Source organism: Phyllostomus discolor, chromosome 9, assembly GCF_004126475.2.
Source record: "Phyllostomus discolor isolate MPI-MPIP mPhyDis1 chromosome 9, mPhyDis1.pri.v3, whole genome shotgun sequence".
In the NCBI taxonomy this organism is placed as follows: Eukaryota; Metazoa; Chordata; class Mammalia; order Chiroptera; family Phyllostomidae; genus Phyllostomus; species Phyllostomus discolor.
This window is the reverse complement of record NC_040911.2, coordinates 30700064-30764127: the sequence shown is the minus strand read 5'-3', so window position 1 is coordinate 30764127 and position 64064 is coordinate 30700064. Positions and strand designations below refer to the sequence as shown.

Below are 64064 nucleotides of genomic sequence, written 5' to 3'. Positions count from 1 at the left end.
GACACTTGTTAAAAATGTAATCTCCTGGGCCCTGCCCCAGATTCTAATACAGTGGGTCTGAGAAGTCAATTAAATTCTCTTTTCTGAAGCTTCTGGGATTAGACTCAAGTAAAATGAAATGACACACCCCTTGAGAAACACACATGCACACAAAGACAAAATTTAGAAAAAAGAAAACCAAAGACGATTCTGGCTATTATGTATCAATGACACAAGGACTGCTTGTGTGAGAAAAAGGTCTGTTCTTCTCCTTAAGTTTTTCATCTGTAAGCAGATTTTCTTAAGTGAGTTTAACACATATGAAGAATAATGCCTGCACAGAATATAGGTTGAGTAAATGCAAACTATTCTCATGATTTCTGAAGGCCATATCAAAGAACAGTTCTTATATAGATGAACCAACTCTATAAATGAGACAGGGAGGGGTGGGTTGTAGCAACTCATGTTATGAGAAATATTTTTTTATAAGTTAGGGTTCTGGGTCTGAGAATGCTAGTTTTCCAGACAAGGAGCCAAGTAAATGCTTGAGAGGCTGTACTGTATCCAAACAATGTTTGAAATTAACGATACAGTCCTGTTCAAGCACTTGTGAAGAAAATGTCTAGTTGGTTTCGAACTTGTATCTAAATCGTCAACAATGCACATTACAAGCAACAACAATATTAAAGTACATCTTCACAAATGTGTGAATGTACCTATGACTCTTTTCCTTACTTCATCTCAACAGTGTTTTCAATTTTATTTTGTTTTTGTTTGCAAAGTTGATGAATACCCAGGCACTGATCCCAGTTTGGGTTTAAACTTTGTTCTAAATGCTTGAATAACATCCCAGTTTTTCTTTTTTAAAGCAACAGTGTTGCAGCCCAAAATGAATCACTCTTCAAACAGATGTGAGTTTTCCAAGTTGGCAAAGTCTGGGGACCCAATCCACAATCCTAGTGTTAACACCTCCTTGAGAGCTTGCAAACCTGGCTAATCACATGCAAAACATCAGTGTTTTATCAAGTTCCTTCCAGTCCCAAGGGAAAGAGTTTCATTCAATGAATATTACATACTAGGTATTTTATTTTTCACACTCAGTAGTTTAGAAGACGGCAAAAAAAAAAAGGGAGGTCTTCAAAGGATTCGGTTGGATTCAAACTGGCCAAGCATCATCCTTCCTGGAGTATAGGCCACAGATGCCTTGTAAGAAACATATAGGTGTCCTCATCTTTATAGCACCCTTTTAGAGAGGTTGGCTAGCTTCAGGCTTGTTTAAAGCTGGTAAGAAGAATTCACTACCTGCCAAGGCAGCCCATTCTATTTGTAGGAAACAGTGATTAGAAGTCTCTTGCTTATGTTCCTTCTAAATGTGCCCATGGGTGCTTGCCCAGACTCATGTGCCCTTTGGAGAAAAGCAGAGTGAGTGTTTCTGTCATGCAGGGGGCAGCTTTTCAGCTTTCTGAAGACAGCTGTGATACTCTATACTACTATCTTCATCTTTTCTCTGGCTTCTAAAAGAGGTAGGAGGGAATTACACCATGGGATTTACTAAAATGTAAACCTAGTTGCACTTAAGTTACTTTATACAGAGACTCAACCCCCAAAAATCTCTAGAAGACATAGAGAATTAGAATGCACTTGCAATCTACTGAGAAATGTTCCTTGAAAGAGGCATGTATAATTTATTCTTTTTCGGTATGTATACTGGGGTGGTAGATCATTTTTAGTGTGATTCTTTTGTTTTTCTAATTGTGTGTGTGTGTAATTTTTAAGTGAAATAAAAACAACTTGTGGGGGCTGAAATTTTGACTGAGTGGGGTCAGATAACAAGTTCTGTGGAATACATAATTCTTTCTTGAGGAGCCCACCAAATCCAGGATTACCTCTTATTCTTCTTGGTATCACTGGTGACTAGTACAGCACATGCACAAAGTTGGCCTCAATAAATGCTTGTCAAATTGAATTTACCTGAATGTCCAGAAGTGGAGAGAGCTACAGATGAAATTACACTGATAGCCCTTTGGCAAGTGATGTCTAGTGACCCCCACCTTAAAAATGTTGGCTTTTGAAGTATCACTATTGTGATGACCCAAACATAATATGTTCTACGTGTCATAACTGGCATTCTTTCCCTTCAAGTCAATATGCATTTTTAACATGGCATTCTACAGAAAGTGCTTTGAACTAAAGGAAAAATTATAACAATAGGCAGAAATGCCTTGGGACATATTTTGGTGCTAAATGGTGCCTCAGACTAGGAATTGGAGAAACCACAGTCAGTGACCTGGCAGAGAGATTGTGAGAGACCCCCCAGGAGATAAACTGGGGAGGGAGGAAAGCTGCTTCGGAGTCACAGCCAAGGCAACAATGTGGTTTGCTGGAACTCAGAAAAGCATTCTGACCCAATGACCCACTTTGTGCAGGGCTGGGAGTGCTGCAGATTACAACACAAGTGAAATTGGCAAAGGCCTGGGAGTGCAAAGTACCCTGTATTTATGTTCCCTTATTTGAGGTCTGCTTGTACTTTAACCAGATAATTGGATTAACAGCAGCATTTGCCCTGTGGCAGGAAGGAGGGCTGTTTTCTTAAAGTAAAATAGGCACTAATTTTGGGACTTGGCCAAACTCACTCCTCTCAGAAGGGGTGGGAGTCTGACTCAACTGACAAGAGAAGTCCAGCCAGGAAGGCACAGTACAGTACCCTTAGGTAAAGCGGTCAGTGTCTGGGAGACCTGGTATTTGGTGGCAACCTCCACTCACCAACAGCTGGGTTTCACAGGCCCTTGCTCCTGCATGAGAACACAGACAAATCAAGACAAAGCTCCAGTACCAGGAAAAGTATTGATAGGTAGCCTGGGACAGTACTGTGTGGTGCTTGTGGTCTTGATACAAGCATAAATAGCATCCTCTTCCATGCTCAAGAGGGTCCTGATCAGAATGATAAATTATGCCATTCTTCATGTGAAATGCTTGGAATACCAGGAAACCCTAGAATACCAGGAAGACAACTTTTGCAACAGAAACAAAAGCCAAAATCACCTTTATAAACTGGGGTAAAAGGACCTTTAAAATGGGAACAGTGGTCCAGGACCACCTGGGGAGTGGGTACTAAGCAAGATGCTCTTGCATTCACTGGGAATCTCAGAATCAGTACTAGCCACATCCATGTCAGAATAGCGTTAAGGATTTGTGTCCTTATTCACAATGCCCCCTACAATCCTTCAGAATGTAGGGGTATGTAGTTTTCCTATGTGTTTCTGTTGTGAGCCTCGTAGTTGAGAATGGTTGCTATTTACTTAGCATATTAATGTAGTGTTAACTATCCCGAAAGAGGAGAAAGTTCTGCACTCGGTATTCTTTTTAAATATATGGGCAAGACATAGCTACATAATGCAGATTGCAAATTGCTTATAACCTAATTGGAAAGTTAAATATTTAAGTGTTTTAAATAGTCTAAGCCATCAACAGAAGAGTTATCACAACATAGTACTTGGCTAATAATCAAACTAATTCTGTTAGCTGTGATTTTAATGACAGTTTAGAGAAAGAATAACAACTTTAGTTTAGGAAGATAAAAGAAAACTTATGAAGGAAGTGGAACTTGAAGGACTTCTCACTTATTAAGTACTTATTACTTGTCAGGCATTGTCACATATGGATGCTGATTTCTCAGAATAATCCTGTGAAATAGGTATTAGTATCCATAGTCTACAAACAAGGAAACTGAGGTTCAGAGGTTTTAAGCAACTTGTCCTAAGTCACTCAGCCAGGAAACAGCAGAAAGGACTTAAACCCTTCTTTGTAAAGAAAAAAGCCATACTCCTGTGTGCCTCTCCTACTCTCAATACTCCTTAAGAATACTGTCTCACCTCTAATACCAGATTTCTGCATACCAAGCACTTCTGGGACAGAAGTGCTACAGTTTTACTCAATTCTGACACATCTACCTGGAGATAGCATCAGATTCCCAAAGGCTAAGGGCTGTCAAATAACAAAAATAAAACAACTCGGTAACCAGGTAACCAGTTTGATGGGCAACAATCTGTGGATGGGAAAATGCAGAGCCTCACAAACAGTGAAGCACTCTTCCCAAGGGATATTTGGGCAATAAGTGAGTTTTATAGAATGTCAGAACAGGCAACACAGAAACTGAGCATGACTGGCTTGGAGGTCGAGCTTTCTTTACGAGGCTAGCAGGTCAATCTGGAAATAAGGAAAAAATATTTGACTTAAGCTGATTGGCTGAGGTTGCATATCAACCTCATTTAGAACAAGAAAATCATTAGAGTCTTGGCAGGTGGAGATTGCCTGGTGGGTGTTCTGTTCAAGTGCAGCATTTACAGGGACTTGAAAGTGTTAAGTTTTGGTTTTGCTAGTGTGACACCCAGGCAGGAGTGGCTCCATCTCGGGCCTAGATATTTATTTCAACAGTACTCAGTCTCACAAGACTTCACTCCCACTCTCACACAGACACACACTCGCACATGCACACACACACACAGTTCATATGCCAATCACAAGTCCAGGTTGTCACCTGTGCTTCTGATTGACCAGCTATAAATTGGAGGTTCCCATGACCACCTCCTCAGGTTTGATTAATTTACCAGAGCAGCCCACAAAACTCAGGAAAAGAGTACTGGCTAGATTATTGGTTTATTATAAGTGGATATAACTCAAAAAGAGTCAGATGAAAGAGATATATAGAACAAGGTGTGTTGGAAGGGGTTCAAAGCTTCCACGCTCTCTCTGGGCCAGCTCCTCTCCCAGCACCTCCACAAAATGACCAACCCAGAAGCTCTCCCAAACCCCCTTTTGGGTTTTTTTTTTTAATTTTTTTTTTATTTTTAGAGAGGGAAGGGAGGGAGGGAGAGAGGGAGAGAGGAAGAGAGAGAGAGAGAGAGAGACATCAATGTGCAGTTGCTGGGGGTTATGGCCTGCAACCCAGGAATGTACCCTGGCTGGGAATCGAACCTGGGACACTTTGGTTCCCAGCCCACGCTCAATCCACTGAGCTATGCCAGCCAGGGATCCCTTTTGGGGTTTTATGGGGACTTACCTACATTGGCAAGATTAGTTAAATCATTGGCCATTGGTAATTGACTCAACCTTTAGCCCTTCTCTCCTTTCTAGAGGTTTAGGATTGGGATCTTGAAAGTTCCATCCTTCTAATCATGGTTGGTTGCCCTGGCAACCAGTTCTCATTCTTTAGAAGCTTTCCAAAAGTCACCTCAGTAACATCAACTCATGGGTGGTTTAAAGGGGCTTGTTATGAAATAAGACATTCCTTTCACTTTTATGGCTCTGGAGCTATTTCAGGAACCCAGGATAAAAAAACCAAAAATGCTCCCAGTGCTCTTATGGCTTAAGAAATTCCAAGAGTTTTAGGGGTTCTGCGAGACAGAAACAGGGATAAAGATCAAATATGTATTTCTTATAATAAATCACAATATGTCAGCCTCTTATTTAAGTTTCTCTCTTTTTTTTTTATTAGGAGGGTCACAAAATCCAGTCAGAGACCTCTAGGAGGCTGAACAGTGCAAACAAGTACAGGGAGATCTAACGATGGAAGGAATGTTTGGAGTTCTGCAAGCAGCTGGATTTGACACAAGTGGAGATTTCAGGAAAGTGGAAGGGTGATATTCTACCAATGAAGCTAAGCGAGAAGAACTTAAAACACCTTTAAAAAGTAAGAACTTTGTTTCAAAAGGCCTTAAATAGTAGTCCAAAGAGCAGTGGGGAACTATTTATGTTTAGGCCTAGCTTTCCATGCCTGGAGCCCAAGATGGGGCATGGAGCTCAGAATCCTGGGTTGTCCACTCAGGGTACAAGGGCCAGGGCAGTGTATCTGTTATCACAAGAGAAACTAGCCTAAACTAGAACAGATAGATAAACTGCAAAGTGAAAAAGCAAAGAAGAGACATTAGTGTCCTGTAGCTCAAAGAACAAGGGCTTTAGAATCAGCTGAGCCCTGGCTAGTGTGGCTCAGTGGATTGAATGCCGGCGCATGAACCGAAAGGCCACTGGTTTGATTCCTAGTCAGGGCACATGCCTGGGTTGTGGGTCAGGTCCCCAGTTGAGGGTGTGCAACAGGCAGTGGATCGATATTTCCCTCCCTCCTTTTCTCTCTCCCTTCTCCTCTCTCTAAAAATAAATAAATAAAATATTTAAAAAATTAGTTGTGTTTACATGTGGGCTTTCCCACTCATTATAATTATGACCTTGGCTGGTTACTTAACATGTTGAAGATTGTTTCCTCATTTTCAAAATGTACCTACTTTACTGTAGACTTTGTGGTTGATTCCCTCAAATTCTTTTCACTTCAGCTGGTCCATCTAAGCCAATGACCAGATTCAAATTCTCCTCACAAATCATTGGCCTAGGGATGGCTAAGAAGATATGAAGAAGGATACTATGGACTGACTTGTGTCTCCAGAAAATTCATATATCGAAGCACTAACCCCCAATGTTATGGTATTTGTATTTCCAGATGGGGCCTTTGGAAGGTAATTAGGGTTATATGAAGTCATGAGGGGTGGGGCCCTCATAATGGGATTAGTATTCTTACCAAAAGAAACACCAGAGAGCTTGTAAACTCTCCCTCTCCCAATCCACCTCTCTAACCATTCTTCTCTCTCCCGACCCCCCCCCCCCCCACCACTGTGAGGAAACAAAGACAAGTTAGCCAGCTACCCGCCAGGAAGAGAGTATTCACCAGAACCCCATCATGTTGGCATTCTGATCTTGGACTTCCATCCTCTAGCCTGTGAGAAAATAATTTCTTTTGTTTAAACCACCTAGACTGGTTTTCAGGTATGGCAGCCCCAGCTAAATAATACAAAGGATTTAAAGGAGGCTTCTGGGAAATGTTTTCCATGCTCTGCTAGACAAACCACAGGAAGTTTCTTTCTTATTCCACATGTTAAAAAGCACATAAGTAGCCCCAATTGCCTCCAGCACCCATTCCACACCACCAGGGAAATCAGCTTTAGAACACAGCTGACTAGAACTGAACAGCAGCATTGCAGGGAAATGGAGCCAGAATCCTGATCAAATTATGCCTGAAGCCAATACTACTTTTGAACTTCCTGCTATATGAGTCAGTACAATTTCTTATTATTGAAACAGGTTTGAGCCAGGTTTCTGTTACTTGCAGATTACAGCAACCTAGGGCCATTGTGAGGATAATGAAAATAAATCAAATAATGAAAGTAAGAACCTTACTCCAGTGCATGGTATATACCAATGATAATTATAATATATTATTTTAGGCAGGAAACTAATTTGTATGCCACTCAATTTAGTGGTCATGACAGAGAGATCTTATCTGGATTTAGAGACATTTCCTATCAGTAAGTAAAGGTTATGGTGAGCAGAACCAGTCTCTGAAAAAAAAAAATGAAGGGCCCTGGATGGGTAGCTCAGTTGGTTAGAGCATTGACCCTATATACCAAGGTTTCAGGTTCAATCCCTGGTCAGGGCACATACAGGAATCAACCAATGAATGCATAAATAAGTGGAACAACAAATTGATATTTCTCTCTCTCTCCTCCCCTTCTTTCTCTCTCTCTCTAAAATTGATAACTTAAAAAAAAAGAAAGAAAGAAAGAAGAGAAAAGGAGAAGAAAAACAATGAAGACTGGAATAAACCGTGCAGAGACTTGACCTGAGATTTGCCCCTGGCAACCAGATTTAGTTATGGCAGTTACAGTTGACAGAGAAGAAACCAGCAGAAGAAATAAAGCAGAACTGACATGAATGTTCAGAACCGCAGCCTCCTTCCTAATTTTCATTTTTCAGCTGATAATTTTCCTACAGCCCTGCAAGCCAAACAGCCAGCTCTGCTCTAGAAACTTCCTTGTCTTTTCTTTGCTCTTTTTAGAGCTCCCATTTATTAGTTTCTCTGGAATGTGCTCTTATATAAACTCTACTTCTCCTGTTTAAATGTTTATACTACTTAAGAGTTAAAAAACAGTACAATTAAAGAAAGTTCATCTAGTTCTTCATTAGTTGTACTTTTCTTTAGAGTCAAGTGAATTAATTACACACTTACAGCAAAGCAATAAAACATCTGAAAATTATTCCAAAACTACATTGTTTACTCAATGGTGAGCAGTTTCTAAACAAAACCAACATAGTCAGGAAGATAGTCTCTCTAGGCCACTGAGCAGCTCTTCCTTGAATTGTTGTAGCTGGTAATTAAGCTGGTATATGTGGTATGATTGTTAGTGTTTTCTATTTTTATCAGTTGCTCTTCTACATTCCAAAGAACTATTCAGTCCTTGAACTACTTGTAAAATAATTTCCTTGTTTTTAAGAAACATGTAAGCCACTACATTAACTCTTATGATTCTACAGCAAAAATGAAGGAATGTTCAATGTTTGACTGCAAGGATGTTCACTGCAGTATTATTTATTGTAGCAAAAAATAAAATACCCAAATGTTCAATAGTGGAAAATTGGTTGAATCAATTATGTACAACATACAAAATGCCATTAAAATATATAATAAAATTATACAAATATGTGTACAAATAACAATATGAACCAAGAAAATTATTTTATATAATTATATTTATTAATATAGAAAGATACTCCTGTCAGTGGTAACAGCCAGCAGAGACAGTGGTGCCCATTGACACTGTAGACATACTAGGCAAGCAGCCCTGTGTTGGGCAGAGAATCAGAGCAGTGATGCCCGAGTGTGCAGCAGCCTCCAGCGAAGTGTGATGGCAGCTGGCGAAGGAGTTCCTGTGAGTCAGTGATAGTGCCCAGTGGGAGCAGCCTCTTTTGTAGGCTTGTGTGGGTTACCTCTGATAGCCCCAGAAACACCTATGGTCAGACTGGAAGAGGGTAGAAAAAGCCCTGCATCAGTGATTGTGGGGCTGAGAGTCCATGAAATTTAAATGATGATTAATAGGTTTTTATCTTCCATAAACAGATAAAGCCGTGGAAAACTGGCTCATTTTTACATTTCCCATAAACAGTGTTTATCACTACATCACAAAGATGGCATATTTATACATCTTAAGCAAATAGTTTTTAACTACTTTCAAATGATTTAGATTTTCTTTGCTTATAAAATTATGTTGGCATTACTTATAATTTAATTTCCCAAGAACAGTCTATATTTCCTCATTTTATGTTAGTTATGTAGATAGATGAGAGAAGTAAAAGTTTCTTTCCAAGCAGAAGTCATTTTAAAATTATGAGGAAATGTGAAGTAACTTTGAGTGGCTAGTTACAAGGAACTTGCACTTGCCATTCCATAAACTCTCATCATGTTTCTACCATGTTTAAGACCATATGCCAGATGTCACGTCTGTAAGGTTGGATGAGACCAGGCCCCTAACTGGGGATACAGACAAGACCATCAATGACTATATTTTTAGTTAACCCTTGACATTAATAATTCTGAAACCAGACCATCCAACTTAAAATGAACAATAAGCCAAGTAAGGGCAAACAAATTAATTTGCTTACTGTTCTCTGCTGTGGACATAATCCCCTGTTAAGCCTTTACCTCAACTATTTTCTAAAACAGATTATCTTCTTCAAGCAATTCTTAGGGCTGAAAGTACATTTCGGGATTCTTGAGTGTAATTGGGGAAAAATCAGCCTGCAAAATTTTCAAAATTCACTAGTGCTTTACTTATCTTGCTCATTCAACCAGTTCATCCAGTTGAATTACTGAAAGGGCAGTGTTTGGATCACTGCCCAACACCAAGTACTTGCTTCCTCATTATAGAGCAGCCAGACTGTTGAGAAACTGATGATAGCTATAGGGGTATGCCCCAACCTGATAAACCCATCTCCTGCCCCAATTATTACTTCGGGATCCCAGGCCTAAATTGTTTAGACCATTTTTGTTTTGAAAATGGATATGACTTAGCTCAGGCAAATAAGGGAAGTTTGTTGAGGATTTTTGGCAGTGTCCTCACTTTCAACATCTCACAACCATTCAATCCCCAATTAATCCCGTGACCTGGAAAGCCTACCATCAAGAGATAGGTTGCTGGATAGATGGAGCCCTTAGTAGAGGATTTTGCACTAATGCTCACCCCTGATATGACCGAAGAGGACTTTGGATACAGGAGATAAATCACCCCAGAGGGTAGTAGTAGGGCTCAATTTAGGCAACAAAAAAAGCAGTCCTCTCAGAGGTATAGCCCCTGATTAGTTAACCAAGTCTTTCTGCATGGCAGAGAGCTCTTGCTGTTACTGTCCAACAGGATATGATGTGTTTTGAACTGTATATTGTTGCCCTGCCTCCCATTTCCCAATGTTTTAATCAGTTCTTTGTATATCAGGGTGTTGAGAGTGCTTTATCATTCAGTCATAGGTCTCCTAAAGAACTACAGCTAGAATTAATAAAGATAACATAATGTGCAGATTGCTGAACTTGGCATTGATACCACAATTGGATGTCTTTGGGCTGACCTGGGTGAATGTATTTCATACTAGAGGGGTCATGCATGAAGATATATGTAGTGGAAGCTGCAGTGCACCACTCAGCTCTACAGCCCATGGCCAAGGCACTCACTCCTGCCAGCTGCCAGGAGTGATGTCTGCTAGTGGTTCGGGGCCACTAGAAATTGTCCTACCTCTGGATTACACTTGTCCTCAGGAAAAGCCTGCATCCAAAATTACAGGAAGGCAGGGATGTGAAATTTTACCCAATAACTTTCCGGTACCTATATTCCTATCTCAGAGTCTATTTCCTAGGAATTCAACCTAGGATAATAAATGATAATAATAATAATGTCAGGAAATGCTTAGAGAGGGCTTATTATGTTCCAGCCACTCTCCAAAGTGCTTCACATACATTAACTCATTTAGTTCCCCCAAACACTATGCGGTAGATCCATCACTAACTCTGTTTTACAGATGAAGCAAATGAAGCACAGAGAGGTTAAGTAAGCTATTCAAATTCACACAGCTGGTGAGTGCCAAAGCTGGGATCTGAGCCTAGGCATTCTGTTTCCAGAGTTCTATGTTCTTAACTGTGCTGCCTCTTGGCCACTTGCATAGTACTTACTATGTACCAACCATCTTCAAATTCAGTGCCACTGCTGAGAAATAAAAGGCCAAGAAAAATATCAAGTTGCTACAGAAGCAGACGCATCCCAGATTAACATTTGGCTCAGCTGCCTATGGCTAAGAGGATCACCTCCTGCAAGAACTCTGTGGCTTATTCCTGGCCTTCCTGGCTGTCCCAGAAGGGGCGGTCATCAGTATGGAGGTGCAGACAAAGACTCCAGTGCCTTCTTTAAACAAAGCATGTGACAGGGGTAGCTGCTGCTGAGGACAAGAAGACTCACAGGAAAATCAAGAATCTGAAAAATCTCAGGCAGTCTGGCTCCACAGCAGCACTGTTCATCCTGTAGCCACTGCTTCTCAGCCGGGAGGAGGAGGAGGCATGTGTAAAGATGCTAGCAAGCTCAAAGGGAAGGACAAGAGCAGGCTCCAGGAGCTGCCCCACCCCTCACCCTGAGTAAGCAGTTGTGTTCTTCAGGAATGTGACCCTGATGAATCTCCATCCTGATTTCTAGATATTAGTTCAAGAACTCAGGCCTCACCTCAATACCTGACATGGTCCTGGCCACAGGAATTGTTGCAAGAATTAAGGACTACGAAAATGCATTGGGGATACTAGGAAAGTTAACCTTGAACTCATAGGTGGCAGTTATCTTACCTCTTCCCTAAGAAGGCGGTGGCCATGGAGAAAGCAAGATAGTGGGAAATGCTGTGGGCGCCCCTGGATGAAGTCAGCCCAGAAGCCTGCACTTCCTCTGGAATTGTAGCTGCGTGAGCCAGTGAGTCTCCTGACAGTTAGGTTAAACAGTGTGATTGTCTGGGAGCAGCTGACGGCAGGGGCATCTCCAGTCTTGAGTCACTCCACCTCCCCTCTAGACCTGTCAATGTTCTTGTGAGACAGTTGAAAAAATGCTTGCAGCATTTATAAATTTTTTATAAATTATTAGTTCAGATTCTTCTGGTTACAAGTGACAAGAGCCAACTTTAGCTATCTTACGCAAAAGAGAGAGAACTCTTTAGAAAATTGGGACTTTTCACAGAATCCAAGGACAAAGTCCCAGCTAGGGCTCAGGGATAAACCAGAGGCTGAAGCACTGTAGAGAACCCAAGGGCCCTCGTTCTCCGCATCACTCTGGTGCTTTTTCCTTTTTCTCACTGCCAAAAGGCTGTCTCTACTCAGCAGTGCACTATAAAGAACACAGCTACAGACAGGTTCTGAATTTTGCATGCTACAGCTAATGTCGAGAGAAACTGATTCATTTTCTCTTCCTCCCTCCCTTTCTCTCCTCTATCTTTTGAAAACTCTCTGTCTGGATTTCCAAAATCCCAGCCCAGCTTGGGTCAGGTAGCCACCCTTGAACAAATAAACAGTGGCTGGTAGGTGGGGGAGGTGTACTCGGTAAAAGGTCACATCCAGGAGAGTGGTTACTCTTGCAGAACTGAAAAGACAGAGTGGGTGGGGAGAACAATAAACAGAAAAGAACTTTCCAGCAATATTGCTATGAACAACAACAATGAAGGGGAATACACAAAAATAAAAGCAGTTTTACCAGGGTTAGGTGGCTATTTGTAAAGATTTTCTTTTCAATTTTGTAATTTTAGAACAGAATACAGGGTGCAGCCGGTAGAAACTGAAACTGGTGTCATACAGCTCCACCACCTAGATGCTGCACGGCCTAGTGCCAATTGTTTAACTTCAAAGTGGGATGATAATGCCAGTCCCAGAGTTTAGGACGAATATGAGTTGATAACATGTAATGCACTTTACACTTTATTGGCACCTAGTAAGTGCCTTGTCAGTGGAAGCTAATGTTATTTATGAATTTTCTTAAACTGGCAAAAATACCATTTCAACACAAATAACAAGTGGAACAGGAGGGAAAATGTCCACTGCTTTGTGTAAATCAAGTCATAAATCATTGGTACCGTGAGAAATGCTCGTTGCTGGGCCTGTGGGTGAGACTGAGCTAGGCGGCTTCCTCCAACCGTGGAGGTCAATGGTTCATGAGCTATAAAGGCTCTACAGCCCTTGCATCGCAGTATTGATTAACTGTGAAGAAATTTTTTTCTACAGGGGATTTGACAATAGCAGAACCATTAGCAGCATCTCTTGGAGAGCCATCTGGCATTGATTTTTCCACTGTTTCCTGAAGGAGAACTCTCAGGAGCCTGAAAGTGCAAGAAACAATTCTTCTCTTTACCTTTGCAACTGCTGACTTAGATTCACCTGATTTTTCTATATTCACTTGAACACAGAGACAAGCTAGAAAGAGAGCACCACTATGCCATAGAAAAGTCATCACTTCTATGTTAGGCCTTGTACGTGCCAGGAGCACTGTGATTTGCTTTAAAATTTTTGTTCAGTTTTTATTCCCGCAAGTTTTATGTTTGGAGTAGAGTTAACCCACAGTTAATGTTAATTTTGTTTTACTGTAACATAAAAATTGTTTGATTTAAAGACTGCTTGTCCTTTGTATTCCTGCTATCTACAAGTCATTATTAATAATTTCATCCTTTGACCAATCTTTTGAGTATTCATTCTCATTTGGCAATTCCCTGAAACAAATTTAATAAAGTAGTGTTGTTGTTAAGTCTTTTTTGAGTTTGTTAGTTTATATATTATGCCTAGCAATTATAAATATAAATAGTTATAATTATAAATACAAAGAATACTTACAAGTATTAATAAATATAATTCAATATTTAATTGCAAATATAAGGAAATAAAAATAGCAATTATAAATATAAACAATGGTTAAATCTAAGTAAATTTAGAGCTGCTTAGTTTTCAAGTACAAACATCTTTGATTAGGCTCATGTTTAAAAAAATTAATACCTTCAAATTTGACAGACTATATTTATGTGTATCTGATCATGGAGTTGTTCACCTCACCCACATTTGGCATTTTAATAGAACCAGTTTAATATATTGGAAGGGAAGTTAGTTTTATAATGGAATCAAAAGAAAAAGAAAATAGGCCAATACAAGTTATTAGTGCTATATACATACACTAAAAAACAACTGTGGTGCCCTGACCAGTGTGTGGCTCAGTTGGTTGGGTGTTGTTCCACAAAGCAAAGGGCCACCGGTTCAATTCCCAGACAGGGTATATGCCTGGGTTCAGTCCTCCAGGCACACTCAATCATTCTCTCACATTGATATGTCTCTTTCTCCCTCCCTTCCCCTCTTTCTAAAAATAAATAAATAAAATCTTATGGGACAACCCCCGCCCCTGACCCCGCATTGTGACATGTTCTTAACAGGCTAGAGAAAATTGTCCCGTGCCTTGAAGAACAATTTGTGGATTGAAATTAATTCTCTTTTTATGATTTTTATATATATTGAATGGTGTGCTTTTAATACATTTTTATCGCCAGTGATGACATATTGTTTTGGTATACTACACTAAAGTTGGAGAAATGCTATACTTTTAATAATCCCAGTTGAAGTCTTAAAATTAATAAACTTAATTCCAGTGTCCGTTGATCCATAACATCTCTCCCTTTAACATCTGTTGCCAATTACAAAGGATCAGAGAGTGACCCCATCCAGCCATCACACCACCTAACCTGGCTGGGCAGCAGTTGTGAGGGGACTTTGTACACCTAGCGCGGCATCTGCCGAGCGGCCGCACAGCGTGTCATCATCCCCTCTGACCCAGGAGTGTGTACCTTCTTCTGTTGGTGGCTCCTAATTCCTACGTGGACCATGACTCCATGCCCTGTCCCACTTTTCTTGTTTGTTTATACAAAGGACCAAAAGAGCAAATATAAATAGGGAGGAGAGTGGGGGCAAGGAAGAGGAACAAAAACAACACACAAGATGTTTGTTCTCAAGCACTTTCTTAAAGACAGTTGCTGATTTCACCATCTGAAATCACCGCAGCTCTTTCACCTGGTTCTGCTGATATGGATTTTGATATGCTTTCGAAAAATGACACCCGCAACCCTTACTGCTATGCTATTTTTTAGGAGGAGAAATTACTCTCTTAGTCTGAGGCACAGAAGAATAACTCTCAGCACTGATCTTCCCAGAAATTTATGCATAGAATCCATATACTAGTTGTTGGCATTCCAAATCATTGGAATTTAACCTCTACCATAATTTCTTTATGTCTATTTTTCAACTGACCTACATTTCAAACTGTGAGGGCATAGGCTAGAAATTAATGGTGTGTGAGGCCTATTTTTATGCTTGAGTTTCCCATTTGTAAAATGGAAATAATGAAGTTTACATCTGCCTTAATCCAAGGATATATTATTATTTGTAATATTATCTATATTATTTGCTTATAAAGTAGCACAGAAAATAATTACATTCTTGTAATTAAAGCCTAAAGCACTAACATTCTTCTGTAATTAAAAGAATTCAGTTGTGTAGGTCATAAAATAATGTCCAATGGAAAACTATATAATTGTTGTGCAAAATTACAAAAAGATCTTATATTTGTATGCTGTTAATCTTGGATTACTTTGTTATATTACTCTAATTTTGTTTTAAACTACTATATAAATCATTTATTGTTACTTACCTTTTCATCATTTATGATTTTACCTCCTCAAATAGATATCTCTTATAGATAGACCAGTGCTTTCCAAGTACTAAATGACTTAATTTTTCTTCCAAATGTGTCCATTTGAAATTTTGAGGGAGGCAATATGAATGCTCTCAACTCATTGGGAAGCAGTTTATTTGTCTGCAAAGTGAGAGAACTGGGTCAGATGCCTCTGTGATCCTTTCCCATTCTGAGCATGCCAAGGTTTCATGTTAACTGAAATAGAACATCTCAAATGTGGATTTGGTTCAAAGATTACCCAGCTGTGCTGCCCACTGAGTTATCCTCGAGCGAGACAGCATGCTTTGAGGACATACTATAATGTGACTGTCCGTAGTTGCAGTAAACTGCAATGATTGCAATGGCATGGGGATAGCTGCCCCTGACATGCTATCTGGGAATCTAGCAACAAACAGCAGTGAGACTGGCTAACAGGAAAACTGAGGACACTACTCAAGTTTGAAAACCCAGTTATGCTGAAACCAGAGCAGAAGATCCAGGTCCTCGACTGGCTGACCCAGATGAACTCACTCCTAAGTTTCGCTTTCATCAGAACAGTGATGACGTCCCTCATTTGTGATGGTGTCCTTCTCCCTTTAAGAAGAGAATAGTGCCTCATTTTTTCATCAAATAACAGTTGAGATTGTGAAGGAGTGCTAAAGACTATTCAAGATCACACCTAGGAGGTTTATGTTTCTTTAGAATACTATGAATATTACTCTCAAGAGGTTTATAGATGAGTATTTTAAAAATTGTCTTTGTAAATTCAGAAATATTTATGTTTTGCTACTAGGGCATTCACCAGTGTAGTGTCATGCGGTATGAGAAGGCATAGCCCTGACCAGTGTGGCTCAATCACTTAGAGTCATCACACAGAGTGAAAGGTAGCAGGTTCAATTCGTGGTCAGGTTACATGCCTGGGTTGCAGGTTCAGTCCAGTCACAACTTGTATGAGAGGCAACTGATCCATGTTTCTCTCTCACATTGATGTTTTTCTCCCTCTTTTTCTCCCTTCCTTCCCCTCTCTGTAAAAATAAATAAGTAATTTTTTTAAGAGAAAGCATGCTCAAGGTTGAGGACAGATTACATTAGAAATGAATGTTAAGTAACTCTCCTGGCACCTGACGTCTCTGCTGTTGTCAAAGGAACCTGGAGGATCTGCTGTTGGCTTGCCTACCAGGTGGAACCGTATTTCTCAAAGAATTGTCCATTGACCCCTGCCTGCATCAGAACAAGCTAGGGGACTGTTAAAAATTCAGCCTCCATAGCTCACTCCTGGCTCACATAATTCAAATACTTTAAAATTAGGCCATTCTGATGCAACCCAGATATGTGCCCTGACCGGGAATTGAACCAGTGACCTTTCTCTTTATGGGATGATGCCCAACCCACTAAGCCTTGCTGGTCAGGGTTAATCTTTATTTCTGATGTCCTTCTGGGCCCACAGTCTGGATTGTAAATGTATTCTCTGGGTGACACCACAATCATCATCTTCTTCATTATTGCCACCTTTATAAGTTTATGAAGAGCCCTATAAATAATATCAGATGCTTAATTGTTATCTACTCCCCCAAGTCCCATTTTCCTGCATTATTTTATTTAATTTTGTCTTATTTTTTCTAAGATTCTTAGTACTTCTCAGCTCTTTACAGGTGTCTTTGTGAAAAGCACATGGATTTCAAAATAAAAGATTTAGAATTAAAACACAGTTTTGCCATTTATTGGCTATGTGACCTTTTCCTAGGTTAAATTTACTGAGACTATGAAACGAGAACAATGTCTACCTTATGAGATTAGTATTGAGTTACATACATAAATATATATATCACCTCCTACATGCCAGGTACTTTACTTGCATTATCTCTAACTTTTGGAGTAGCCACAAGCAGGATTAATTGAAGGGCAAATAGAGCAGACTCTGAAAGAATCAAGGAGATAGTATGAGATGAATGTCACCAACTAAGATCTGAAGGAAGTTGAGAGTGGTGGATGTTGATGGAAGTATTCAGGCAAAGCAAAGCAAAATGAAACAAAACAAGTATAAAGACCCTGAAAATAGCAAGGACTCAGTATACTCAAAGAACTGAAAGTAGCGGAGAAATTTGGAACCATGCAGGGTAAGGGGGACAGTGATAGCAGATGGAGCCCAAAATGGTCATTTGGGGAGACCCTATTGTTCACCTATCAAATTGCCTTATCCTCTTCTTTCTTGGTAAAAGAACCCCAAATTATATTGTTCAGATAACCGAAGGGCCAAGACCTATGGGATAAATTATGAGTTTACGCCAGTCAGAGCACCCTCCCTGTCTTTAGCTAATTACTGTTTAAGAATGGTCATGGAGCCCAATTTCGACTAACGAAATGTGAGGGAAAGTTGGCGGAAGGAGGCCCCTAGGAAACATTTTCACTTTACTTAAAGGGAGAGAGAGCTAGGGAGAGGAACCTTATCTTTCCTTTCTGCTTTTGGATATTTTTGTGTGGAAATGTGATTATTGCAGTAGTTCCTGCCATCTTTTGCCTGGAGGAAGACATTACTGTGGGATGCACTCTGGGGATGGCAAGGGGCTGGGGCCTGGAGGGCATCATGAGCTGCTGAGCTACCTCTGGAACCGCTTGCTTCCAGACTAATTTACTATATTTGATAATAAATATCCTTATCAACGAAGGCACTTTCAGTTGAGTTTTTACTCCCCGCTGTCAAAGGTGTCCTAACTGATTAAAGTTATTAAAGAGTAAAGTCTGCAGGGCTTTGTAAATCGTGTTAAGGATTCGGGATTTAATCCTAAGGGTTATGGAGAACCATTAACTGGTTTTGAGCATGGGGTGACATAAGATATTTGCTTTTCAAAAGGTCACTATAGTTGCAATGTGGATAACAGCTTGGACAGTGGCAACAGTGGATATGGGTGGAATGAACAGGAACTGTTGCAACAGGTCACACGAGAATGCAATGATTTAAAGTAAGTGCTAGTTGGCCATGGGAGTAGAGAAAAACGAAACAATTCAAGAACTATTGAGGTGTATATTGGAAGCAGAATTCTGACTGTGACTGTGGCTCATTCTATGTGAATGAGAAAGAGGAAGAAATCCAGGATGGCTCCTAGGTGTCTGGCCTGAGCTACCAGGTAGATTGTAGTACCATTTACTAAGAGAGAGGTAAATAACGAAGTGGGAGGTTAGTGTAATGAGTTTATTATCGGACGTGTTGAGTTAAAGGTACCTAGAGCAACTAGATGGTTATGTCAAGTAAGCAGCTGGGCATTTGAGTGGCCTAGAGACAGTCTTTGAAGCATACATGGTTAACAAAATCTATGTGGTTTTTGAGATTCTTAGGGAAGGAATGAGAAGGGAAGACAGAGTCTTTAGATCTCCAGCACATAGCTTTTCCTTGGAGAAAGAGAGGCCAGTGAAGGAGACTGAGGAACAACAGCCAGAAAAAAACAGCCTTAGAGTGTTTCTGCAAGGAGGGAGTGATCAACACTGATAAATATAATTGACAAGTCAAGCAAGAAAAGGACTAAAAAGAGTCTATTGGATTTAGCCACATTCAGGCCACCTACCAATGACCTTGGTGATGAAGTGGTTTTTAGATAGATGGAGGTACAGTGGTTGGTTCAAACCCAGGTTGGACTGGATAAAGAAAGGATAATTAAGAAATAAAGACATAAAAGGTAGAGAATCAGGTTAACAAATTGAGCCTTAAAGAGGACATAGGGTAGGATCAGAAGGACATGTGGCGGAAAGAAACAGTTTGTTTTTTTTTAAGATTTTTATTTATTTATTTTTAGGGAGGGAAGAGAGGGAGAGAAAGAGAGAAACATCAATGTGTGGTTGCTGGGGGCCATGGCCTGCAACCCAGGAATGTACCCTGGCTGGGAATCGAACCTGGGACACTTTGGTTCCCAGCCCGCGCTCCATCCACTGAGCTACGCCAGCCAGTGGATTGTCTAGTTTTTGTTTTAAAGATATCCAAATCATGAGCAAGCACCTTAGGTCTTTTCCCTAAATATATCTCAGACCTGTCCATTTCTCTCACCTTTTACCCAGTCAACTCCCTGGTTCCAGCCTTTATCATTCTCACTTGGACTAATTCAGTGGCCTCTTAATTTGACTTTCATATTTTGTTCCTGTCTTTTTGAAACCACCCAGCAGTCAGACTAAATCAAATCATGGCACCCAGAATAAAATCCAAACTCTTGGTCCAGGCCTGTAAGATTGTGTATGAGCAGGTCTGTCTCATCCCATCTGCACCCCTGGTCCTACAAGTTCCAGCTCTGCACTGCTTTTTTCTGGTTTTTGTTCTCATCTCACTCACTGTACCCAGTGCTTCACAAGCTTCTTTTCCTAAATCTCTGAATGGCTGACTCCTTTTTATTATTCATGACTCTGCTCAAATGTCACCTCATCCAAAAAGTCTTCTTTGACCTTCTTATCCACCTCCACCTCTGTTTTATCTTCTTCATAGCTCTTATTATCGGAAATGATTTTGTTCATTTATTTATTTGTTGACTACTTATATCTTTTCATTGAAATTCAAGTCTGGGGAAACTAGGTGAAGTTTATGGGATTATTTTGTATTATATATATTACTATGTAGTATTGTAGGTATTACTTCTTAGTAAGCATATGAAACTCTCAAAATAATTTTTTAAATTTTTATTGATTTTTTTTGAGAGAGAGAGAGAAACATTGATTTGTTGCTCCACCCATTTATGCAGTCATTGGTTGATTCCTTCATGTGTCCTGACTAGGCATCTGACTGCATCCTTGGAGAACTGGAAGTTCCAACGGAGTATCCCCACCAGGGCTGGGGTTTTGGGGTTTGTTTTTTGTTTGTTTCCAGTTCTGTAGAGAGCTGGATTTTGCTTGTTGGAAAGTGGGTCCCATTACCAGAGTGGAGTCTGGCATGCAGTGGGCACTAAATAAGTCTTATTAAATGCATGCATTAATATATGACATATTTGGTTCTGTTTAAAAGAGGACGGGACAGAGCATACAAGCAATAGCAATAGATCCTGAGTCGAAGAAAGGGGGATCGAAGAAATTAGCTCAAGAATTCCTGTCTTGCATTGGCATTCGATGTGTCGATATTCGAATGGGGTCTTCAGAACTCACTCCACTACTCCATGCTACTGCTCCATTAATGGAGTATTGATTAGATGACTAAGCTAGTGATTAGACCTGTCTTAGGAGATGTTCAGTCATCGATCATCTTTGTAGCCTATTATGATTACAACAGTGCAGGATTAATGGGACCACCACCTTGCAAGTGGGTGTTCTCTGATTCCCATAAAGCATGACTAGGCCTGCTTTTTCCTTAACTTTCGACCCTGGGGAAGGTGGATGTGCACAAACGCTTGGAAGCTTCACTGCTGAACCAGGTCCTCTGCTCTGCAGTTGCGGTTTCAGGTTTCAATCCTCGCAGGACCACGAGAAGTTGCAGCTTGCAACGCGCGGCTGCCGCCTCCGCCCCCGCCCCCGCGCCTCAACCAAGCAAGGCAGCACTCAAAGGCAATGTCAGACTCCAGCCGCGCACTTCGACTGCCCTAGACCGAGGCTGGGCGCTGCGACTGAGACTGCTTGTAGGCTGCGATTGCTGGACGCGCTGGGAGGCGGCGATCGCAGCTGGGCCGGGACTTCCTTCCTCCACCGCAGGACAACAAAACAACCCGGCAGCAGGCACTGAGCTCTTGGCAGCTGTCCGGGTGAGACGCGCAGCGATGGGCTCCGTGCTGAGCAGCGATAGCGGCAAATCCCCGCCCGCCTCTGCCACCCCACGGGCCCTGGAGCGCAGAGGAGCCCCAGAGCTGCCCCTCACGTCCTTCGACTGCTCTGTGTGCCTCGAGGTGTTGCACCAGCCTGTCCGGACCCGCTGTGGCCACATGTAAGTGCCAGGGGAGCGCGCTTTGCTCGCCCACCCCCGTGGGGCGGGCGATGTTGAAGGAGCCGAGAATATGGGGAAGGGGATATTAATAAGCCTGCAGAAAGAAACCTGGACCTGTCAAGTGCGGGCCACAGGAAAAAAATGCCCAATCGGAAGGTGACACAGGATTTCAGTAGGCAAAAACAGCAAAAAAGCGGGTCCTTGCAGTCTTCTTAGAAATGCTTCCCGAAGCCCAGGTGCGGAGCCTCAAGGATGGGAATCCCGGGAGGCGCGGGACCCGCCAAGAGCCAGGATTCGCCAGCTGGCAGGGGAGGATGATCTTGGCAGGAGAACCAGCACCCGCCTTGGCACAAGGCAGTAAGCTCGCCTCAGAGCACAGTTATCCCGCTGAACTCCGTTAATCCGGCCGTGTCTCCCTCCCCTCCCCTCCCCCACCCCGGTCAGTTTTGTTTTTCTGGCGGTGTGCACGTGTTCCAGAACGCTGCTGAGGCTTGACTCTCTTGAGCAAACAAGGACCTGTGCAAATCGTCCTTCCACTCCAACCCCTATGTCCCTTTCCCAATACTGACACCTACACCCTTTCGAGATCGTCTAGTGAAACCGGAACGTCCAAGTGGTTAACTGTAGTTTTAAGAGTTTACCAACCTGTCCTGGTAGGATCTGGAGCTTGAACGTTAGCACAAAGCCGGTCGGTGGATGTAGGCATTTAAAACCCAGGAGACTGTGACTACCTGCAGTACGCACGGCTTCCGCACATCGGTAGAAAGTGTGGGTAAAAATAACTGTCTTAAAAATCATGTGCTATGTAACTACAACTCGGTGTTGGCGGTCAGCTGTGGTAGTTTCTAAGAGTTTAAATAAAAACAAAATATCTATATAAATTGGCACGTTCTTAAATGTGTGCTTAAGTAACTAGCAGTGGGAGTTGCGCCTGTGAAGTTGTGTTTGTTTACTTAGAAGCTTTATTTTCAGGGGTGCAGAGGTAGGCGACTGTGTGTGGGAGCGGGGATTGCATAGAGCAAGAGCGGAAGCCCACTTAATGTGTTTTTTTGGACCGCCCACAAACTATAGTTAGATGAAGCTCCCGAGCAATAACTGCAGAGACTAGTAAGTGCTTTTGCCTTCCCCGTAAAAAAGGAGTACCAAATTCTAAGGGCCCAAAATATTTTATAAACGATTCCCGTGGTCCTTGACACCTGTAGCCTAGTATGTGAGAAGTGGTTTCACCACCGAAAAGCACAGCAGTGAGCCATGGTGATGAAAATCTTTAGCCTACAAAATGTTGAAATAAGGAGTGTCTTGGTCATAATATTCCATGGCTGTATTCAGGGCCTGTTGTTTCAGCTTTGTACTTTAAACTCTAGACAGATTCACCTCCTGTCTGATAACTGATGTTTCCCAGCTGTCCAGATGTAGTTCATTGATTTACTGTCCTAAGGCCAATATGGAAACCAAGGTGATGTTGCCTAACAGAATAAAACACATTGATTTGTTCAGGGTAGTAACAGCTTTATTTAAATTTAGCATTAAAACTTTATAGTTGCACCAAAAATGTACAGTGGTTATCAAGTCTTGAAGATTTCTTTTGTAGACCTGAAATGAGCAGCTTTGCTGTTGGATACTGGAGATTGTTACCTGATTGGAGATTGTTTTTCCTGCTTTGGATTTTGAATGCTGTAACTTACTGTATTCAGTGCTTTTGCTTCTGCTAAAGGATAATATACATTTGCAAAACGTTAAGTCTTGTATAATCTTTTTCCTTGTTCGAGTGAATAGGAAACCAGGCACTGGAAAAGCAGTCATGAAGTGTAACAACAAGGGCTGGATGAATGGCTTTCCCTCACTTCACTGTTCTTTGTTTTGACAAATCTATGTCCATTGTTCTGGCTGTGGGCAGAATTTCCATATTCCTCTTTTTGGCAAATATACTTGGGCCCCTTCCACTTTGTAAATGTTAGAGTTCCTTCTGCACTGGAGATGGTGAGTATTATTAATACTATTTTGTACTTCCTAGATCAGTTTCTCTCTTCCATTGAACTTAATTGGAAGATGAAGAAATGGAGATGAAACCTCTCTATATTATCCTATACTGAAGCTAATTTTCAAACTTGTTGAAATAGGTCATTTATGCTAATTTATATTTATAAACCTTTTCAAGCCAAACAAATACAATGATGGCAACAATATTATCTTGAGTGAATATGTGTATAGCACTTTATAAGTTTAATTGTGATGTAGTAAAAACAGAGGGCTTGATAGGGAAGCAGGATTTGAAATTTATCTCTGCTACTGATCAGCTATGTGAGCTCTTTGAATCTGTTTCATTTGTAAAATAGGATGAGTAATGGGATTTTATGAGTATTTAAAATGTACAAGTAGCCCATATTTATTATATAGGCTCAAAACATAGTCTGTATTTCCTTCAAAGTCATTTCACAAAGCAAAAACCCCTGAAGGGTTATTATTTCTTATCTCTATATTTCTTATGGAGTAAACTGGTCCAGAAAAGGTGGACTTTAAGAAGTGCCATTTTAAAGTTTCAGCATCTCAAAATGACTTTATTTATATCACTGTATCAATTGTAAAAATAATGCTTGAAGGTAGGAGGCTTCTTTATCTTTGCCTTATCGTCTGTTATTGAAACAGGAAAGAGAATAGATAAGTAAAGCTGTGTAAATGAAACTTAATGGGAATCTGATTTACATTTAAAAGAAATACTCAGAAATATTCAAAGACATTTGTTATCCAACTGGATGTGAATGATACAAGGGAAGAAGTCCAAGACAACTCCCAAACAAGTGACTGAGATAAAGGGGGCAGAGTTTAGCTCAGGAGGAAGTTAATGAACTTGAGATTGGGCTTGTTGACAGTACAGTAGTCCCATGGGGTGATATACAAGTAGAAATACCCCAGAGGCACTGGGACACTGGGTTTGGGGAAAGAGATCAGAACTGGAGGTAAGGGAGTTATCTAAAAAGGACTAAGGTTGAGAACTGACCAACAGAGCTGAGTACTAACTGGAGAATACAAAGAGCCACATCTCCTTTGAATTGATTGGATTACCTAAATTGCTCTGTGTCACACAATTTGTCCATTTTTTTTTTTTAATGCAGTGGTTCAAGATCATTCTGAAATGCTTTTAAGCAAATGGATTGAAACGTTCCATTTGTGGTCAAGTATAAGCAATACAGCCTACATCGAATTAGTGATTCTGTAAATAGAGTTCAAAAATCAACTGATGAGTTTTAAATTGACCTGGAAATACACATCAGTGCTTTCATTCATAGATGCAGGTAGTTGAATTGAGGTAGTGGGACTGTGTGGAAGTTCCCCCTGTGATTACAAATTATCATTGATGTAACGTTTGACCTGTTATTTGACTTCAGATGAAATTTTACAGTTTAAATATGAACCATCCAGTCTCTTGATGCTAAAAACAAATGCATATAGGATGCCTCCTTCTCCCAAGGTACTTGGGTAAGTGTCAGTTGAAATGGGATGAGTGGAGTTTTTTATATCATCACTGTTCAAAAAACTCTTGAGAACCATTGCTCTGATAAAGGAGTGCTACTTTCCATGTTGCCATTCCTTTAAGGTCTGGCACTTAATGGGTGTTGGATGTTAGTTGAATTAATGAACAACTCTAAAACAAAATGCAGTTTGGATACTTTGGTGAACATCCCTCAAGTGGGCACAACCACTCCATAGTGCCAGCCAGCTGATGACATGTAGTTTGAATAATAGACACAGGAATCCCATGATAGTTCTTGAACCCTATTTATTCCTTTTATAGGGTTACCCTTCTGTGCTTGTATTATTGAGAATTGCAGAAAGATGTGATTAAGCTGGCCTGAAATTTGCCTCATTTGGTGGTTGGATGGCTCTGTGTTTACTTAGCAACGTTAGTGTTGTCATAGGCAAATTAAGCATTAGGGATTTATGAAACTATGTATTCTCTAACAAACAGCATCTAAACACTGTAGCAGATTGAGTTTTATGCCCAGATTCTCGTTAGAACTTTGGTCCTTGCACCAGCAGTATTGCAGTACCTCGGGCTCCACTTCAGATCTCATGAATCAGAATCTGCATTTTAACAAGATGCTCTGGTGATTTGTATCCACTTTAAAGTTTGAGAAGCACAGCCTTAGATAACCCTTTTTAAATGACAGTAAGATACAGTAAGTTGAGGACAGTGTTTGAGGGATATAGAAAGACATCCCTCTAAGATGTCAAGTAAAAGGAAATAAAATTTGCCTTAGGGTTAAATTTAAAATCACATAGTGGAGTGTAGAGAAATGCACAGTCATTTTCTGAATGACTCCCTGGGAGTGTAACCTAATTGAATACACAAGCATATCAAAGGAATTCGTGTGGGGCAGTTCCTGGTTGGAGGAGCCTGTGCTTTAGTAGCTGCCCTTGGACCTGTCCAGACTGATCCATTACTGGTGAAGAGGGAGTGATGTGTGTGACTGTGTCTTTATTGCCCTATATTGGAATATTTTAGCCTGAGACTTTTTATCGTCAGTCACTTTGAATAACAATAGCATATCCCCTTACTCTATTCACATTTTCAAACTCACCAAGATCTGCTTCATATTGGTGTGCCCACAGTTGAGGCAGCCTGGTGCTGAGAACAAAAATCAAATGTTTAGGCTGGCCATGTGTTACCAGTGGCTTCTTCCAGAACCACATTTGGGGACCACCTCTGGGAAGTCATTTTGCCTATCTAGTCCGTGGCTCATAAAGTCTTTAATGCATCTCTTTCCTCTTTAAATCTATACTTAGGTTCATTTTACCTCTTCAGATTGGGTACATAATTTTACCCAGTGGTTTCAACAACTCTTCCTGTTTCCCTTCTATACATCGCTGACCTCTTCACCAATCCCTTAATTCGGGGGAACAGAAAGGGGTTAATAAGATAACCAACGGGAGTGGGGTAGTTATGTTTCCAGCCGGTTGCAGAGGTCTTGGAGTCATTATCTAGTTCTTAATTGGTTTCTTTAGGACCAGTAAACTCAACAGAGCTGAGCTGCAAGTGGTACAAATGATTGTGGAGGGTGACTACTCCACGGGAGGGGCCACCAACCCATATGGCTATTTGGAAATTGAGTCCAGGGTTGCAGAGGGTTGGTTAGCTTTTCAAGAGAAGCCAGAAATTTGCCTTTGTGTGTGGAATCTGATTTTAAAGCAGTGCACCTCATTCAGAATTTTTGAAAACATTGAACTGGTCTTAAAAACCATGCACTTAAATGGAAGGAGACTTGACTCTGGGTGGTAAACACACAATACAATATACAGATGATATGTTGTAGGATTGTACATCTGAAAACTATATAATTTTATTAACTAGTGTCACTCCAATAAATTCAGTAAGTAAAAATAAATTGCTCTGACTGGTGTGGTTCAGTGGACTGAGCACCGGCCTGTGAATCAAAGGATCACCGGTTCGATACCTGGTCTAGGGCATTTGCCTAGGTTGTGGCCCAGGTCCCCAGTAGGGGGTGTATGAGAGGCAACCACATATTGATGTTTCTCTCCCTCTCTTTTTCTCTCCCTCCCCCTCTCTAAAATATTAATAAATAATATCTTTAAAACAAATAGAAGATACAACTTAAAAAAACATGCAGTTGAGGACTTTCATCTTCAGCTCCTATCTTTCACTGAAAAATACTCCTCATTCTGATTATGCCTTTTATAATTCATCATTCCAAACTACATTATGGAGTGGGAGAGAGGGTAGACAAATAGGAATCCCTTATTTCCTTAGGTTTGTGTTTGTTTCTGTCCCTTGGGTACTTCCAGAAGGACACAGGACTCTTATTTATTCATGGGAACATTGGGCCCTGCCCAGAAGGTTCCCCTTGGGAAATTCCTCATAACTAATTTAGTGATTTCAGTTTACTGAGTAGCTACTGTATGCCTGGAGCTGAGTAGGAGGGGGCCTGCCAGCTTCCGAATGGCTCTGTGCTGTACGTGTATTTCTATGATCTTGTCCATGCAGTGCTCTTGTCACTGACCTGTTGTCTGGGGCATTTTTGCTTTGTTTATTGTTCTTTTTATTGAAGTGTTACAGTACCGTTCTCACAAAAGGTACAGGTGGATGAATTTGGGTACTTATATGTAAATCCTGTAACCGTCCTCACACACAAGAACCAACAGTTTCATTTCCCTAAAACGTTCCCTCAGAATCTTTGCAGTCAATCCCCTTCCCAGACCCTTGGTCCCAGGCAACCTCATCTGCTTGTCATTAAGTTTTGGAATCATACTGTAAGTAGTCTTTTGTGTTCAACTTCTTTCACTTAGCATAATGGGAGCATGTATTTGTTGTCATTTGGTATGTTGCAAGTCCTTTTTCCTCTTCCAAAAGAAATTCTAAATCTGTGTGTCGCCTTGGACTGTCTAATGTTACATTGCTGGTCTAAGCCACCTTCCTGTCTTAAACTATTACAACTGACTTAAACCTGGGCCCTTCGCTGTGGCTCTTGTACCTCTGGAATCCATTCTTGATGCAGGAACGAGTGATCTATGTAACGTAAATCAAATCATGTTGAAAACCCTCCAGTGCCTCCCCATCAGTCTTAGCTATGGCTTTATGGTTTGTCTCCTACCTACTTACTCTCTCACAGTAATTAATCTCTGATTACTTTGGCTTTCAGTACCCCAGTAAGCTGGTCCCTATCTTTTGTACCTTTTGTTTGCAGCTTGGAAAACCATTCCCAGCTCCTCCCAAGATCTATGTCTTCAAATATCATCTAACTGCTCCCTCTGCCCCACCCACTCCATTTTTATTGTCAACTGTTTTATTCTTCTCAAAGCATTTGTCGTTTGCCTGCCTACTTCCCTCCCCATTCTGGAACCCTGAGAACAGGAACCTGATGCACTGCACCGGTTTCATCTCTGGCCTATCAAACACGGCCTGGCAATAGTAAGCTATCACTAAAAATTTTGCTGATGAATGCATGCTTACACAATTGGGTTTTGGGAGATGTGTGCAGATTTATGCATTCTCTCATAAAGTCTTCATTATGACCCTGGGATAATTGTTCTTACTAAAAGCTGCACAGGTTCATTTCTAAAGAGTGTTGTGTTTTGTCTCTTCAGCCTTTTATTAGATTTCAAATTGTTCAGTGCACTTGTTTTAAAAAAACATTTATTTACTGTCTCTTCAGAGAGAGGGAAAGGGAAGGAGAAAGAGAGGGAGGGAAACATCAGTATGTGAGAGATACATCAGTAGGTCGCCTCTCACTTGTCCACAGCTGATGGCCTGGCCCGCAACCCAGGCAGGTGCCCTCACTGGGAACGAACCAGTGACCTTTCCATTCACAGGCCAGCACTCAGTCCACTGAGCCACAGCAGCCAGGGCTGTTCAGTGCACTTTTACTTAAACAATCATAAATGCAATGTAACTTTTTCCTCACACTGGATTTGAATGCCCTTAAAAATATTTAAAAAAATGTTTTTGTCTTCAAATCACATTCTATTGTAAATTTCAAGTCTCTCGTTCTTCAAACATTTCCTTTTCTAATATCCAAACTAAATTTTTCTCAGGAGAAATGAAAATTTAAGTCATAGTAAGGTGGTTCATTTCCCTAGCATTTTATTGTAAAAATTTTCAAATGTACAGTTAAGTTGATATAATTGTACAGTGAACACCCATATATTCACTGCCTAGGTTCTACAATTGTTAATTTTTGCTACATTTGCTTTTTTCTCTCACTTTATCACATACATATCCATCCAGTAATCCATCTTATTTTTTGATGATTTCAGGGTAGGTTATATACATTAGCACGCTCTGATTCTTTCTCTTATTAGTATGCATAATATTAACCAGAATTCAATATTTGTTTGTTTGTTTTTTAAGGTAAATTATACATAAATGAAATGCATACATCCTAGGTATAACATTTGCTGAATTTTAACAAATAATGAATCTAAACCGTTATCAAGGGCTACAGTATTTTCAAGAGACAGTTTCCTCATGCCCCTTCCCAGCCAATCCCTGTCCATGTACCCCCCATAGGTCACTACTGTTGTGATTTTTTTTTTCTGCCATAGACCAATTTTACCTATTCAGATGCTTTGTATAAATGGAATTTTACAGGATGCACTGTGCTATGTTTGGCTTATTTTATTCAGTATGTCTTCAAGATTCATCTATGTTGTTGCTTGTATCAGTAGTTCTTTTTATTTCTGTATAGTATTCCATTGTAGGAATATGCTGTGGTTTGTTTATCCATTTTCTTATAGATGGATACCTGGGTTATTTCTCATTTGGGGCCATTATGAAATATTCCTTATGAGTATTTATGTACAACTGAACGTAGTTTTTATCTCTCTTGGGTAAATACAGGGGCTTAGTATTACAAGGCCAAGGCAGCACCTGTATGTTTTTTTTTAAAGAATTGTTCGTTGCACAGGTAGTGTGGTCGTACGGTTCAAACTTAAAATTCGGCAATGAACATGCCCTCTTTCTACTTCATACCCCTTCTTTCCAGTTTCCCACTTCTCCAACAGGTGGGTAAATGTTTCTTATTTTCTTTATCTTAGATGTTTTTATACATCTGCAGACCTAAAAGTAGCTCTGCATACACCTCTATACTTTGCCTTCTAAGAGATTTTCGTTTTGAGTCATCTTATCTATAGGCCTTGTTTTATAATATATATCACCTAAACTTGGATAGCCCTGTGTGGATTCTAATTAGATAATTCATGAAATGTTTGATCACTTGTGTACTTTTTACGCTAATGTATTAAGGCAGGGATGTTAACTTCTCCAGCTCTCATTACTTGAATTTAATAACTATACCTTTAATGAGAGAATTTTAATGTCAGGTTTTTTTAATTTAGCAGGACTGCAGTCTTGTTTCTGCACCCCAGAAAGTAAGACCTGAGCTGCAGTAGCATCCAATTCCTTTCAAAAGTTGTGGTTTTTACACATTCATAATCTGTAAATTCAATCTGTTCCAAAACACCTTGGCCTTGTGTTTTCTCCATTTAATAACCATTTTTATTAAAATGAGTACAGCTAATTGACTAATTTACCAGATTTGCAACTAGTATCTCGTGTAACGCAGTAGTAACATCAATACACTGCTCATTGGAGAGTTTCATACCCCATGTAACAGCACTGTACAGAGAAATGTAGGGGGCTTATAGTGAGGTGACTTGATTAAATAATGGTTCAAGTGTGCTACTTTTCACAATTATCTACCAGGCATTTCCATTGTTGTGGTTACAAAAACTTGTGCAAAACATTTACAAAATGACAGTGGAAATGTACTGTATGTAAAGCCCACTGGTTTATACAGGTACATCAATGATACATAATTGTGCCACTTCTGCTTATCACTGGGAGGAAATAAAGTGTCTTTAAAAAGACTACAAACTTTAAGCTTCTCTTGAAACTTAGGAGAAAAGTACAACTGTCTTCTGGCTGTGTGACCTTAGCAAGTTGTTACACCTCTCTGAACCTCAGCTTGCCATCAGTCAAGAGAAGAGAGTGCAGAGCAACATTTTAGGGTTACTGTGACGGCTAAATGAGGCCGTGTTTGTCAGTGCCCACCACAGGGCTTGCCACCAGTGTTAGTTTGCTGCTTGTGCTGGCATAAAACTCAAATACATTGTGAGAAAAGGGGGAAGACTTTTAGCTAAAAACAAAACAAAACAAAGGGTTATCTGCTTGTTCCTAAATTATGTAAACAAATCATGTCAGAACCATAGTATTGTATTAGAAATGTTAATTACGAGTTGAACATTTGGACCATTTGTAATAAATACTCTTTAAAGCATACATTTTGAGAATCAACTCTTAAGGACTTAAAGAAATGCAAGGGCAGATTGTGCTTTAGAACTTAAAATTAATCGTGAGGCAGAGGAAAATACAGTGGAACAGAGGACTTAGGTATCCTGACTCCAGCAAAGGTACTGCTCTTTCTGACTGGGCCAGCTGTGGTGGCAGAGAGAAAGGTCACCGCAATCTGGGTCAGAAAACCCCAGCTTAAACTTTCTATAGATGGAGTCTTGCAGACTTTTGTTTCCTCATCTGTACGTGGAAATAATCATCTTTCTTAGGGGCTTGTTAATTAAAGTATTTTATTTTGTCTTAGTTTTGTTTGTTTGCTTGTTTGTTTGTTTCAAAGTATAAGTGAAAGTTTTTAAGTTAGAGGTGGTAGAAGTGAGCCAGCTGAGCTGTTTGGGCTCCAGAAACCAGTTACAGATGCAAAAGAAGGGCCCTTGGAATGGAGGAGAGAGAAAGGCAAAGGTAACTCCCCTGGGGGGAAGGAGGGAGAGAAGGGAAAGGCGTGAGCATATTTCTGAGAGGAAGAAAGCCCTTGAAGTAAGGTATTTTTAAAAGTGTTTGAAAAATTTTTACTAAAAAACCGGTGTATTGAGTTTGAAATTATATCAAAATAAAGTTACCAAATGGCAATCATAACAAACACCTAGGAAGAAAAGGGTAGAAACCTAGGCAGATCTGGGGTTCTGAGTAAAGAGGACAGTCCCATCAAGTTGTTCCTGAATCCATCTTTATGTCACTCTGTTTACCACTCATCTTCCAGAGAGAGAGTTCACCTAGTCTGGCCTACTTCAGGTGTTCTTGCCTTCAGCAGAGGGTGGTGGGCACCTATTTTAAAATTTTTTTATTGATTGATTTAAGAGAGAGAGAGAAAGAGAGAAACATCGATTTGTTGTTCCATTTATTTATGCATTCATTTGTTGATTCATGTATGTGCCCTGACCAGGGAGTGAACCTGCAACCTTAGCATATGGGGACAGTCCTCTAACCAACTGAGCTACCTGGCCAGGGCTGGTGGACACCTTGATTGAGATCCTGCCGGACTGTATGTAAGAGGTATAGCCCCAGCAGAATAAAACAAGGATGCTATTTCAAGAAAAAGGGGAAACGGACATGGGCAGGCACAAACAGCAAGCAAATGCCTCAAGCACTTTGCAAACGTCAGCATCCTTTGTGTGCGAATAAGATTTTTTTCTTAAATAATAAATGCAGAAAAGAGTATTTTTAGGAATCAGTAACGGCTGGTATAATTGAGTATTCGGTTTGTGAAATTTCATTGAACTGTGTACTTAACTATATGTGAACCTTTCAGCAAGTATAGTATACTTAAATTTTTAAAAGCTTAATAACTTTTCCCAGGTGTTAGTACTCCCACAGAGCTGTTACGTGCTGAGTGCTTTAAGAACCATCAGACCGTGCTAATGTGTATCACCTACCTAAATGCTCATTTTGCCTTCTGTGTGCACTTAACCTTCATGAACTCCCATAAATGGGCCAGATATTCTGTCAATTCTGTTGATTCTGTTAAAATTTTGTTAGGACCATTTTTAAATAAACCAGAGAATTTATCTTCCAAAAAATTTTAGGTAAAGTAGGATTAAAAGAAAGAAAGAATATAGCAGATATCCTTTGGGTTATCATTTTAACTCCAAGTACAGGAATACTATTTCACTACTTGGCCTGGGTTCTTTTGTTTAAATGTGAGCAGTGCAAGTGGTGAGAACGTGTGATCCCAGAGAAGTCTTACTGGGGGGAGGTAAGAGACTCTGACCAGTGCAGGGTGCAAATGGTCGTACAGTTCATAATATACAAGGTGTTATTAAAATACAGTTTACACAAATGAACATGTAACGGTGGCTTTGTTATGAGGAAGGTTGTGTATTTGTGTTTTGTGTTGGGCAGATTCTGCCGTTCCTGTATTGCTACCAGTCTGAAGAGCAACAAGTGGACCTGTCCCTACTGCCGGGCATACCTTCCTTCAGAAGGAGTTCCAGCCACGGATGTGGCCAAAAGAATGAAGTCAGAGTACCAGAACTGTGCCGAGTGTGACACCCTGGTAAGGGACCCTGTCTGTACTCCTGGTTACTAGCTTAGACCACTGAGAAAATTGTTACGCAGCTAATCATTTCGCCTATGCCTTTGACGTCATCCTGCCCCAGCTTCCTAAAGCTGTCTGAGCCTCTCTCCAATTTCATACGTGTATGCTGCAGGAAAATGGTCACCTGACTTCTACCATCACCTAATTTTTCAAACAGATGCTTTCATTGGCCACCTCCATTTTCTCTCTTCCCATGATTTTTATGACTCCCTATTATGGGACCGCCATTCCTGCTTACTCTGTTGCAGCCCATCAATGAATAACTTTATTATCAAATCCAGTGGCATAATTGCACCTGTGGCCTTCTGGGTTTTGCAGTGTTTATCTCTCTTGATATGTCTTCCTGGTAGCAGTTTTAATTCTTTGATACATGGTTAGATCATGTGAGGTCTTGGAGGCCACACAAAAGGTTCTGTCTAGATTTTATCTCAAATGCAACAGTGAGTCATAGAAAAAGTGTAAGCTTTTGATGGGGTTTATATTTTGAGGGTATTGCTCTAGCATGTGCGTGGACAGTGGTTTGAGGGGGGTGGACAAAGCAAGATTGGTGAAGCCAACTAGGCGGCTATCAGGATGGATCAGGTAAGGAAGCTGGATTAGAGTGCTAGTGTCAGGTATGAAGTACGAGGTTTGGTTTTTTCAAGGTGTATTTCGGAGAGAGAATAAAAGGAAATTGGTAATTGACTGCATGTGGGGGTGAGTGAGAGTGAAGTGCCAAAAATGCGGGGTTTCTGAGTAGGTGAAGATGCTGAAATGGGTGGGGATCAGGTTTGGAGAAGAAGCCACAGAGTTAAAGTTTAGATATGTTAAGATTTGAACTGCTAAGTAGAGGATATTTAGATGTACCAGTCTAGAGCTCAAAAGAAAGATCTAAATTGCTTTAGAGACTGTTTCTTGATGGTTAACCTGCATTATAGCCTGTTATACTTTTTCTTAGCTCTCTGTATTCCCTTTATGACACTGATCACCACTTGTAATTATGTTTTCATGGTCCTTTAATTTGTGCCAGTTACCCCCACCAGGTTTAAGTACTGTGAAGGTAAGGACTGTGTCTGTTTTATTGGCAACTGTGTACTCAGCACTTTGAAAATTGACTTGCATATAGTAAGTGCTTAATGCATTTTTGCTTTTTTCTGTATATTTATGTGAGACTCAGTGACCTATTCATGGCTTTCTGACTACAGACAGAATTCATGCATGGTCTTTGGGGTCAGATATTCTGGGACCAAACTCCAATTCTCTCACCTATTCTTTGTGATTTTGGGCAAGTTATTGATCTAAGTTTTTGTTTACCTCTGGAAAATAAGGAAAAGGGTAGTATTTGTGTCGCAGGATGGTTTTAAAGGTAAATGATAAAACTTAGAGCTTTTAGCACAGTTTGAAACATAGGAAATGCTAAAAATCAATGGCTATTTATGTCCATCGTAATAGATTATTGCTTATTTTTACTTTGATATTTTTGTCATCATATAAAATTTAACATGCACAAATCAAACTTGCTGTATTATTTCATCATCTGGTTCTTTATCCTGCCTTTGGTGTCTGTCACAAACAAGACCTGGGCGCTCTCAGTTATCCTGGGTGGAAATCCCCTTCCTTTTTCAACCCCTGCCCCCTCATTTCTGATTCTTCCCAAGTGTTTTTGCATTTTCCTTTGAGGTAGTTCTTGTATCCATCTCTTCTGTTTTATGTTATTTGTCTTGCCAGGAATACTGCTGTTGTTTCTAGAGCCATTTTAGACTCTATTTGCTCTGGAGAATCCAGGCCAGAGTGGCATTCCATGAGGCTTTCGTATTCCAGTCCCTGGTACCAAACAGCTTCCTCTCCACTTGTCTTCATATCTTTTTTTCCTTCGCATTTGATTAGAAGCACCTTTACAGCAAACAGTGGCTATGTTTCTTCTGTCCTCTCTTACAGTGCCTTAGGTAATTTTGTCTCTAGAGTAGCCACTGTATGACTTTATCAGCTCGTTTGTCAGTATATAGTCCCCAAGTTGCTAATTTATGTAAGGAATGCTTTGCTATGTTGATAAAGCAATGCAAAGAGGAAGAAACTTAACACAAGTAGTGAAGGAATGAGAGAGTATTAATGGGCCAAGTTGTATGTTAAAGATTGTATAACATTCGGTTTCAAGACAGTTACCTAGATAAGTTCTAGTTTTTACAGCTTTTAGGTGGATACTTGTAAAGCAAGGGTTTGCTTTTATTTTTGGTCTTTTGTTAAGCAATTATAACCGTTTCCTTGACGTGGTAGATTTCAAGTTTGAGGTTTAACTTCCGTAGCTTGGGCAGAATGAAGCAGTGTGCGTTGGCCACCTTACCACAGCTGTCAAAGCTTCCTTTAGCACAAGATCTTATCAGAGTTTCTAATGAAACATTGAGTAGAATATGTGTTATTTAGCAACAGATCCCTCATGGTTAGGGGTCTCTGAATGTATATCTGGAGGAACAAGGGCTCTTTATTCAGCCTTGATAAAAATGGACTGCAAGAGCTGTCTTTCATGTGTGTTCTTAATGGGGCCATTAAGTATACTGTGTATTGTGAATTCATGTGATGCTACTAGATATATTATAAAACCATGGTATTTATATCTTTCCCTGAGGCACAGAGTTTCTTTTTACTTACTATGGACATTTCTAAAATCCATCCATTTATTCTTATCTCCCTTTGTTTTCCTTCCTCTTTTTTTCCGCTTTCCTCCCTCTTTTTCTTTTTCCTCTCCCCTTTTTCTTTCCCCACTTCCTTTTTTCCATCATCACTTTACACAATGTCATCGCAAAAATGTAAATTTGAGTTAATCTATGCCTTTCCACCTTTCCACTTTAAAGGACATATGTTTTCTAGAAAGAAGGACCAAATTTAATAACTCAACGTTTCGGCCTTTAAAGTATTAGAGAAAATTAAAACTAGTGTTATTCTTGATAATGCCTTAACTTCATTGTACCGTTGTCATGAATGCATCCTTTTAAAATCAGCTGACCCACACTATGACCTTTTTGGAAATAATGAAAGGAATAAAGCTGAGTCACATAAGGCTTCATTGAGGCCCTTTGCAACAGTGAGTTTATTTTTTATTTGCTTTTACATAGGTTTGCCTCAGCGAAATGAGGGCACACATAAGAACTTGTCAGAAGTACATAGATAAATATGGACCACTACAAGAACTTGGGGAAACAGCAACAAGGTTTGTTTTAACAGAGTACAGTTAAGTGCTCAATTTGATATGTCTATAAAAAATTTAATGCGGAAACTAATACAAAATAATACTGAATGTAAACTGTAATTGAAAAAAACTTTTTAAATGTTATGATACTGAAAAGCAAAAAAATAATGAGCTGGAAAATTTAACATTTTTATTGTGAAAATATGCATATACTTATGTGTAAGCTCTTAACCACAATACCTGTTATTGATAATCATTTGTTAGTAGCAATAATTATGAAAGAATTTTGCTCTCTCTACTTTAAAAACTTCGCATGGAGGAGCCAACCAAACACTGGAGAAATTAGGGAAACTTCCTTAGTGAAGTTTGTATTAAGGAAGATTCAAAAACACATTGCATAACTATTCATTTCTGTTAGGCTCTTTTCCTTTCTAATAGATTCCTGAAGTAGATCATGATTAAGAGGGGTTTTGTCTTTACTTTTCCATTACTGCTTCTTAGTTCCCCAGCTCATTCCCTAGCTCGTTTGCTAGTTTCTTCTTAGCAAGGAGGAAGTGACATCTCTGTATATATTCTAACTAGGAAGTATAGGCCTCTAGAAGGCATCCTGAGTTCTGTAGTTTTGGGGTCTGGAAGATGGGTGGAGGTGGCTAGCAGGTGAAATGGAGGATACTGATCATTAACTTTTTTTCCTTTAGAAAAAGAAAAGAAATCTGGGTCATTATTTTCCTGATAGCCAGAATAATTACAAAGTTTGGAATTCCTCTCTACTAAAGAAAATGATTTAAAGAAATATGTTCTCCCACATAGGCTAATGGCTTTGAAACCATTAAATCTGCTTATGAACTCAGTTATCCAATAGTGGTATTCAGTAGGAGTGTGATTTCTTTCTTATTCCTGAAGGAAAATGTTAGTTCTGCTTATTTTAAGAAAATACACTCAGCCCTGGCTTGTGTGGTTCAGTGGGTTGAGTGCTGGCCTGCAAACCAAAGAGTTGCTGGTTCAATTCCCAGTCAGGGCACATGCGTGGGTTGCAGGTCAGGTCACCAGTAGGGGGCATGTGAGAGGCAACCACACATTGATGTTTCTCTCCCTCTCTCTCTCCCTCCCTTCCCCTCTCTAGAAGATAAATAAATAAAATCTTTAAAAAAAATACACTCAGAATAGAGCTTATACTTTTTAACGTGGATGTCTAAATCATTGCTCCATTCCTTTTGCTTTATTAGAGATTGCTTTGCAGATGTACCTGTTTTATAGGATTAGTTTTATACCATGACATTACAAATTTTAAATGAATATTTTAGCTCTAAGGAGTATGAGTTCTGTTAGATTGGTCACAAGGAACAACAGGAATGAAGGGTAACAAATAGGTTGAGAAAGTATGTGTATTTGATTGCAAGGTTGATAGGCTTTATAAAAAATTAAAAATATATGAAAGTTAATTTAAAGCCCAATTTCTTCTTCTAGTTATAAATAATAAAGAATTAAAATAACAGAAAATAAGGATTGGTGACTAATCAGTCTTACAAGATAGATTAATATTTGCATTGAAGGTAGAAATCTTTGCTTTATAGAAGTTACTACATGATTCAAATTTTAAAAAAATTTTATGCTGGGAGCTTGTCTAGAGCACAACTCTTGGGGTGTAGGAAGTTATTTGTATAATGGAAAGTGAGCAAAAAATTCTAAGCTTCCATGTTAATAACCAAACCAACAGAATAAAAAGCAACAAGTAAAATCAATTTTTGATACATTTTATTTAACCCAAATAGAGCCAGAATAGTATCATTTCAACATGTGATCAATATAAAAATTGAGATATTTTACATTCTTTAATATTAAGCCTTTGAAATTCAGTGTGTGTTATATGCTTCAGCATATCTCAGTTTGGACTAGTGATATTTCAAGTACCCAACAGACACATATGGCTAATGGCTACCGTATTGGACTGCACAGGTATAAGGGGCAAATACTCCTAGGTGTAATGACTTAACAGGGTAGTCGTAGGTCATTTTTCATCCTTCCCTGGATACTAATTATGTAAGTTGACACTTGTTATACAGGGTAGATTTACAGTTGTGAGTATGCAAAACACAGAATTTGTTTTTGTATTATTATGTATTAATTATAGTATTATTTTCCTTCCAAACAACTGTAAACTTACTTTTGCCCCGCCTTATACATACTAGCAGAGTTGGAGGACAAATAACACCCAAATCAAAATTGGGAAAGGGAGGATGTAAAAGTGACAGAAAAAGCAACCCAGGGACAGGGACTGATGCTCAGTTTCTCAGTGAATGGCTGCTTCAAGTGTACTAGAATTGTTTCTCTAGCTTGTCCCAATTGGGATACACATTTACATCTCTCATGAGAAAAACTGAGGCACCGAAACCATTATCAGGATAGGAAAAAATATCACATCAGAAAGAACGAGAACTAGAAACTAGACCTGCCTACATTCTACTTTTTACCTCTAGTTAAGTGACTATTTAATTGCCAACGATTTTAGTAATATTTGTATTCTGTGCAATTTCCAGGTGTGTGTGCCCATTTTGTCAGAAGGAATTGGATGAACATGGCTTGCTGGATCATTGTATTGCTCATCACAGATCAGAAAGGAGACCAGTGGTAAGGATTTTATATATTTCTGCAATGTCTAAACTCAATACACATTAGAAAATTCATTTGACAGGCTTCTATTTATAGATATAAAGGATAATTTATGTCAAGGTTATGATAATTCTGACATTAACTATATGTGAAAGTGTTGAATTGAAACTGATAAGAATCACTAATGTGCAATCATTCATTTATGAAATTAGACAACATTATGTCTTACAGATAATCATGGATATGATCAACTAAGAAGATCTAAAGTGCACAGTTAAGATCTAACTTTAGTATATTAACCATGATCAAGTCTTAGGTTAAGAACATTTTTTTAAAAGCTATCTTCTTCTTTTTTTTTTAGAGATTTTATTTATTTATTTTTAGAGAAAGGAGAAGGGAAGGAGAAAGAGAGGGAGAGAAACATCAATGTGTGGTTGCCTCTCGTATGCCCCCCACCAGGGACCTGGCCTGCAACCCAGGCGTGTGCCCTGGGAATCAAACTAGTGACCCTTTGCTTCGCAGTCTGATGCTTAATCCACTGAGACACACCAGACAGGGCAAGAACATTTTTTAATAATGCAAAAATAGAGTTGTCATGAAAATACACTAGAAATGAAAAGTTAGAAAGTCATTTATCTTCATTAATCAGTTTATTACTTTATTTCATAGTCTTGGACATAAAATATACATGCTGCTCTTCATTTTCTGGATTCATAGTGAATGCTGCCTTTTTTCTTTTCAACTGGGCATTTTAGTTCTATTTTGCAGTGTAGCTTCTATAATTTTTATTTCTGTATAGTTGTGAGATGAAGCAGAGTGGTAATGGGTACGTCATCATTTATTTAGCCATTTTACTATTTTTGAACACCTGAATTATTACCAATTTTTAGGATTTTAATTCACATTTTTATACATTTAAAGTTCTCCTTTTATTGGATGTTTTTCCTAGAAGGAAATTTCTTAGATTGATATTTCTGAGACTAAGAATGCAAACTTTTTTTTTAAAGGTTTTATTTATTTTTAGAGAGGAGAGGGGAGGGGAGGGGGACAGAGGGAAAGAAACATCAGTGTGTGGTTGTCTCTCAGGCGCCACCTACTGGGGACCTGGCCTGCAACCCAGGCATGTGCCCTGACTGGGAATTCCCCAGTGATCCTTTGGTTCTTAGGCTGGCACTCAATCCACTGAGCCACACTAGCCAGGGCCAAGAGTGCAAACTTTTTAATAATTCAAAATATAAAAAGTTTGAATTAGTTTATACTTATATCAGCAGTTTATAAGTAAATTAATTTTTCCTTAACCTGTCCAAAATTGTATACATTTATTTAAAATTACTTACACTTAACAGATACAAAATTATATCTTGAAGATTATTTTATGAAAATGATTATTAGTCATTTTATATTTCATATGTATGTTTATATGTATATGTGCATATACATACATAAAAGATATACATATATACATACACATAAATATATGTGCCATTTATATATGTATATGTGAGATTTTTAATTTGGATTTTAGGTGTTGTTTTTTTCCCCCCATAAAATCCTTTTGGGAAGTGGATGAGATTGAAACATAAGTATATTAGATAGATAGATAGATAGATACAGATAGTCATCAAAACAGTCCTGTGAGATAGATGTGATTATTATCCCCACCTTACAAATAGTAACCTAAGGCCCAGAGAGGTTAAGTCTTATAAGGTCACACAGGCGGTAAGTAGGAGAGCCACAGTTTAAACACCGTCTGGCTCCAGGGCCTACATGGTGAACCCCTGTGCTCTACTAGCAAGTTCATGAGAAAGCCACACAACACAGTCAAAGGTATTTATTATGAATCCTAATGGCCTGGGCATTTAGTTCTTGAAATGGCTTAATAGGGGCTTGATACGTGTAGGGGGAGCAGGGGAGATTTATCCTGGGCTTTTCCTGCTCAGGTTGCTCTGTGGGAGGAGCTGGGCTGAAGTTTTATAATAGGTCCTTGGGGAGCAGGAGGAAATTAGAAAAAAAAACATTAGGTCAGGTGGCATGGAGTATCCCCTCGAATCTGATGTTTCTTTCTCCCTTCCTCTCTAAAAGCAATGTCCTCAGGGGAGGATTAAAAAAAAAGGCATTCTTGACATAGCCTGAGCCCTTACTAATAGTGCCCAGGGCGCTGCTCAGGCTGGAGGAACACCAGGCATGCTGGACCATGCACTTCATCACAGCAGCAGTCTGCGGCAGGCCACATACTGGTACGTCCATTTGTACTATGTACCAGCTCCAGCAGAAATCCAGTCCACATGCTCCTAAATTTGGCCACTGAAGGAGGTTCATGGAAGCTGGGTCTTCCATGATTAGATTGTTGAAGAGAGCTAACCCAGGGACAGACATAAACAGGAATGATAGGATCAGATCGCCCATGGAATTTAGTAGTTAAAAACTTAGGCTTTGGAGGAAAAAAGCTTTGGTGCAAAGTCCAGCAAATCCCATTAATCTCTCTGTCTCTGTTTCATCATTTGCAAAATGGTGATGATAATGTAATGATGGCTTTTTCACAGGATAGTTATAAAGGAGTCAGGCATATAAACTAAGCCCTCTTTTTTTTTACATGGTGTTTATCTCATAAATAAAAGAGAGTGGAGGGGATAATATATAGAGGAGATTTCTTAGAGGAATCCTTGTATTCTCATAGTAGGTGAACCCAAGAGAGGAGGAGCTGAGGAGGTCAGTGGTAAAATTTTACCACAAGATCTGGGTATTATTATGGTCTTGAGGCAGGGACAGATTATTAGGAAGGTTTGTGGTTCTGTAATACACTGGGGCCATCTGGACATGGTTCCTGGAACAGAAGACCTTTACAGTTCCTATTTAGTATTTTATTCTTGAGTAAAAGCTTGAGACTCATGTCACTCTGAAGGATCTAGAGCCAGTAGGAATAAGATGTATGCTGAGGCTATAAAAAGGCTTGAGGTAGATACTGTAGCATGGCTGAAGTTCATGTGGTTAGGGATCTCCAATGGGGACATGGTGTTGAAACACACTTGTACAAGTGCTGGGCAAGGAGGGCTGAGTCTGAAGCTCATTCTGGGTCTGTGTGGAAGTTAGCAAGGAATCCCTGCTTTGGATGACTGGGTTGCTGGTTTTGGCTGCAGATAAAATCAGTGACATCACTGACTTACCCGGTGTAAGAAGTTTCATGGCAGTTAGAAACTTGGACAAGTGATTCTGCCTTCCAGAAATAATCAGATAATTAATTCAGAGATCAACCATAAGAAACTAATCTCTTTCTAAGTTGCTCAAAACTGGAGTGGTAGGTTAGGAACACTAGGGAACTTTGACTTTTCTGATATGTAGCCATAAAAGCCAACAGTTCTTGTCGTTTAGTAATTACATATTCTGCCATGTTTAATTTTTTGAAATCTGTCTTTATTTCTTAAAATACTTTATTATTTATTTTTAGACAGAGGGGAAGGGAGAGAGAAGAGAGAGAGAGAAACACTAATGTGTGGTTGCCTCTTGCACATCCCTTACTGAGGACCTGCCCGCAACCCAGGCTTGAGCCCTGGCGGGGAACTGAACTGGTGACCCTTTGGTTCACAGGCCAGCGCTCAATCCACTGAGCCACACCAGCCAGGGCTTATCAGTGGAATTTAGACTCAAAGGGGGCAAATGACAAACAGCATGCTTCAGATTGAATTGTGAAACCACTTGAGAGAAATTTGGTATTTTATTTGGTAAAGAGAAGATATTTAGCAAGAATCATTCTTTCTAACTGTTCTCTCTGCAAGAGTGCTCTTTCTTTCACTGCTTGGCTCTTACGTATCTTTTAGAACTCATTATAAATCTTCCTTAGGATGCCCACCTCTTTTTCTCTTTGTTTGTTTGTTTGTTTGTTTGAATAATTGTGTTAATTAAAACTTTTTTTTTTACTTAATGGTTTTAGGGAGAGAGAGAGAAAGAGCGTGGGAGAAACATCCATTTGTTGTTTGACTCATTTATGCATTCTTTGGTTGGTTGTTGTTTGTGCCCTGATGGGATTGACCCCACAACCTTGGTGTATTGGGATAACACTCTAACCAACTGAGCTACCTGGGCAGGGCCCTGAACTACTCATCTCTACAGCAGTTTATTTCTATGGGTAGTATCTGTGACTTTTCTGGGCAGAGAGGGTCTATGTACAGAGGTGTTCTGCAAGTGAGAAAGTTTTTCATTTGCTTTTAAGCTCCTACCTTGATTCTGGTTATTTATTTACCTGTGATTATTTCAGTGCATATCTCTTTTCTTTTGTTGTTGGATTCAGTCATCTTTAATTTCCTTCCCCAAATTGCATTTGCCATCATAGGGATAGTGTTCTGTAATTGGCTGAGTTGCTGTGGAAGTTAATCCAAACCACAGATAGAGCTGAGGGTCCTTGTCATAGATGTGCCAAAGGATTGAATCCTTTGCATCTTGAGATGTTTGTATCACGAGCGCACTACTATCCTTGCACTCTGAGAATTCATCCTCAGATCTCACGTCTTGACAGAATATGCAACTCATGAAGGGTCATTGCTATTAGATGACATATGTGGACAGTATTTGGCAACTGAAATCCCTCAACAGTGAAATATGATGTTGCATGGCATCTATGCTTTTAGAACCTGAGAAGAAAGAGGGTAGCAGAAAAAAATAAATTCTCCCATCCAATTTTTCTGTTCTTTATCAAATCAGTCATGTACACACTTTAGAAAGAGATTTCAACTTTTACAATAAACAATATACCTCAATCACAATGCAGAGTTTCAAGGAGCTCTGTTGAGAAAGATACTCTTTATGGGATCCCCTGTAATAGTACAAAAATGGGGGGAAAGCAAGGTTTGATGATTTGGAAGGTTGACTGTCCCTATCAGTCGTGTTCTCTGTGTTATTACCCTTATCCTTTAAGTGGATCAGGGAGGGATGTCATTTTGAGAAACCTGATAAGGACCAGTTCAGAGGGCCTGGGACTGGATGGATTGGCTCTGTGTATCCTTGGAGCAGCATCAGATCCATTTTGTGTCTTTGGTGTGAGGGGTTTTGGAAAACGTGTTCTGCTGTACCCACATTAGATGCCAACATCTAGTACATTGACAATCCAAGGCTGTATGTTCCTATCAGATTTTTGTACATTTTATGGATTCTCAGAAGCCCTTGCATTGGAAGTTCTCAACCTTTTCTGTCCCTCCACATCTAAAGGATATGATGCTGAACTAAATCATTCTAAATTTGGTAACAGTGATTCCTGAGGGTGGCCAAGAAATCCCCTGGAGAGAGAACGTGATTGTATCAGCATTGAACGGAAGCAGAGGTATATAGTTGAAAAAGGACTCTCATCTGACTCTGCATATCACCTTCACATGACCTCTTCTTCCCCCATCCTTAACTGGCCCAGTTACTCTGTTACAGGAACAGGTGTGAAGTAGAAGGCTTTTTCTTTTCTTTTAGGACTTCCTTGCTTTTCCCACAGATTCCTCTGCCTGTAATGACCCTCCTGTAGCATGACTGACTCATTCCTCAAGACTCCATCAGCTGAATCATTTCCTGATTTCCTAGGCAAAATTAATGATTCCCTTTTCAGGTCTTGAACAGTTCGTATCTTGAATTTAGCACTTGCTGTGCTGTACTGAAAGTATCTGCATAAGTAAGAAGAATAATAGTAACCATTTATTATTTGTACCATGGACTGAGCTAATATAATTACTGAGCTTCATAATGTTACATAATGTACTACTTTAAATCTACCAAGAATCCTGCAAAAACAGAGATAATTCTTGTTTTTATAGGTTAAGATTAATTACTTGCCATGGTTAAGTCAATGAGAGGCTGGAATGAAATTGGAAACTATTTTCCAGGTACTGAGACTACGAGAATGAATGCAATACATGTAGTTCCTTCCCTCAGGGAACTCTAGCTATTTAAGGACAGGGATCAAATGGTAGCAACTACATGGCATTTATTAAATACTAACAATGTACCCATCCCATTAAGGATAGTACCGCTAAACATCGTAACTACTCTACTAGATAGATGGTGGTATCTTTGTTGCACAGAAGAGGGAACTTGAATGCTGAAGGTCAGACAGCTGATGTTAGGCTTTGAACTCTAGGCTCTTTGACTTCAAAGCCCATGCAAAACAACCCTATCTTACTGGATTTTCATATTCCATGTGTCTAGCACAGAGTAGAGGCACAGTAGAAGTGTTGAATGAATACATTTCTATAACTAGTAGGTGTTTCTACACCACAAAAATTTGTTAACTTTTCTGTTGAAATATTTCTTGTTCTCAGCCCTTTTCACATTACTACATAGGGGTTCCACGGTAGATTAAGTGCTATCTTGGATAGCCAGTATTGCCATTTAACCAAGATAGCTAGTGCATCAGAAAATCATAAATGATTATAAAGCAATAGTAATTTTATTAAAATTAAGACTTAAGGAGTAATGGAGTAGAGAAAAATTCAAGAATGGACTTTATTTAAAACAATTGAACATACTAAAACTAGGACACATACACACCTCCCCCCATGCCCTGCCCCATAAAACAATAAGAAAGAAAAGAACTCTGGTGTGTAGCTCAGTTGGTTAGAGCATCGGCCCAATATACCAGGGTTGCAGGTTCGATTCCCAGTCAGGGCATATAAAAGAATCAGCCAATGAATGCATAAATAAGTGGAAAAAGAATCAGCCAATGAATGCATAAATAAGTGGCAAAACAAATCTCTCTCTCTCTTTCTCCCTCCTCCCCTCCCCCTTCCTCTCGCTCTCTAAATTTGATAAATTTTAAAAAAGAAAAGAATTACATGAGGACCTCATTTAAATTCAAAGAAAGACATTATCTAAACTGATAAAGTAGACATTGTTATAATATTAAAAGAACATTGGATTGTCTTTTGGAGGCCCAGTGTTCACTTCTGATACTTACAGTGGTATAAATTTAAGCTGTTTTCTTCATGAAATTGGGTTCCTCAACAAAATAAGGGTAACAATTAACAATTGTTGTGAGGATCAATCGAGAATAACACCTAATTTAATGCTAACACATACTTGGCAGTCAGTAATGATTCTGCATTTCATGTTTTAATAAGTGAATACATGAAGAAATGGAATAAAAAAAACCCCACAGCCACCCTGACTGGTGTGGCTGAGTGGATTGAGTGCCAGCCTGTGAATGAAGGGGTTGCTGATTCGATTTCCAGTCAGGGCACATGCCTGAGTTGCAGGCCGGCTCCCCAGTGAGGGGCACGTGAGAGGCAACCACACATTGATGTTTCTTTCTCTCTCCCTCTCTCCCTTCCCCCTTCCCCTCTCTCTAAAAAGTAAATAAATAAAATATTTTTAAAAAAATAAAAAAACACAAGCCTAGGTTAAAATGTAATAAAGAAGCCTATGTTAAAAGAGTCATTTGGATTAGCCATTGGGGAAATGCAAATTAAAACCATGATGAAATACCACTACACATTTATCAAAATGACTAAAATAAAAAAAATATTGACAGTACCAAATGCTGGCAAAAATGAGGAAAAACTGGTTAATTCCCACATTGCTGGTAGAATGTAAAATGGTATAGCTACTCTGGAAAATAAGTTTGGCAAATTTTTACCAAGTTAACTATAACACTGCCATATGACCAACAGTCAGACTCCTGGAAATTTATCCTAGAGAAATAAAAGCATGTTTATGCAGATGTCGGTATACAAATATTCATTGCAGCTTTATTTGTAACATCCCAAAACTGGAAACAACAAACGTCCTTCAGAAAGTAAATGAATAAACTGTGGTACATGCATACCATGGACTGTTGACCACTAACAATAAAAAGTAAGGAACTGTTGTTACACACAGTAGCTTGGATGAATCTGAAGGTCATTATGCTCAGTGAAAAAAAGCCAATCTCACAAGACTAATGCTGTATAATCTGATTTAAATAACATTTTAAAATCATGAAATTAAGAAGAAGAAAACATCAGTGGACACCAGGGTTACGGAGCGAAGAGGTCCAGGGGGAGCATTAGGGAGTTCCTTTGTAGTGACAGCACACTTCTGTATCTTGATTATGTGAATGGTTATATGACTCTGTTTGATAAAATTTCATAGAACCACACACACGCACGTATGCACGCACACACGACGCCAAAATGAATTCATGCAAAAACTGGTGAAACCTAAGGGAGGTCTGTAGTTTAGTTAATTGCCCATTTCCTGATTTTGATGAGGTGCTACAGTTATGTAAGATGTTACCATTTGGGAAAACTCACAATTTCCTGGGAGTTTATAAATATTTCAGAATGAAAGGTTTTGTTGAAGAGTTATTAATGGTTATTAAATTGGGAAAATACATATAAATACTAGTAAGTGATGCTGGTATGTTATCTATATTGCTGGTAGCAATTAAAAACTTTAAAGCAGTAGATATTATGAACTGTAAGTGTTCATAATCTTTGACTACAAATCTCCATTTCTGGTCATTTATCCTAAGAAGGTAATCCCCCCCAAGATAGACACTATAGATAATGTCATTTGTAATAATAAAATATCCACATGCAAAAAGCTTACTTCAAGAGGTAGGCAATGAATGTAAGAACTATAATTATTAATGTAATAAGTACATTACAGTGCATCTACTAACTGTAATATTGTTTAATCAATTGATAAATATGAAAATAATAGCTATACAAAATTATATGCAAGAAATGCATATAAGAGTAAATTGCAGTTTTATTTGTTCAGTATTGCTTTAATGTTTATACAATTCTAAGACATAATACTGAGGTATGGTCAATAGGTTCATCAAGTTAAAATTCACTTTATTGAATGGTTGATTTTTTCATTAAATTTATTGAAGTGACATTGGTTAATAAGATTATATAGATTTCAAGTGTAGATTTCTATGATACATGATCTGTCTATTGTATTGTGTGCCCGCCATCCAAAGTCGAATTATCTTCTGTCACCGTATATTTGGTCCCCTTTATTCTTTACTACTGCTCTCCCCACTTCATCTGGTAACCACCATAGTTTTCTGTGTCTATGAGTTTCAGCTTTTTGTCCCACATGAGTGAAATCATATGGTTCTTACCTTTCTCTGACTTATTTTGCTTTGCATAACATTCTCTGGGCCCATCTATGTTGTCACAAATGGTAGTATTTAATTGACATTAATGATTGTTTTAAATTCTTTCTTGAACTCTTGGTCTTGTGTATTTCCAGTTCTGCCCACTTTGCCGTTTAATGCCTAACGAGAATTCAAACAGCTTCAATGGCAGTTTAATAAGACATTTGCAAGTCAGTCACACTCTGTTTTATGATGATTTCATAGTAAGTATATATTTTTCCTTTTACATTGTCTTTATGCTGTCTGTGTTAAGCTTACCTTTGTAATCCTGGTGGACAAAATTAGGAAGAAATGTGGATATAGCCAAAGTGTTAAGTATTAGCATTAAGTAAGAAATCATAAAAATACAGTGTTTTATAAATTTGAGTATTAATATTAAAGTGATCATCTGCCTTAGACAAAATTATTTTCTTTTTGATCTATATAATTATCCATTGTATAAGCAGCCAGATTCACCTTCGGATTATTTTAGTCTCTACTCTACTCCATATGTAGTTATAATTTTTATGAACTTCAAAACTTATATAGCTGAGATGAAATCACATCAGTAATGAAATGAATTTGCTCTGCTTCCAGTTGCTTTTATAGAACATTGAATGGCTGTTAACAGATATGATATTATCAGTGTAGAACATTCAGGCATTATTTTTAATTTAAATTTTATAAAACACAAAACTCACTTATTGAACTTTTTAAACTTAAAAAGTTCATCATGAAAAATATATTTATGGAAAAGTAAACAGAAAGCATAGCATAATAAACCCCCATATACCCATCACCTACCTATCAGTAATTAACAATGTATGGCCAATCTCATTACATTATTTTGTATAAAATGCAAGAAAAGTATGGTATTGTATGAATAGCCCAAATACTTACGAGTATTTCCCATGATCAGAAATGAGAATAATAAGCAAAAAGTTAATGTAGCCTTTGTTGTACTTTGGTCCATGTGTTGCCACGAGAGGGTAATGTATTGTCCTCTGAGTCCCTTTCAGCCTTATTACTAGGGGGAATCACCAAAGCCATGTCCTGAAATAGAATATTTTATTGTTAACTTTTATGTAAATACATGAAGTGTTAAAAGCTAATTCTAATTTGCATATAATTTCTCCTGACCTTTTAAATGCTATTTCAAGATAGAATTTAATCATTGTTAAAGACTGTCACTTGAAAATTTTCTCCTTGCTTTCTGATCCACGTTATAATTATCCAGATTCAGTAAAAGGAACAACATAGGCTTTGACCTGGATTTAAGTAACAGCTCTGTCACAACTGTGTGACCTTGGGCAGGCCATTTAACCTTTGAGCCTCTCTCCGTTGATTTGTTAAATGAAGGGAGTGAAAAACCTACTCCCCAAAGCTTTTGAGATTGAGATAATGCATGTAAAGTGATACACACAGTGTGGGCATGAATGTTAGGCAAATTTGCAATGGGGACAGAACAGATGGGATATACGGAATACTCAAAGGATTGAACAAGCTACACCACAGTGGCTGCATAACCTCTGCTCCCTCTCTCAAATGATGTCATCTAGTCCCTAAGTACACAAGACCTCAATGACAGAGCCTAGTTCTGATCTATGTGTTCTCATTTTTCACAGCACATGGGACTTTCTGTTTCTTTTAGCTCCATAAGATATTCTAAAAGCCACACTGAGGGGGATAATGGTGGAAAGAAGGGGAAGGGACTAATCAAAGAACATGCATGAATGACCCACAGACATGGACAACAGTGTGGGAATTGACTTGGAAGCAGGGGAGGTGTGGGATGGGCAGGAAAGGGCAAAAGGGGAAAAATTGGGACAACTATAATAGAGTAACAATGAAAAATGCTTAAAAAAAATAAAAGCCAGATTGATTTCATTACCTGTTCTGGCTATGTACATTCAGTCCATTTGTAACATCTTTCAAACTATAAATTCAGGGCTAGTTAGGATGAAGCCACTTTGATGAGAATACTTTCCACCCACTCAAAACCATATTCTTGATATGGAAGTGGGGATAGAACAGCATTCTTTGTTTTGATTTTTTGTTTCCTCAGCTATCAAGTACTATGCTAGGCACTTTATGTGTATTATCTTATTTTGTTCCTTGCAACAACTTCCGTCAAGGGAGTACTGTGTTATACCTCACTTAGGTATGAAATACCTGAAATTCAAATGTTAATAAATTGCCTAAGAAACAACCAGTATCAAGCCCCAGATCTTATGTTCTTCCATTTTTTGTGGCTCTCCTTTGAATTTTATTTGTGCTTATAGTTTTATGTTTCAGAATGGACGTCAAATAGAGATTTTTACTTTTTGTCTTTCTTTTTCCTCCCTCCCTCCCTCTTTATTTCTTTTAGCTTTTAGGGTTTTGTTTTGTTTTTTTTAAGAGGAGATGGGTTGCAAAGGATAAGGCTCTTAATAGTTTTTGTTTTGTTTACAGAATGTCCTGACAAAGTTTTGAATGCCATTTTGACCATAGGAAGGCAAAGGAAAGAGAGTTTTGTTTTCAGCAGTTTTCAGCTAGATAATCCAGTAGTGCCACTGGTGAATCATGTGGAAATGTCTTAACTATACTCCACATTACTTGTTTATGTGGAACCTAGCTCTCTGACCAGTATTTGTAATGTTGACCAAAAACTACTCATTAGATCAGACTTAAAAAGCTTTAAATTCCAAATCAAGATTATTTTACGACGACAATAACTGGTTAATTTGTAGGCAGTAAAATGAAGTAGAAAATGCACTGGACCCAAAGCAAAAGTCCTAGGTTCTTTGACAACACTTTGACATTTTTGTGGAAGTCCAGACAGGTCACTAAACCTAGGGCTTTAGTTTCCTGCAAAATGAGGAATGACAATGACCCTCCTTTTTCAGTTTGTGAAAACTATCTTTGATTGTATGTTTCTAATTATTTTTCTTACTTGTAGGATTTTAATATAATTGAGGAAGCTCTTATTCGAAGGGTATTAGACCGGTCACTTCTGGAATATGTGAATCACTCGAACACCACATAATGTTATTGAAAGGAAAAGGAAGCAAATCATACAATCGCACCACTTGTTAAGATGCTGCTTGAACGGTTGGAGGGAAATTGTCAATGTTTGATGGGAAAAAATGTACGACAGTTATGTTTGTCCACGTTTGTTGTTATTTGCATTTTAAAACTGCTTTCATTTTAATGGTTTAAGTCTGTTTCACATCCCTGAGTTTCTTAGATACTTAACAACAAAAAACAATCTCCATCAGCCATTAATATATGAAAGAGAACATAAGGCTGGAATTTGTGGGTGAAGGCTCTTTATTGGCCTATTGGATTACACTGTGTATAATGCCGTCTACTAATAAATGCCACCATGGTTGGGCAAGATAACTAATCTTTGTTCTATGTGAAAAGATAGAAAGTGAAACAAATTGTGGACATCCAAGGAAATATGAAATGTTTCAATGTTCATGTTCTAATCACTAATATAATAACATGAATAACCTTGTATGGTAGGAAAGGAAATTTTTGGACATCAGTGAAGTCCATTTAACCCAATTGTATAACATAATGTAACAAAATTAATTTTGTGTTAGGAATGAATGCTTAGTTCTTTTACTTTTTATAACTGCACATGTAAGAATTTAGTATTATATTTTTCAAATATTTGTAGCTTATTATTTAGAAATATTTCTATAATGTAGGCAATTTCTTAAGAATCATCAGCTCATATTTACAGTAGAAGTATTCACTTCCATAATTTTTTGTGGAAAACCCAAAGGGCTTTGATGTTATTTTTCTTTTACCCTTTAGAAAAATTGTAAAAGATAAATACTGAAAACCAAACAATGAATAGATCATTACATTGTGATAAGGAAACACTCTTTTAGAACTCTGCCAGCCACCCTGGATGTCCTCTGTGTGTCCTATGACAGTTCACAACCTCTTCACCAGCCCCACGAAAGTAACCACTACATTGATTTCACCAGTTAATCACTTCTTTGCATTTCTTTAGTATTCTTTTACGCAAGTGTGTATCTTTACACACTAATTTTTTATCTTATCCTCTTAAAATTGTTAATAGATATAATAACATTCCTTTTTAGATTCCCTTATAATCAATATGTTCCTTCTTCTTTCTTTTTCTTAAAATTTACTTGTTGAAGAACCTGGTCTTACGACTTCCAGAGTTTCCCACAGTCTCTATTAGTATTACTGATTGCAGACTCAGGACACAACTTAGCATGTTCCTCTGTTCTCTGCATATTGACACAGGGATCCAGAGGTTTGAAAAGATTTTGGCAAGACTGTAGGTCATGATGTGTCCTTTCATCAGAGGGCATGTAAATGTCTGCTTCTCTCTTTTTGTGACGTCAGCAAAAACTGATAGTGCTTATTTAGGTCCATTGATGTACTGTGGGTTGGAGAATATTCTGTCATCTCTTCTGTTTATTACTTGGAATGTTTTTGTAAAGAGATGTTTCCCCACATTTATGATTTCGTTATCCAGTGGTAATATTCATATAGAAAAGGGAAAACAAAGATTTGAATTTTTCCCTTTATTTACCAATTTTCAAGATAATAAAATTGCATCCTATCATCTTCTAGTGAGCCCTTTTTTTAAGTATTGTGAACTAACTCATGGATTCAAACATATTTCTTAGAGTTTAATCCACTTTCAATATTACCTTATTAAAGCTCAAATTGTCCCATCTCTGTCCATTGGGTGCCTCATCAAGTTGTTTCTGAGTTCTTTTGACACTACTCTAGCAATCTTGAATAGCTTCCTTGCTGTTTCATATGACAAAATATTCCAGGCTCAATTTGTATGTTTCTCCCCCCAGACCTGGAATTGGCCATTTTGCAAAGAAGCCTGGACATTTTCAGTGAGAAGTGGTATTTCAAAACTATAATTGGGGCCGTTATGCTCATTGCCACTAGATTTGCCATTGTTTCTGGGAGAAAGCTAGGAATATTTGTCTTTTAAAGATAAATTGCTTCATGAGTTTATTTTGATACTTCCAAATCAAATTGAGTACTACATGGTTTTTACCTATCCTTTCTATTTCAACTGTCTTCATTTTTCTATACTGAGAATCCTGGTTTTCAAGACACGGGCCACAAAAGAATTAGAATATCCTACAGATACTCATTTCTTTATCTATCTTACACATGCTCCAGTCTCAGAATAATAGCACTAATACAAGCACCTCGAATATTTAAAACAATTAAACATTTTTTATTTGCTCTCCCCATTCTCTATTTTTTAAAGTTGTAGTATATTAACATTTTGAGAACATATTGGTATGGTAATAACATACTATACTCTCTCTCTGTATCCACCATTTAGTCTTAGTTTTTCAAGTAACTATGTTCAGTGCTTGCCACCAGTCCTTATTTGATAGCTCTGTTTTTCATATCTGACTCTGTAATGATGAATCCAGAAAAAAGAATAATGTTTCCATATGGAAATCAAGCCATTAAACTATTTAAAATGTTATTTGGCTGCAGTTAGCTTTTAAATTATAATTACTTAAAAACTTCTTTGTTTTTTACATACAGTCATGGTGCCCAAAACATCTATAATAAACTATCCATTACTGCTTAAAAGTCTTACAATTTGGCCTTCCACTACAAGGGAATTAGAAAAACATAAAGCTGATGAAGTTTAGAGGGCTTTATTTCCTCCTAGTTAGATACTGACTTCGCATCTGTGAACAAGTAACAACAGATTTGTAGTTTCACAACCTCTCTTCCTCCAATTTGGTTGGATTATCCAATAAACTCAAACCCGTTGGACAAGTGCAAAAGGAGAGGAACTTTTCAGAAGTAATCATCAGACTGAAAATCTAGTCCCTGAAAAGTAAAAGAAATATACTTCTGAGCATTAGTACTAACTACCCAGAAAATAAGTCTTTGTTAATTTAGAGCAATACAAAAGTCATCTTTAAATCTGTGAAACTTGAAAAAAACTTTAAAACTTTAAATACCGTATTTCAAGTAAAGCTTTAAGTCACCTACCACTGTTGACCTCAGTGCAGCAATTCTGCATCCTGCCTGGATTCCTCGCTTGATAATTTTGCCACCTACAGGAAAAATTAGGTGCTGGACACCTGAATTATTTTGCCTTTGGAATTATTTTGAGTTCTAAAATGGTCAAGTGCAAATATTCATTGTTTACTGTGCCTTTAACTTCTGATAAAAAAGGAACTTAAAATTTATTGTTTTAAAAAATGAAAACCAATATATGAAGCTATTGACTATTAATAAAAAATTTCACTTCGTTAATAGTGCCTCAAGATGCAACTTTTTCAAGGCCTTAGAAAGGAAATCTGATTCACATGTTATTCTTCAAAAGCTAAATTCTTCTAGCCCTACAAAAACCTGTGGAGATTTTACTTTCATGTATTCTTTTATCCAAGTTTTTATAATGTAGATTGAAAGCTGGATTGTGAATCTGTGAATCTATGGTAAAGATAGCTCTAGGTCAGATCTCCTAAGATACTGTGGCTCCAACAATGTTGCTTCATTACTTTTACTGGGTGCTAAGTATCTTTCATTTTTAAGTGAGCTTACTCCAGTTACTGAATGTTTATTATATAATTTGTACTTTTAAGCATTGAAATTATTTTAAAAAGTCATTGAGATCGATTCTTTTCTTATGCAACTGCAAAAAGAAATCTGTATAATGATCAGAATTTAAAATGTACAGTTCTTTTTTTCCTTCTGTAAATATGTATTGTGAGAAATAAAGAATGGCAGGACCATTACTTTCATTAAAAATATCTATTGTGTCTATTCTTAAATATTCATCTTGATAATTTTTTACACAAACCAAATAAGCTTTTAAAATTGTCATCATTCAGTAATATTTACCACAAAAATACACCTTCATATAGGCCTCTCAGGGGACATTTGGCAGTGTCTAGAGATATTTTTTGTAGTCATAACTGGGGTTGCTGTTGGCCAGGGATGTGGGTAGAGGTCAAGGATGCTGCTTAACATTCTACAATGTGTACATTGTAGGACAGCCCCTTCAAGACAGAATTGTGTTCATTGAAGGACAGCCCCTTCAAGACAGAATTGCCATGGCCCAAATGTCAACAGTGTTGAGGTTTAGTAACCAAAGTAGTTGCTGATCACCATGGAGTTACTGGTTCTGCTTCCAAGGGGCTTCATTGAAATTTAGATAAAATGTAGATGAACTCTTATCCTCTGCTAAATATTGATACATACTAACTTTTAGGTGCCTGTAACTATGATTTGTACCACAGTTCAGAATATGCTCAAACATATGAAAGCCCTTTAGATTTTTTTTTAATTTCTTTTTTAAAAAATATTTTATTTATTTATTTTTAGAGAGGGAAGGGAGGGAGATGAGAGAGAAACATCAATGTGCGGTTGCTGGGGGTTATGTCTTGCAACCCAGACATGTACCCTGGCTGGGAATTGAACCTGGGACACTTTGGTTCCCAGCCCATGCTCAATCCACTGAGCTACACAAGCCAGGGCTCATAGATTTTTCATGAGATACAGACCAGAACACAAGTACTATTGACCTGACCTATGATGAGTGACATCCTAAGAGAGGGAACCAGGACGAGTTGGGAAGGCTTACCATTGTTATCTAGACTATCTTTATTGAAGTAAACATTAAAGAGCGTCACCTATATCTGAGATCCTTCAGGCTAAGAAATACCTATTTTTACCTTATTACTAGAAAATAACCTGGTATTTTAATCCTGCAGCTTTCAGAGAAAGCCACGTGTGAGTCTTGATTAAGGCTAATCATTGCCCACAAAGCAACCATATAAGGCTCAGTGAAGGTGAACCCAAGGAGCAATTGGTCAAGACAGATCAGGTCATGCTGTGGTTATCAAAACCCCGTATCCCAGCACTCAAACTAAGGTATACTGTGGAACCTGGGTATACTCCAGGCAGCTGTTGTCTAACCTCAGAATTACAGATTACTTTGATCTCATGGCATTTATATGTCACCATGTGCTTCTCATCGTAACAGGATGGAGAAATGGTTGGTACACAGGTAACACAGGCCCCATCTCCAGATACACTCCTATTGGGGATTAGGGTTTCAACACAGGAACTTTGAAGGGATACAAACATTCACTCCAGAATAACATGTTAGTTTAATAGAAAAATGAATGGCTGACTAATGGATCAGACTACTCATGTTAGATCCTCTGCATGTTCTTTTCTCACTAGCAAAGTCTATATGGGGAACAAAATTAGCAGCACTATGACTGAATTTGCTTATTATTGTTTCCCCAGAACTTAGCACACAGTGCTATGTACCTACAGGCACTCAATAAATACCTGATGAATAATTAGTGAATAAGTTGTAGTTTGAGAAGCATAGACAAGATGTTCTTAATGCATAAGGTCTTTAAGCCAGAGATGCATCTTTTCTCTTTAGAGATATACCTGCCACGTGAACCAAATTACCAAACAACTTCTTTCCTTAGAGTTCTAAAGCAAAGATTCGGTCCAGTGGTATAACCCTTAAAGGAAAAGCAGCACTCATTTGCCTTCATTCAGTAATATTAGAGGTATGGTGCTAATTCTGAAGCACAGCTGCACTTTATATGTATAAGAGTTGGTGAGTTTAACTTGCTCCAGATTATACAGTGTAGTAACTTGCTACATAGTTAACCTAGGCAGCCAAATAAACTTGTTTAACCCCAGTAAACAGATAAAATGAAGAAAATGTTTAGTTCTTACTTCCACTCTATTTTGATACCCTCTAAGTGTATTTCACTTTGTCCTTTCCACATATAATAATGTCTGCAAGAAGGTCAAGACACATATAAAACCATACTGTCTTTCACCAGTATTTCAAGGGTGTGTTCTACAGAAGTTTCACCCTTGAGGCATTCTGATTTTAAAATTACCTTAAAAAGAAAAACAATAATCTACCTAAAAAAAATAAAGTAGTCAAACTCTTAGAAACAGAAAATAGAATGGTGGTTGCCAGGGGCCAGTGGGAGGGGGAATAGGAGAGTTAGGTTTTCCATAGATAGAGTTTCAGTTCTGCAAAACGACAGAGTTCTCAAGACATGTTGCATAACAAGGATCATAGTTAACACTATGGTATACTCTTAAAAATAGTTAAAATGGTAACATGTATTTTTTATCACAATAAACAAACAAACAAAATTGGTATGCATGTAAAACAGATAGCATGGTGTATATATATATTCCTATGCCACTTAGTTTGGAAACTTATAATTGTTGGTGACATTTAGCAAAGAAGTATTATCTCACTGGCAAACCGTTAAGGTTTCAAAAATAAATTATTTAAATATAGAGACTGAAGAACTCTGCTCCCTATTGCTATTTTTTCTGCCCACTGGTCTCTCTCAAGATTTCTGTTGAGGTTTAAGGCACACAACTTCATTTGCTGCTTTTTCCCCAGATGCAGTAGTTGTACATTACTACAATTACTTCAGTCACCAATCTGGGTTAGTATCACTTAATTAAAGGGGTTTCGGAAGAAACTCCCTAGGAAGAGAAGGCAGTTCTTACTGTTGGTGTTGTTGTTTTTCACACTGAATATCTTGATCTCAAATAAGTTAGCATTTGGGGACCACCAGGGAAGAAGAGTTTTCCTGAGACTAATGTCAACCCAAGAAAAACAGAGCCAAGAGAAAGTGAGAAACTAAATCCTGATATATTTTGAGCCTCTGGTTTCAAACATGCATTATTTTAGCCTTAGTGCTGGAATGATGTGAACTGGAGAAACCTATTTATTGTATTTCTATCACTTGCAACGCCCCCACCCCCCAAAATTTGACAAATGTGGATTCCATGCTGTATCTCTGATTCCTTAAAATTCATTTACCTCCTTATCTAGTTTGTTTGGCTCTGTAATTTATACCTAAGAGTCTTAAGTGATATAAAAATCAATACCACAAGTGGGATCATTACTTTAGATCATAAGAGAAAATGGAGAAGTAGCTGAGCTGTGGCTAGGTTGAGGGTGCGTGGCAGTGAAGATTCCTGCATTGTGGGGTAAGAACTTCAGATTTTGTATGTAGAAGGCTCAAGGCATACGGTCACGGAGGCTTTAGAGGACTTAGGAGCACAATGTCAACAATGGGTCAGTATCAGTATGTCAGTTTTCACCTATTCATTCTCAAGTCTAAACTTACTCTTTTTTGCCTGCTCTGTTAAAATGAAATGGGTCCTTTAAATATTTTTCTTTTGCCAGGTGGCACAATAGTAAGATTTTCCAATAGAGAGCACTAGAGAGAAATTGCTGGAGGAAAAGGGTTTTGTTTCCTGTAACTCACAGGGCCAGCCCCAGCTTGGGCAGTGCCCTGTGGCCAGCAGCCCCCTGCACATAGAGGCTTCCTCCAACATTTCTCTGGATTGTACTATAGCAGAATACTTCCCATGAGATACTTCTTTGTGAACAAATAGTTTTCCCTTGGACCCTGGAGGACAGATTTCCAGCAAGTTCTGACAGCATGGTACCACAGGGACATCTCTGCCATCCAGTGAGCCACAGCTGGGACCTCTCCAGCAAGGTCAGGATCTGAGCACTAGTGGTGATGGTAGTGGTAGAGCCCTTCTTTGGATACTTTATTTCAACTCTATATTCCCCGCCAAAAAAAGACACTTCATGAATTTGCATGTCATCCTTGCATAGGAACCATACTGATGTTCTATACAGTGTTCCAGTTTTAGTGTAGAAAGGGAGCACTCATACCTGTATTCTGTAGATTTGTCTATTTCTTATACCAGTGTATTAGAGTTAACATTATATGAAATTTTCTCAGTTTGAATTACTGTGTATGTTCAAATTTCTCTTTCCTGATTTGACCCAGACTTGTAAATCAAGTGCTGATTTTTCCTGAATGCCAACAAAAATTTTGCATGCTCCCATCAAGATTTTCCTGGATGTTGGTAGAGAAAAAGAAGAGTTGGGAATTGAGAATGCTGAGGTTCAAATCAAGTAAGTAATAGTTTGCTGGCCTAAGGGACAGAAGTCTCATTCTCTGATTCACTTCCCTTCCTGTGTATAAAATTGAAATGCTGACAGAAAATGTGAGATCCTGGAGGATTAATTCAAAATGTGAGTTGATGGAGGATTTGCAGTACCCTGACTCCCTGAACCACAACACAGTGTTGCTGGCTCCCATTCTGAGAAACAGAATGGCACTACCATTGCAATACACACCGAACTGGAATTCAGGTTGGTGGGGAGTGATATTTTAGAAGACAGAGAAGAGCTCTCTGCCAGCCTAGCCAAATTCTTCATTCACCCTGTCCTGAGACAAAGTTTGTCAAACAGAGTAAACTGGGTATATGTTGTTCCCAGAGTTTCTGCTGACAAACAGAAAATCTAGTAAGTATAGCCCTGTTTTGGATTTTCAATTTAATAGCCCTGCTGACATAATAAAGCTTTTAGTATTTACTTTTAGGAACTTCTCCTATGATGAAACTGATAGAAGGTGACTATTAGAATTTATTAGACTTGTAGGCCCAGTAAAAACCCTGTATAATAGGTCTGTAATTTATTAAAATCCATGGGTCAGAATGTCTTAATTCCTTAGAAAGCCTCAGGCCATTTTTGTACCACAGTACCTTCAACAAAAAGCGAGTTTCAAATGAGATATACCACTTCTCTCTCCCCAAACAGGGTCAGATACTCTAATGTCCTTTTAGGTATTTCCCTGTCAATAGAAATGATCCCAGCAAGCAATATCAGAGGGCCCCATTGGTTGACAATAGAATTCTCATCACTGCCAGGTCAAACAAATGATGCCTATGAGACTCAGTGGTTTTGTGCTTTACTTCATTAACTCTGTCCAGCAGCAGATGGTACATATCCTATGGTTTCTTCTTTCTCCATGTTCTATGGAAGTTTTCAATGTAGTTGTAATTTGCTCTGCACTGTGGTACATAGAGGTGGTTGTTGATAGGACTCACATTTGTGATTTAGTCTAAGGCTGCAGGATCATGAAATGTTAAAACTGGACCAGATTAAGACTCAATTAATAGTAAAAGTAAGAGACATTGGGCTGGAAAAATAGTGACCTCATGACATTGCTTCTGGAAGCATAGCTGGTAGGGAACTGGATTGTCTCCTTTTGAGGAAGTAGTTAATGCATATGTACTGAAGGGGGAATGGCTGGAATAACTGAACTTTATGTAATAGAAAGAAGGCTGTATATGTGCTGGAATGTTCTATTTCCCCCCAAATTAGGCTTTGTTTGTTTTTTAAAATGGGTGTTAGGATTTTGCCTCCACTCTTACACTAGGCTAATCTTGTTATAGCTGCCTTTATCCTGGCTATGAGCTCAGGATAGGAAAATAACCAGAAGATATCAATAAATGTGTACAGAAAAGAAAAAAAGAAAAAAAGAATGAGGAGGGAGGAAGGGAGAAAGTTGGAGAGAAAAAGAGTGGTAGAGGCAAGGGATATTTTATCTTTAAATTTCTTTCTCTTAAAGATTAATAAAAAAAAACATCGAAGAAAAGTTGGAACGTGAGCTGATTTGCTGAAATCTGTTGCCATTTCTGGTCAGCCTATGGCTCTGCCTGCTCCAACAGCTGCATACCTTATTCAGTGAAACAACTTTAGCTGCAGTCACAATGTCTGTTTCATTGTTAGCTTGTTCTCTTTCTGCTGATTGACTTTCTCTGCTTGGACAAGGGAGAAAACAGCTGCCCCTCGGCCTGTGTTAACACAACTTCCGAATGTAGGGATCTGAATTCTACATTCTTGGGAAACTGTGACTAGCATAAATTTGGACTATATACATCTCTATTCTAATCAATTGTAACATAGACACTGGATTGCATAAGATACATAGGGCCACTGGGTTACTAATAGGAATATTATTTAAAATGACAGCTCTATAATAGTACATAAAAATACAGTTGACATGAAATTAAATGTCAACAGCATGAAAATGCATATTCATAATGACATTTATAAAGTTGAATTTTAATTGTCCCAAACTGAGATACACTAAAAAAGGATAAATTCCTTTATTTTCTATACTTAATTTTATTTTTAATTTTCCATTTGTGCTAATTTGCTGAGTTGTGAAGAGGAAATTTAAACCTGTAATGGAAAGTAATTCAGTTCCTTCTCTTTTGGAAAAAGAAATACTTTTGAAATGGTTCACAATTGTCTTCCCCTCTTCTAAAGTGTTGATTCAGTTAGGAAAATGGGTCAGGGTCCAATCAGAAAAGTAGAACTCTCAGTAATTCAAAAGAGGACATTTAATATGAAAAACTAACTACGAAGATGTTGGAATTGCTGAAAGACCAAGGATGACAGTGTGGCAAACACAGGAGCAACTGAGAAAAGACAGGGACTGCCCAGAGGACCTGGGACCCTAGAGGAAAGGGCAGACTCCCAGAAGCTGAAACCATGAAAGAAATGAAGCCACTGACAGAAGCAGAGAGAAGGTAATATTCTGTCACTCAATTCCATTGTGTGGGTGGAAAGGTGCATCCCCCACACCAAGCACTTCTGAATACCAGCTAAGTATCCTATAATTCAACTCAATTCCAAGACTATCTATCTACCTGGAGAGTGTCAGATCCCACAGGTTTAGGGAGCAGCCCTACAAGACTGTCCCTCCCACCCCCTACAGATGCTAACTGGAAGTTCAGGTTGTCACCTGAGCTTCTGACTGATTGGCTATAGATGAGGTTCCTACTACCCATTCCTTAGGTTTGATTCATTTGCTAAGGCGGCTTACAAAACTCAGAAAACCAGTTTACTCACTAGATTACCAGTTTACTACAAAATGATATTACTCTGGAACAGCAAGATAAAGAGATGAGCAGGGCAAGGTATGGACACAAGGGTGCAGAGCTTCCTTGCTCTCTGAGTAGCCTAGTATCTCTTCAGCCTCCAACTTAAAGGCTCTACATAGCCTGTGCTTTTAAGTTTTTGTGGATGCTTCATTACCAAGGCATCAATGATTACATCATTGGTCATTTTAATTGAACTTAATCTCTAGCTCCTTTTCCCTGGAGGTCTAGGTATCTTAAAATTCCAACCCTTTAATCACATGGTTGTTTCTTGTGGTGATCAGTGCTCATCCTCAGGCAACCTAGGGGCTTTCCAAAACTCACCTCATTAACATAACAAAAGACACTCTTACCATTTTCGTCACTTAGGAAATTCCAAAGGTTTTAGGAACTCTGTGCCAGAAAAGGGGCCAAAGACTCAATATATATTTAGTATAAATCACAATATCAGAGAGGGAGAAATACCTTAACTTCTTCCTTCCAGTCTCTCTCATCAGTACCTCCCATTGACTGAATATAGCAAGAAGTCAGTTAGCAAGGAAAAACGGGAAACAGTTTGTAAGGGTGAGCTCCAGCAGTACAGAAGAACAGGCAACTATTGGGGAAATGGATCTTGAGAATCAAGAAGCAAACATCCAGCTTAGACCCTTTGAGGTACAAATGATACAAGAGCCAACTGAGAATGGCTTAAACTAGAAGGGCCTAACTAAATGGCTCAACTACATCAAGGAAAGACATTCTTTCCATTTTTCAGCTCTGCCATCTTCAGTACATTGACATACTGTGTGCATGGTTTCATGATGGTTGCAGAGTTTCAGGCAGCACAGATAGGAAAACATCCGGACATAGCACGGAATTGTTTATTCCTATTTGCCTGGTTTTTCCTTCAATGAAATGCTTGCTGAAGCCCCTCAGAAGAATTCCCCTCACAAACTCCTTAGTCATAACTGAGCTATTAATACATGGCCAAGCCTAAATCACTGGCAAGAAATGGAAATGGCCCATCCAGATTGGACCAACTCAGTTATGGTTTCTCCCCCTTGAGCTGGGAATGAATGTTGCCTCCTAAAGCACACAGTTGGGAGAAGGAGAGAAGATACCTGAATAATGATCACGATTTGTTAAAGTGGGGTTTATGAATGTTTGATACGAACATGGTACCTGTTATAGTTTCCCTTTCACATTGTTATTCACTTCCTTACTACTTGGCCTGAGGCATCCATCTGTTTTGTGTTGGGTGGGGTGAAGTAGGGAAAAGAAGAAATTAGGATTAATTCAACAGAAATGAAAAGAATGTTGCTCATTTTTTTTTCAAGAACATTCCTAACACAAGCTTGAATAATTAAATGATTGGCCTTCAGTGCATAGGTTTATTTCTGTACATGGTCATAATGTTTGAAATATTTAACAACTGGAATTAAATTAACAACTGGCCATGCAGGACAGACTATTGGCCAATCAGAAAAGACAGGCTGAAAAAGGACTAGCAGCGCCATGCTTGTGCAAACCAGCTGAATGTTACCACTGCACATGGTACCAATCTGAAGAGATACCAAATGGTAACTGGTAACCAGTGAAACATGACTCCCTCCTGTTCCATTCCTCAGCTCTCCAGTTCACTTCTTCAAAGGCAACCACTTTTACCAGAAAAACAGGCTTTTCATGCTCTGCAGTAAGACAAAACCAGGCTTTGTCAAGGAAGAAACTAACTTTCTAAATCTAGTCATTTATCCTTTTAGGGTGCTAACTACCTGGCCTAGTGGATTTGATTAGATAGTTTTGCATATGGGAGGTCCCAATCATCAGTAAGTGGGGAGGATTTAGTCCATTCTTTCCATTTGGAACGAATGTGGTTGAAAAAGGGACAGTGGCGGGAAGGTCTGTTAGCTAGGTTGAGGGTAGTGTTGAGGGATAGGGAGCTGGAAGCATGTGGCCTTACAGGCTGTTCAGAACCAACACAAGGGTCAACAATTCAAGGAAATCTGGTGACATAGGATGTTTGTGCAGAATAAGTCTCCCTCCTAGAGTGACAGAGGCAAGGACCAGAAAGAATGCCATG

General features: G+C 38.8%; 1 protein-coding gene across 1 annotated transcript; it reads left to right on the top strand.

The window, feature by feature from the left end:
- Positions 1 to 21010: 21010 nt before the first annotated feature.
- On the top strand, positions 21011 to 54994 carry RNF125 (ring finger protein 125). Its single transcript, XM_028524671.2, has 6 exons — positions 21011 to 21456; positions 33158 to 33311; positions 36443 to 36537; positions 39054 to 39144; positions 48337 to 48444; positions 51159 to 54994. Exons 1-6 carry the CDS (start codon positions 21293 to 21295, stop codon positions 51243 to 51245), a joined length of 699 nt encoding a protein of 232 aa, XP_028380472.1. The 5' UTR covers positions 21011 to 21292; the 3' UTR covers positions 51246 to 54994.
- Positions 54995 to 64064: the final 9070 nt, after the last annotated feature.

Bases quoted from the DNA above. Each gene is read 5' to 3' on its own strand.
- RNF125 (XM_028524671.2), top strand. From the start codon at position 21,293: ATGGGCTCCGTGCTGAGCAGCGATAGCGGCAAATCCCCGCCCGCCTCT. The intron at 39,145-48,336 runs GTAAGGATTTTA...GTGTATTTCCAG, and splicing joins GATCAGAAAGGAGACCAGTG to TTCTGCCCACTTTGCCGTTT. The intron at 48,445-51,158 runs GTAAGTATATAT...TCTTACTTGTAG, and splicing joins TGTTTTATGATGATTTCATA to GATTTTAATATAATTGAGGA.